This window comes from Bos javanicus, chromosome 9 (genome assembly GCF_032452875.1).
Source record: "Bos javanicus breed banteng chromosome 9, ARS-OSU_banteng_1.0, whole genome shotgun sequence".
NCBI classification, from domain to species: domain Eukaryota; kingdom Metazoa; phylum Chordata; class Mammalia; order Artiodactyla; family Bovidae; genus Bos; species Bos javanicus.
In genome coordinates this window covers 16,994,342-17,066,430 of record NC_083876.1, presented here as the reverse complement: position 1 = coordinate 17,066,430, position 72,089 = coordinate 16,994,342, and the positions used below count along the sequence as shown (strand labels likewise).

The window sequence follows — 72,089 nt, the reverse complement described above, 5'->3', positions numbered from 1 at the left end:
AAAAAGCTGAAATGAAAAAATAGTAAGTTCATACTTTTGAAGGCTAACAAATAATGAAAATTATTTGCTGCTAAGTGAGATTAATCAGCACTGACAAGTAAGGACACATTGCAATGAGCACTCTCATCTACTGCTACAAAACAGTCTCAAGATTGAGCTGAAAAACCATGAGGAGAATTTTTGTCTCATACAGAGGAAAACTACTCAAACATGTTCATTTTAGAATTCTTTAGAGAAGCTGAAACTCAGGAACAAATTCTATCCCCATAAAGTGGAAGTGCTATGCAAATCATGTTATAGCCATTTTATGGAAAGGTATATATCCATTAAAAAAAAATGTTTCTAAAGGCTTTTAAACACATGGGGCAAGTGCTTAAGTCAGCATGTTAGTCACTCAGTTATGTCTGATACTTCATGATCCCATGGACTGTATAGCTCACTAGGCTCCACTTTCCCTGAAATTCTCCAGGCAAGAATACTGAAGTGGGTAGTCATTCACTTCTCCAGGGGATCTTCCCGACCCAAGGATTGAACCAGCATCTCCTGCATCTTCTGAATTGGCAGGCAGATTCTTTACTATGTAAGCCATCATCAAATCAAACTTGGATTTGTTCATCTTTTCTCAGCAAAGTTAATCTACTAACACCAGGATGAAGTGGAGGGAAGCGCAGTGTTTATTGCAAGGCCAACCAAGGAGTATGGGAGGCTAAAGTTCAAAAACGACCTAAACTCCCTAATGGCTTTTCAGTTCAGTTCGATTCAGTTCAGTTCATTTGCTCAGTCATGTCCAACTCTTTGAGACCCCATCAACCGCAGCATGCCAGGCCTCCCTGTCAATCACCAACTCAACTCCAGGAGTTTATCCAAAATCATGTCCATTGAGTCAGTGATGACATCCAACCATCTCATCCTCTGTCATCCCCTTCTCCTCCTGGCCTCAATCTTTCCCAGCATCAGGGTCTTCTCAAATGAGTCAGCTCTTCGCATCAGGTAGCCAAAGTATTGGAGTTTCAGCTTCAACATCAGTCCTACCAATGAACACCCAGGACTAATCTCCTTTAGGATGGACTGGTTGGATCTCCTTGCAGCCCAAGGGACTCTCAAGAGTCTTCTCCAGCACCACAGTTCAAAAGCATCAATTCTTCAGTGCTAATCACTTCATGGGAAATAGATGGGGAAACAGTGAAAACAGTGGCTGACTTTATTTTTTTGGGGTTCCAAAATCACTGCAAATGGTGATTGCAGCCATGAAATTAAAAGACGCTTACACCTGGGAAGGAAAGTTATGACCAACCTAGATAGTATATTCAAAAGCAGAGACATTACTTTGCCAACAAATGTCCGTCTAGTCAAGGCTATGGTTTTTCCAGTGGTCATGTATGGATGTGAGATTTGGACTGTGAAGAAAGCTGAGCACTGATACTAGATATCAATTACATATGACTATGGCTCAGATCATGAACTCCTTATTGCAAAATTCAGACATAAATTGAAGAAAGGGAGGAAAAACACTGGACTATTCAGGTATGACCTAAATCAAATCACTTATGATTATACAGTGGAAGTGAGAAATAGATTGAAGGGACTAGATCTGAAAGACAGAGTGCCTGATGAACTATGGATGAAGGTTCATGACGTTGTACAGCAGACAGGGATCAAGACCATCCCCAAGAAAAAGAAATGCAAAAAAGGAAAATGGCTGTCTGAGCAGGCCTTACAAATAGTTTTGAAAAGAAGAGAAGTGAAAAGCAAATCAGAAAAGTAAGATATACCCATTTGAATGCAGAGTTCCAAAGAATAGCAGGGAGATTTAAGAAAGACTTGCTCAGCAATAATGCAAAGAAATAGAGGAAAACAATATAATGGTAAAGACTAGAGATCTTTTCAAGGAAATTAGAGATACAAAGGGAACATTTCATACAAATATAGACTCAATAAAGGACAGAAAAGATATGGACCTAACAGAAGCAGAAGATATTAAGATGAGGTGGCAAGGATACACAGAAGAACTGTACAAAAAGATCTTCACAACCCAGATAATCATGATGGTGTGATCACTCACCTAGAGCCAGACATCCTGTAATGTGAAGTCATGGGCCTTAGGAAGCAACACTATGAACAAAGTTAGTGGAGGTGATGGAATTCCAGTTGAGCTATTTCAAATCCAGTTGTTTTTAGGAAATGATTTTCAAAGATAAGTGAGGGAGAGGGTTGTAGGGTGCTTGATAAGCTGGATATTCTTCTGATTGATTGGTGGTAAGGTAATAGGGTGGTATTTGAGGAGTTAAAGTCATCAACCTTCTGGTTCCAACAAGCCTAGAGTCTAGTTTCTGGTGGTCAGCGTGTTGTTAACTTCTTCCACCCAGTGGGAGTTTCAGTATCTGCAAAACAACTCAGGGATATGGCTCAGGATGCTATCCATAGCCCTTGAAAAAGAACTAAAAGTTTGTAACTTTGTGTGACAGTCAAGCTATTATTATTTTGTCTTTCTTGACTGTTTTGCTTTGTTTCTTAATTTTCTCATTTCTCTGACTAAATTTGTTCTTTGGAATTTTGGGAAGGCCTAGGAGGCTAAAGCTTTTCTACAAAGAAGAGGTAGGTGGATTCCATGGTGGGTAGGGTCTGTCCTTGGATGGCACCATAAAGAGCTACACAGTTACCTATGTACTCTATGATACACTAATGACTTGATATAGAAGTCAATGTTATGGAAAAAGGTTTCCATTATGAAATAATTTGGAGAAACTCAGGATTAATGGCACACATACAGGAAAGTTTCCTGTTTGAAGTTTTCTCAAAGTCTTGTATACGCCACAAATATTTTTCCATTAACAAAATCACTGGCATAAACATCAATAAACATATTCTGAAAGAAAATGAGATCACACAAGCCAAATCCCAAAAGCTTGAACTTACAATAATCATTTAGGTACATTTTTATAGTTTACAAATTACTTTCTTACAAATAGTTTTATAATGAAAATAACAGTTTTTGAGTTAGACTGAAATTTATGCCCAAAGTTCTGTGACCCATTTGTTGACCTGAAAGAAATAGACTGCTAGATATTTCTTTAATAAAGATGGGTTTATTTAGGATCAGCAGAGAATTGCAATTTGGGTTCTACAGCAATGGTGAGATTCTTGAAAGTCCCTATAGGGCATAGGGAAAGAAACATTTTATAGAGATGAAAAGAAGTTGGAAGGGCTTTTTAAAAAAATTTATTTTTTATTGAAGGATAATTGCTTTACAGAATGTTGTTATTTTTGTCAAACCTCAATATGAATCAGCCGCAGGGATACATATATCCCCTCCCTTTTGAACTTCCCCCCTTCTCCCTCCCCATTCCACCTCTCTAGGTTGATACAGAGCCCCTGTTTGAGTTTCTTAGCCATACAGCAAATTCCCGTTGGCTATCTATCTTGCATATGGTAATGTAAGTTTCCATGTTACTCTCTCCGTGCATCTCACCCTCTCGTCCCCTCTCCCCATGGCCACAAGTCTATTCTCTATGTCTGCTTCTCCACTGCTGCCTGGTAAGTAAATTCTTCAGGACCATTTTTCTAGATTTCATATATATACATTATAACATGATATTTATCTTCCTCTTTCTGACTTAATTCATTCTGTATAATAGGTTCTAGGCTCATCCACCTCATTAGAACTGACTCAAAGGCAATTCCTTTTTATGGTTGAGTAATGTTCCATTGTGTATATTTACCACTACTTCTTTATCCATTCATCTGTTGATGGGCATCTAGGTTGCTTCAATATTCTAACTATTGTAAATAGTGCTACAATGAACAATGGAATACATATGTCTTTTTCAATTTTTGGTTTCCTCAGGGTATATGCCTAGGAGTGGGATGGCTGGGTCATATGGTGGTTTTATTTTTACTTTTTTAAGGAATCTCCATATCATCTTCCATAGTGGCTATATCAATTTACATTCCCACCAACAATGCAAGAGCATTCCCTTTTCTCCACACCCTCTCCAGCATTTATTGTTTGTAGACTTTTTCATGATGGTCATTCTGACCAATGTGAGGTGATATCTCATTGTAGTTTTGATTTGCATTTCTCTAATAATGAGCAATGTTAAGCATCTTTTCATGTGTTATCTATCTGTATGCCTTCTTTGGGGAAATATCTGTTTAGGTCTTTTCCCCACTCTTTGATTGAGTTGTTTGTTTTTCTGGCATTGAGTTGTAGAAGCTGCTTGCATATTTTGGAAATTAATCCTTCGTCAGGTGTTTCATTTGTTTTTATCTTCCCCCTTTCTGACTGTTGTCTTTTCACCTTGCTTATAGTTTCCTTTGCTGTGAAAAAGCTTTTAAGTTTACTCAGGTCCCACTTGCTACTTTTGTTTTTATTTTTGTTTCTCTAGGAAGTGAGTCACAGAGGATCTTGCTTTGATTTATGTCATCAAGTGTTCTGCCTATGTTTTTCTCTAAGAGTTTTATAGTTTCTGGTCTTACATTTAGGTCTTTAATCCATTTTGAGTTTATCTTTGTGTATGGTATTAGGAAGTGTTCTAAATTCATTCTTTTACATGTAGCTGTCCAGTTTTCCCAGCACCATTTATTGAAAAGGCTGTCCTTACCCCATTGTATATTCCATTGTATATTCTTGCCTCCTTTGTCAAAAATAAGGTACTCATAGGTACATGTTTTTTTTTTTTTTCTGGGCTTTATATCTTGTTCCATTGGTCTATATTTCTGATTTTGTGCCAGTATCATACTGTCTTGATGACTGTAGCTTTGTAGTATAATCTGAAGTCAGGAAGGATTCCTCCAGCTCCATTCTTCATTCTCAAGACAGCTTTGGCTATTTGGGTTCTTTTGTGTTTCTATATGGGTTGTGAAATTCTTTGTTCTAATTCTGTGAAAAATGTCATTGGTAAGTTGATAGTGATCACATTGAATCTGTAGATTGCATTTGGGAGAATAGTCATTTTCAAAATAGTGATTCTTCCTACCCAAGAACATGGAATATCTCCCCATCTGTTTATGCCATCTTTGATTTCTTTCATCAGTGTCTTATAATCTTCTGTGTACAGTTCTTTTGTCTCCTTAGGTAAGTTATTTCCTAGATACCTAATTCTTTTTGCTGCAGTGGTGAATGAGATTGATTCCTTAATTTCTCTTTCTGATTTTTCATTGTTAATATATAGAAATGCAAGTGCTTTCTGTGTATTGATTTTGTATCTTGCATCTTTGCTAAATTCACTGATTAGTTCTAGTAATTTTCTGATACTATCTTTAGGGTTTTCTATGTACAGTATCACATCATCTGCAAACTGTGAGAGCTTTAATTCTTCTTTTCCAATCTGGATTCCTTTTATTTCTTTTTTTTCTCTGATTGCTATAGATAGGACTTCCAGAACTATGTTGAATAATAGTGGTGAAAGTGGACACCCATGTCTTGTTCCTGATCTTAGGGGGAAAGCTGTCAGCATTTTACCATTGAGAGTAAGGCTTGCTGTAGGCTTATCATATATGGCCTTTACTATGTTGAGGTAGATTCCTTCTATGACCATTTTTTTGAAGAGTTTTAGTCATAAATGGTGCTGATTTTTGGCAAAGGCTTTTTCTGTATCTATTGAGATCATCTTATGGCTTTAATCTTGCAATTTGTTAATATGGTATATCACATTGATTGATTTGCCTATATTGAAGAATCCTTGCATCCCTGGAAAAATCCAACTTGATCATGGTGTATGAGCTTTTTGATGTATTGCTGAATTGTTTGCTAAAATTTTGTTGAGGACTTTTGCATCTGTTTTCATCAGTCATACTGGCCTGTAGTTTTTGTTTTGTGTTGTCTTTGTCTAGTTTTGGTACCAGGGTGAAGGTGGACACATAGAATGAGCTTGGAATTATTCCTTTCTTTGCAATTTTTTGAAAGAGTTTTAGAAGGATAGGCATTAGCTCTTCTCTAAATGTTTGATAGAATTCTCCTGTGAAGCTGTCTGGTTCTTGGCTTTTGATTTTAGGAGATTTTTGATCACAGTTTCAATTTCAGTGTTTGTATTTAACTGATACAGTGCTTGTTAATAATTGCTATTTCTTTCTGGTTCAATCCTCGACGATTGAACTTTTCTAAGAATTTCTCTGATTCTTCCAGGTTATCCATTTTATTGCCATATAGTGATTCATAATATTCTCTTATAATCCTTGGTATTTCTGCCTTGTCTGTTGTAACCTCTCCACTTTCATTTCTAATTTTGTTGATTTGATTCTTCTCTCTTTTCTTATTGATGAGTCTGACTAAAAGTTTGTCAATTTTGTTTATTTTCTCAATGAACCAGTTTTTAGTTTTACTAATCTTTACTATTGTTTGTTTCATTTCTTTTTCATTTATTTCTGCTCAGATCTTTATAATTTCTTTCCTTCTACTATTTTTTTGTGTATGTGTGTGTTCTTTTTTTTCCAGTTGTTTTAGGTATAAAGTTAGGTTGTCTATTTGATGTTTTTCTTGTTTCTTGGTGTAGGATTGTATTGCTATAAACTTCCCCCTTAGGACTGCTTTTGCTGCATCCCATGGGTTTTGAGTTGTTGTGTTTTCATGGCCATTTCTTTCTAGAAATTTTTTGATTTCCTTTTTGATTTCTTCAGTAACCTACTGGTTATTTAGAAACATGTTGTTTAATCTACATGTATTTTCTATTTCTTTCAGTTTTTTTCTTGTAATTGATATCTAGTCTCATAGCATTGTGGTCAGAGAAGATGCTTGATATGATTTCATTTTTTTAAAATTTACTGATGTTAGATTTGTGACCCAAGATGTGGTCTATCTTGGAGCATAGTCCATGTGCACTTGAGAAGAAGGTGGATTCTTCTGCATTTGGATGGAATGTCTTGAAGATATCAATGAGAACCATCTTATCTAATGTACCATTTAAGACTGTGTTTCCTTATTTATTTTGTATTTTGATGATCTGTCCATTGGTGTGAGTGGGGTGTTAAAGTCTCCTACTATTATTGTGTTACTGTCAATTTCTCCTTTTATGCATGTATTTGTCTTAGGTATTGAGGTGCTCCTACGTTGGGTGCGTAGATATGTACAATTGTTATGTCTTTCTCTTGAATTGGTCCTGTGATCATTATCACTATATAAATGATAATCCTTCCTTGTCTCTTGGAATCTTCATTATTTTATTGTCTATTTTGTCTGATATGAGGATTGCTACTCCAGCTTTCTTTTGCTTTCCATTTGTATGAAACATATTTTTCCATCCTCTCACTTTGAGTCTATATGTGTCTTTAGGTCTGAAGAGGGTTTCTTGTAGACAGCATATATAAGGGTCTTGTTTTTGCATGCGTTCAGCCAGTCTGTGTCTTTTGGTTGGAGCATTTAATCTATTTACATTTAAAGTAATCATTGATGTATATGTTCTATTGCCATTTTCTTAATTGTTTGGGGTTGATTTTGTAGATTTTTCCTTCTCTTGTATTTCTTGACTATACAAGTCCATTTAATGTTTGTTGTAAAGCTGATTTTGTGGTACTGAATTCTTTTAACTTTTGATTGTCTGAAAAGCTTTTTATTTTTCCATCAATTTTGAATGAGATCCTTTCTGTGTACAGTAATCTTGGTTGTAGATTTTTCTCATTCAGTATTTTAAATATATCCTGCCATTCCCTTCTGGCCTGCAGAGTTTCTGCTGAAAGATCAGCTGGTAAACGTATGGGGTTTCCCTTGTATGTTACTTGTTGCTTCTCTCTTGCTGCTTTTAATTTTCTGTCATTGTGTTTAGTCTTTGTTAGTTTGATTAGTATGTATCTTGGTGTGTTTCTCCTTGGATTAATCCTGTATGGGACTCTTTGTGCCTCTTGGACTTGATTGACTCTTTCTTTTTCCATGTTGGGGAAATTTAAAACTATAATCTCTTTAAAATTTTTCTCATATCTTCCCCCCCCCTTTTCTCTTCTTCTTCTGGGACCCCTATAATTAGAATGTTTGTGTGCTTGATATTGCCCTAGAGGTCTCTGAGACTATCCTCAGTTCTTGTCATTCTTTTTGCCTTATTTTGTACTTCAGAATTATTTCCACCATTTTATCTTCCAGCTCACTGATTCGTTCTTCTGCTTTAGGTATTCTGCTATTGATTCCTTCTAGAATATTTTTAATATCAGTAAAAATAAAATAGAAAAACAATGTTGTTTGTCTCTGTAGGTTTATTCTTTAATTCTCCTAGGTCTTTGTTAATTGATTCTTGCATTTTCTTCATTTTGTTTTCAAGATTTTTGATCATATTTACTATCATTATTCTGAATTATTTTTTAGGTATTTTGCCTATTTCCTCTTCATTATTGGGACTTCTGTGTTTCTAATTTGTTCCTTCATTGGGGTAGTATTTCTCTGCCTTTTCAGGCTTCAAAATTGAATTCTTTTTTCCTTTTGTTTCTGCCTTCCTAAGGTTGGTCCAGTGACTTGTGTAAGCTTCAGATAGGGTTAGATTTGTGCTGAGATTTTTTTACTGTTGTTTTTTTGTTTGTTTGTTTTTCCTCTGAGGGCAAAGCTGAGTGAGGTGACAATCCTGTCTCCTGGTAATTTGGTTTGTACTTTTGTTTGTTGTTTAGATGAAGCAAATTACCAGGAGACAGGATTGCCACCTCACTCAGCTTTGCCCTCATGCGAAGAGTTGACTCATTGGAAAAGACTGATGCTGGGAGGGATTGGGGGCAGGAGGAGAAGGGGACGACAAAGGATGAGATGGCTGGATGGCATCGCTGACTCAATGGACGTGAGTCTCAGTGAACTCCGGGAGTTGGTGATGGACAGGGAGGACTGGCATGCTGTGATTCATGGGGTTGCAAAGAGTCGGACACGACTGAGTGACTGATCTGATCTGATCTGATCTGATAGATACTTTTGGATGGGTGCTACTGGTGGTTGGGTGATGCTGGGACTTGTGTTCAGTGGTTTCCTTTGTGTGAGTTCTCACTGTCTGATACTCCATGGGGTTAGTTCTCTGGTAGTCTAAGGTCTTGGAGTCAGTGCTCCCACTCCAAAGGCTCAGGGCTTGATCTCTGATCAGGAATGAAGATTCCACAGTGGTTTGTTATGGCATTAAGTGACATTAAAACAAGAATCCAAAGATGAACCTCAGACAAATGGCAGTTACAAAATCAGGCAAATGATAACTGAAATAATGGAATATACACATACACATATGCTCCCATAGGCAAAATCAAAACAGTCCCACAAAAATAAAGTACAGTAGACTGACCCAGTGAACAAAGAAAATAAAAAATAATATTTACCAGTTAAGAACAAAAATAGCCAAAGCACAAACCAGAAAACAAAACTGAAATAAGATGGAAAGTGGGGAATGAAGCAGTGAAAACAAAACTAACAAATATGATGAGAGGAAAGGAAAGAAAGATAAGAAAGCAAAAATAGATATATATACATTAAAGATTACCTGCAAGGGGAGAAGAAGAGTAGGAAAGGAAACACAGGAATAAATGTAGGAAAAAATACAAGAAGTTTAAAAAATTAAAATTATAAAAAAGAGAAAAGAAAAAAAAAGGAAAATTCCACAGAAGTACAAAAGCCCAATGCAGAGACAGAGGTTTAACAACAATAAAAAGTGTGTATGAATACACATATACATATACACCCATAAGCAAAATCAAAACAGTCAAACAAAAATAAAGTACAACACTTTGACCCAGCAATCAAAGGAAACTAAAAATTACATTTACTATTTGAGAATAAAACTAACTAAAGCACAAACTGGAAACCAAAACTAAAGCAAAGTGCCAATTGGGGAATAAAGCAATGAAAATAAAGCTAACAAATATGTTGAAAGGAAAGGAAAGAAAGAAAGAAAAGAAAGGAAGAATAGATATCCAAAGTTAAATAGAGGTAGATAAAGAAAGTTTATATACATTAAGATCAGCTGCAAGGGGAAAAGAATAGTAGGAAAGGCAAGCAAAGAAATAAATGTAGAAAAAATAATAATAGGTTTAAATAATTTAAAATTAAAAAAGGAGAAAAAGAAAAAAGGAAAATTCCACAGAACTACAGAAGCCTGAGATAGAGGCAGAAGTTTATGACAACAGAAAAAAATGTAATTTATTTAAAAAATAGCTCAAAGCTTAGATGTTATAGTGACATTATAATCAACAACTACAACTGAGGGGGAAAAGAAAAGGAAAAAAAAAAATCCAAAAGTATCTATCAGATCAGATCAGATCAGATCAGTCACTCAGTCGTGTCCGACTCTTTGTGACCCCATGAATTGCAGCATGCCAGTCCTCCCTGTCCATCACCAACTCCTGGAGTTCACTGAGACTCACGTCCATTGAGTCAGCGATGCCATCCAGCCATCTCATCCTTTGTCGTCCCCTTCTCCTCCTGCCCCCAATCCCTCCCAGCATCAGTCTTTTCCAATGAGTCAACTCTTCGCATGAGGTGGCCAAAGTACTGGAGTTTCAGCTTTAGCATCATTCCTTCCAAAGAAATTCCAGGGCTGATCTTCTTCAGAATGGACTCGTTGGATCTCCTTGCAGTCCAAGGGACTCTCAAGAGTCTTCTCCAACACCACAGTTCAAAAGCATCAATTCTTTTGTGCTCAGCCTTCTTCACAGTCCAACACTCACATCCATACATGACCACAGGAAAAACCATAGCCTTGACTAGACGGACCTTTGTTGGCAAAGTAATGTCTCTGCTTTTGAATATGCTATCTAGGTTGGTCATAACTTTCCTTCCAAGGAGTAAGCGTCTTTTAATTTCATGGCTGCAGTCACCATCTAAGTGATTTTGGAGCCCAGAAAAATAAAGTCTGACACTGTTTCCGCTGTTTCCCCATCTATTGCCCATGAAGTGGTGGGACCGGATTCCATGATCTTCATTTTCTGAATGTTGAGCTTTAAGCCAACCTTTTCACTCTCCACTTTCACCTTCATCAAGAGGCTTTTTAGTTCCTCTTCACTTTCTGCCATAAGGGTGGTGTCATCTGCATATCTGAGGTTATTGATATTTCTCCCAGCAATCTTGATTCCAATTTGTGCTTCTTCCAGTCCAGCGTTTCTTATGATGTACTCTGCATATAAGTTAAATAAATAGGGTGACAATATACAGCCTTGACGTACTCCTTTTCCTATTTGGAACCAGTCTGTTGTTCCATGTCCAGTTCTAACTCTTGCTTCCTGACTTGCATACAAATTTCTCAAGAGGTAGATCAGGTGTTCTGGTATTACCATCTCTTTCAGAATTTTCCACAGTTTATTGTGATCCATACAGTCAAAGGCTTTGGCATAGTCAATAAAGCAGAAATAGATGTTTCTGGAACTCTCTTGCTTTTTCCATGATCCAGCGGATGTTGGAAATTTGATCTCTGGTTCCTCTGCCTTTTCTAAAACCAGCTTGAACATTAGGAAGTTCACAGTTCACATATTGCTGAAGCCTGGCTTGGAGAATTTTGAGCATTACTTTACTAGCATGTGAGATGAGTGCAATTGCGTGGTAGTTTGAGCATTCTTTGGCATTGCCTTTCTTTGGGATTGGAATGAAAACTGACCTTTTCCAGTCCTGTGGCCACTGCTGAGTTTTCCAAATTTGCTGGCATATTGAGGGCAGCACTTTCACAGCATCATCTTTCAGGATTTGGAATAGCTCAACTGGAATTCCATCACCTCCACTAGCTTTGCTTGTAGTGATGCTTTCTAAGGCCCACTTGACTTCACATTCCAGGATGTCTGGCTCGAGGTGAGTGATCACACCATTGTGATTATCTGGGTCCTGAAGATCATTTTTGTACAGTTCTTCTGTGTATTCTTGTCATCTCTTCTTAATATCTTCTGCTTCTGTTAGGTCCATATCATTTCTGTCCTTTATCGAGCCCATCTTTGCATGAAATGTTCCTTTGGTATCTCTGATTTTCTTGAAGAGATCCCTAGTCTTTCCCATTCTGTTGTTTTCCTCTATTTCTTTGCATTGATCGCTGAAGAAGGCTTTCTTATCTCTTCTTGCTATTCTTTGGAACTCTGCATTCAGATTTTTATATCTTTCCTTTTCTCCTTTGCTTTTCACTTCTCTTCTTTTCACAGCTTCTTCCTTTCACATAGTAAGGCCTCCCCAGACAGCCATTTTGCTTTTTTGCATTTCTTTTCCATGGGGACAGTCTTGATCCCTGTCTCCTGTACAATGTCACACACCTCATTCCATAGCTCATCAGGCACTCTATCTATCAAATCTAGGCCCTTAAATCTATTTCTCACTTCCACTGTATAATCATAAGGGATTTGATTTAGGTCATACCTGAATGGTCTAGTGGTTTTCCCTACTTTCTTCAATTTCAGTCTGAATTTGGCAATAAGGAGTTCATGGTCTGAGCCACAGTCAGCCTCTTGTCTTGTTTTTGCTGACTGTATAGAGCTTCTCCATCTTTGGCTGCAAAGAATATAATCAATCTGATTTCGGTGTTGACCATCTGGTGATGTCCATGTATAGAGTCTTCTCTTGTGTTGTTGGAAGAGGGTGTTTGTTATGACCAGTGCATTTTCTTGGCAAAACTCTGTTAGTCTTTGCCCTGCTTCATTCCGTATTCCAAGGCCAAATTTGCCTGTTACTCCAGGTGTTTCTTGACTTCCTACTTTTGCATTCCAGTCCCCTATAATGAAAAGGACATCTTTTTTTAGGTGTTAGTTCTAAAAGGTCTTGTAGGTCTTCATAGAACCATTCAACTTCAGCTTCTTCAGCATTACTGGTTGGGGCATAGACTTGGATTACTGTGATATTGAATGGTTTGCCTTGGAAACGAACAGAGATCATTGTGTCATTTTTGAGATTGCATCCAAGTACTGCATTTCGGACTCTTTTGTTGACCATGATGGCTACTGCATTTCTTCTGAGGGATTCCTGCCCGCAGTAGTAGATATAATGGTCATCTGAGTTAAATTCACCCATTCCAGTCCATTTCCGTTCGCTGATTCCTAGAATGTCGACATTCACTCTTGCCATCTCTTGTTTGACCACTTCCAATTTGCCTTGATTCATAGAACAAGTAAAAACATAAGAATAATAAATGTTTTTCTTGAGTCACTGCTGTCAGGGTCCTTTCCCTCACTGGGAGTCACAGTCCACCTCATCTCCCTGTGATGCCCTTTTACACTGTTCTGATCTCTGGACCTGTTGTGGGGGCAGCTGAGGTTCTAATCTTGTCCTATTCCTCTGTGTTCTTTCCTCCAATGTCCACAGCTATCAGAACTAGTGCTTTATCTTTTGTGGGAGCTCTCAGTGCCCTTCCATAGACACAGAGGCTGCCTAGTTGATCATGTGGTTTTAATCTGCATCTTGTACAGATGGTAGGAGGGTTTTGGGTCTTTTTCCTCAGCCACACTGCCCCTGGGTTTCAACTGTGGTTTTATTTCCACCTCTGCATGTGGGTTGTCCACTGGGGTTTGCTCCCGAGGCTGCCCTGGAGGACTTGGGTTTGTCCCTGTGAAGGCCAGGTGTGGAGGTGGTGCAGCTGCTTGGGTCACAGGGGTTCTGGCAGCACCAGGTACTCAGGGGAGTTGGTGGCTAGGGGAGAAGGAAATACAGTGCTCTAGAAAGTATGGCATCTAGTATTGGCCCATACACACCAGTATTCTTGCCTGGAGAACCCCTACTTGCAGAGAAGCCTGGCAGGCCAGTCTACAGGGTCACAAAGAGTCCAGAAATGACCAAAGCTACCCTGTGGGTATAAATGAAATATTTTTTTGCCTGTGGCAGCTCTGCCCCAGTGAGAGTAGATGGTGAAGGTGCAGCAGCTGCTTGGCTGGCAGGGACACTGGTGGCACCAAGTGTGCAGAGACACGGACTGCCTCCACCCCAGGAGTTACGGCCCTCTCAGAGTCGTTTGTCGAGCTTCTTGTAGCTGGTGATCAGAAGGCCTCTTTGGCCAGTCTTTCTCCATAGCTCTGCCCATTCTGGCACTTAGAGGGCTCCCTTGCCTCAGGTCCTTCTCTGTTGGTAGGCATGTCAGGCACATAGAGAGGCCCACCCTGGCTGGGGTTTTGCTCTGTAGATTGGCACATCAGGCACTTAAATGGGTTCCCTAGGTGGGTCCTACTCTGTAGTTTGGCACAATAGTCACTTAAAGAAGCACTCTGGGTAGGGGTCCTACTCAGTAGTTCAGTGCATCAGGTGTTTGATGGGCCAGCCTCTCTATTGTTCAGCTGCTGACGCTGGCGTATGGGGAGAGAGAAGCTATGGTGATGGCTCTACACCCCACGTGTGACTCAGCAGTATCTCCTTGCTTCCATGGCTGCCTGGCTTTCCTCCACTGGCATTTTGCACCACAGTCTCCTCCCTCACATCCCCTTGATCCATCTCTCTGCAGTCAATAGCAGCTCTTGTCCTGGGATTGCTCCACAATCCCTAAATTCCAGCTTCTATCCTCTGCATCTTCCAGGGGACCTGCCTCCCTGTCCAGATATATATGGCTGCGGCAAGGGCTGTCTGATTCCCATTCCATTTAGGCTGCCACAGATCAACTATTTCACTTTCAGCCTTAACTGTTTCTCTTCTGACTCAGACAATTGCCCTGATGTGGGGATCAGACCCCTGCTTAAGTTTCCCCACCCGCTGAGGACAGGTCCAATCCCAGTAACACTTCTGTTTCCCCCCCTAGTTCCTTTGTCTTATCTAGTTTTGTGTAGTTCTAAATATTTTTTTTCCACTGGTCAGGTACCCCTGTCCATTCTCAGCTGGTGCTCTGCATGCACTTCTGTGTCTGAAGGTGTATTCCTAATGTATCCGTGGAGAGAGATGTAGTCCACGTCCACCTACTCCTCTGCCATCTTGGTTGCTTTTTTCTGGGAGAGCTTTAATAAACAAAGGGCCCATGTCCTTTCATTGGCTGAGCCCTTGCCAGGAAAAGAGTCTTTCTCCTTCCTGCTGGGCCCTGCTACACTTGTAAGTTATGAGTTTTCCCACTTCTGGGCTCCCAACCCTAATTAAGTTTTTGTGTTTATTAATTTTTTAATATTTTGCACCTTACTTTTTTTTTTAAAACTAAATTTCCTTATTTGTAAATTTCAAATGAATAGTAATTTGTGTCTTATTTTGGGGAGTTTTAATGATCAAATGAATACTAATGCTTTTAGTAGATGGTAAACACTCTATGAATAGTAGCAGTTATTATTATTGCTTCAAATTACCAATAGAACTTACAGAGTTGAAGATTATTATGGGCTTGATCACTAAATAGAACCAAGGTTCAAACTTGCACCTTCTGACTTTAAACTCATTGCATTTATATTGTACACAACGTCTTAGAGAATTTGAGTTAAAATGACTTACAGACATAAAACTTGACTACAAACAGAGCATTTTGAAATGACACTGATTATTTTCCACAGTTTTGTTTCTTTGAAGTGTTCCTCTTCCTTTACCTGTGACTAAAGAACACCTTTCCTGAGTAAATTCTTTGAGCACTACTCTCTCTGCTCAACTTTGTCTTCAAGGCTTGTTTTATCAACAGTAATTACCAGAAGATGGGTTTTCAGGCCACTAAATTATCCAAGTTAGAGAACTGTGTTCTCTCTGAAGCTGTGCTTTTTTTTTTTTTCCTCACAAGATATAAAGGTTTCTTCAAACCTTTGGTTTAAGAGAAGACTGTTGGATTCTTATATCTGCTTCTGCAATCAGTGTATTGTTTTGTCATGCTATCACATGTCCTTAAGTCATAGGAAAACTCTACTGTATACTTGTAAGAGAATGAGAATAAAAAAGTAAATGCCTTGGTATCATTATGAGAATAGTTTTTGTTTTAAGAATCCCTAGTCCAAAGTTTTATAAACACTGATTTAAAATATTTGTAGATATAGTATAGGAAAAAGAAAATTTATTAACAAGTAAAGCAAGTTTGTTTTGTCCAGTTGCATTGACATTTACCAAAAAATTCAGTTTTTATCTCCAAGTACGTGTAGTTATTCAACCATTGAGTGAAGTGAAATGAAGGGAAACCTGCTCAGTCATATCCAATTCTTTGAGACTGCATGGACTATACGGTCCAGGGAATTCTCCAGGCCAGAATACTAGAGTGGGTAGCCTTTCCCTTCTCCAGGGGATCTTCCCAATCCAGGAATGGAACCCAGGTCTCCTGCATTGCAGGAGGATTCTTTACCAGCTGAGCCACAAGGGAAGCCCAAGAACACTGGAGTGGGTAACCTATCTCTTCACAGGTGGATCTTCCTGACCCAGGAATTGAACCAAGGTCTCTGGCATTACAGTCATTAAGTCATTTCCTATAACTTGTTTTTTTTTTTTTTTTTTTTCATTTCCTATAACTTGTGATCCCATGGACTGCAGTATGCTGGGCTTCCCTATCCTCCTCTATCTCCTGGAGTTTGCTCAAATCCATGTCCATTGAGTCAGTATGCCATCTAACCATCTCATCCTCTGTCACCCCTTTCTCCTTTTGCCTTCAATCTTTCCCAGCATTAGGATCTTTTCCAATGAGTTGGCTCATTGCATCAGGTGGCCAAAGTACTGGAACTTTAGCTTTAACAACAGTTCTTCCAATGAATTTTTAAGATTGATTTCCTTTAAGATTGACTGGTTTGACCTCCTCACAGGCCAAAGGATCCTTTAGAGCCTTCTCCATCATCACAATTCAAAAGCATAAATTCTTCAATGCTCAACCTTCTTTATGGTCCAACTTTCACAAATGTATTCAGCTGGTGGAAAAACCAAAGCTTTGACTATCTGGACCTTTGTAGGCAAAGTGATGACTTTACTTTTTAATATGTTTACTAGTTTGTTTTGTCCAGTTACAGTGAAGCTAACCAAAAAATTCAGTTCTAGGCTCCAAGTATGTGTCCAGCCACTATTTCAGAAATCAGTTGTAAAAAACGAGTTACATAGATTATCTACTTTTAAGGGGCCAGGAGAAATATCAATAACCTCAGATATGCAGATGACACCACCCTTATGGCAGAAAGTGAAGAGGAACTAAAAAGCCTCTTGATGAAAGTGAAAGTGGAGAGGGAAAAAGTTGGCTTAAAGCTCAACATTCAGAAAATGAAGATCATGGCATCTGGTCCCATCACTTCATGGGAAATAGATGGGGAAACAGTGGAAACAGTGTCAGACTTTATTTTGGGGGGCTCCAAAATCACTGCAGATGGTGACTGCAGCCATGAAATTAAAAGACACTTACTTCTTGGAGGAAAATTATGACCAACCTAGATAGCATATTCAAAAGCAGAGACATTACTTTGCCAACAAAGGTCTGTCTAGTCAAGGCTTTGGTTTTTCCTGAGGTCATGTATGGATTTGAGAGTTGGACTGTGAAGAAGGCTGAGCACCGAAGAATTGATGCTTTTGAACTGTGGTGTTGGAGAAGACTCTTGAGAGTCCCTTGGACTGCAAGGAGATCCAACCAGTCCATTCTGAAGGAGATCAGTCCTGGGATTTCTTTGGAAGGAATGATGTTAAAGCTGAAACTCCAGTACTTTGGCCACCTCATGCGAAGAGTTGACTCACTGGAAAAGACTCTGATGCTGGGAAGGATTGGGGACAGGAGGAGAAGGGGACGACAGAGGATGAGATGGTTGGATGGCATCACTGACTCGATGGACTTGATTCTGAGTGAACTCCAGGAGTTTGTGATGGACAGAGAGTCCTGGCGTGCTGTGATTCATGGGGTCGCAAAGAGTCGGACACGACTGAGTGACTGGACTGAACTGAACTGAACTGAAGGGGCAAATCATTTTAATAGATGAAACTCAGATATACTTACAAGTATCTTGAAAGTGTGAGACATGACATAAGGTAAGAGAAAAATGTCAGCAGAATGCCAGAAAAAGTGCAAAGGAAAGAAAGATCAAGTTAACTTTGGGAGTCTCAAAAGGTTTTCTATTTCTGAGAAAGTAGAATTTTGGTACTAAATATTGATTTTGGTGGACTTCCCCAGTGGTTCAGTAGTAAATAATCCACCTGCGATGCAGCAGATGCAGGGGACATGCATTTGATCCCTGGGTCAGGAAGATCCCCTTTAGGAGGGCATGGCAACCCACTCCAGTATTCTTACCTGGAGAATCCCATGGACATAGAAGCCTGGCAGGCTACAATCTGTAGGGTGGCAAAGGGTCAAACATAACTGAAGTGATTGGCCATGCAAGCACATTGATTTTTGAGAATATATATATATTTTTTGCTACTCACTGTTCTAGGACCTTTGCATATACAAATCCATTTAATCCTAATTACAATTCTATGAAGAAAGTATTATTTTTATCCCATGCAATAGGAGAGGAACCTTAAATTCAGAAAGATTTACTAACTTGACAAAGGCCACACAGGTAGTATTAAGCGGAGCTAAGTTATTAACTCAACAGTGCAGCACAGGTATCTGTCTTCTTAATGAGCACAGTTACTGTTTTTTCAATAGAGATTTAAAGCAATATGTATGTGTATAAGGATGTGTGCCATCAAAATTCAGCTCTTAGAGGTCTGGGGAAAGCAGTTCTACTTAGCTGGATAATCAAAATTCCCAAGTAAAATGGTGGTGTGTAAATTAAATTCATTTCAGATTATACTGTAGGGCTTGTTGTCCAACAGAGTAAGATGTACACACAATTTGTTGAGCAGTGGAAAGATACTAAAGGCATTTTGGAAAGCTACTGAAATAATTAACAGTAGGACTCAGAAACAAATCTGGCAACACAGATTGGGAAGGGAAAGAATTAGGCAGATGGACATCATTGCTATTGAGATAGTGAGAATGGGAGGCCATGTTCAGAATGAAGAAAGACAGTCATAGTGGAAGATGAATGTCCAGGATTCTGTATTTGAAAAGATGTGTAATTTCTGTGTATAGGAAAGAGGTGATTTCAGAGTGGAGTGGTGACAGGAAAAGTCAAAAAGAGTGATGGCTTTTCTGAGCCATCACCTTCTAAGCCCCATTTGAGAGTGGCCAGTTCCTTCTGTAAGATTAATGTTGTCCTTGGTTTTGTTTTGTTACAGTTGGTAATTTTAATTTAAAAGCAGTTCTTGATCACTCATTTTGTGAAAGAAAGGCATTATATCAGATGCTTTGATGAAAATAAAGGTGAAAGAAATGTACTCTTATTCTTGAAGTAAATTTTATGTGTAGGAATTTACTTGAGTGGAACCTTATGAAGACAGGGCTTTTGTCTGGTTTCCCAGCTGCTATAGTTATTGCTGGCAAGTGCTCACCAATTATATGAATAAATAAATGTATTAATGAAAAGATTACAAATGAACTGATGAGAGAAGGAGAAAAATGAGAATGTGACTGGGAAATGAATGGTGATGAAGTCAGCTCTTGACATTGGATCCTTGGATGTTATAAGACAGAGAGACAATTTTCAAAATCCTTTTCCTATACCATGGCTTATTATAAAGCATCCAGTCTGAGTCTCAGAGCAGCAGACAAGCATGTTAGAATAACCAATTAAAGCAATATTTTTCAAAAGCTTAACAAACTGGGTTAAAAGAACTCAGTGATTCAATCACTTATTCAAACAAAAACACATGAATATTCTTTTTACTAAAAGCTGTGCCTTCTGGTGAAAATATAAAGGATAATGTAGGACAGTATAGAGAATTTCTTGTCCTCATGGAATTTCTAATCGAGTGAGAAAATTAAATAAGAAGGGATACAACGTATCTGTATAGTGATATGTGCAAGGAAACAATTGTCGGGGTCTTATGATGGAGAGTAGAGTGTTCCCAAAGACTATTAGGAAAGTATCCCTTAGGAGGGGGTTTTTGGGTGAGATCTGATGGATCTAGAAACTGCAGCAGAGAAAGAATGTTCAACAGAAGAACATGGGCAAGAACCTCAGTTAGGGAACATCTTGATCTCTTTGGGGGCTGGTGGCCCACCTGTGAGACTAGAGCATCATGAACCAGGTGGGGTACAGCATCAGATACTGTTCATGAGACAGGTGAAACCTCTTGATACAGTGTCTTATGGACCAGATTAAGGATTTTTAAAGCTGAAAAAACCCCTGGAAGTCATCTAGTTCAACTCACATTCAAAGAGGATGAGATTCAATACCACCACTGATGAATGACGAGCGTACGTCTTGAAAATACAAAGATAAAAGTCATGGTTATATTATGAACTATTTGAAAAAGAAAAAAACAAAACAAAATAAAACGGGCTCTTTAAATTGGTAGAAAATGAATACTGATGACTTTTTTAAAAATACAGTTTTACCAAGTCAGTTAATTGGTGGAGTTACAAGAGCAAATGATAAAAAATATTAATAAAAGCCAGGGTCTCAGTTGTGCATTGCTTCATAAACTACATGTTACCTTCTCCCCAGGGTGTAATGAAATTTATTTGAGGGAGATTGTCATTGCCATTGTTTACAGTAGCTGAGACTGAGGGCAGATGTCCGCTTCAGTGGGAATAGTGCTCGTTTTCATTTTCATGGAATTTTATTTGTTTATTTTTTTCCTCAGATATATTACTTCAGTTTCAAAGAACAATTTACTGAGATATTTAAAAGCAATGATCTAAATATGCCTGTGTATAATGAATTAGAGAAATTTATAAATGTTAAAACAATTTCACTTTCAGATTTATAATAAAATAAGATTTAATCAATTTGCAGATATAAATAAATGCATAAATTAGTAATAACATTTCTAGTCCTACAATGGCTTTTTTTTTTTTTTTCACACTGTAAAAATTTCCTCCTGCATTTGGGCCAAAACCAGAGATAACAATTTTTGAGCTAAATTGAGCTGATGGAACAATTAAACAAAGAATTAGAAAAGCAAACTTAGAGGGTTCTTTTGGCTGTCAAAAATTGTATGGATTCTTAAAGATAAATCATTTACAATTACAAATGCAATCATTTACTAAAGGAAGAACTTTGAAAGATGTGGTAGGGAAGACAGGAAAGACATTTAAACAGTAGTTTACAATTTTTTGTGTGTGTTAGCCCACAGAAATTTGTTTTACATTGTGGTATATATATATATGTATGTGTGTGTGTGTGTGTGTGTGTATACACACACACAGACAGAAAGTTCATTATTACAGTATTATACTATATATATAGCATATAAAAATGTAACATATATACATGTACAGTGATATAGATAACTGTGTGTTATCTGTATAAGTGTGATGAACTATAACATTGTCTTTTCTTATCTGCATTATTTGTATCAATTAAATTTCATTCTATTTTTTAAAAAGCTTATTTTGATCAGTTAAATGGATGTTATGCCCTAACTAGTTGGATGTTAATAGAGAACTTAAAAAAATACTTCATGAAAGAAACATCTGGGACTTGACTACACCATAACATTCCATAGAAGATAAAAGATTGAAAAAGGAATAGAAAAGACAAGATGGTAACTGTTCATAATAAAAGAGATTTTGTGTAGATTTGCCAAAGAAATCAGGATGAGTTTCTGGAATTCTCCTTGTCCTGGAGTTTGAGAGCCTGTAGGTAAGGAACATCAAGTCCCAGTTCAATTGCTTTCCAGGGAAATCTTAGCTAACATGGAAATGGGTGGAGAAAAATGAATAGTATTGTTAAAGAGCAGAGAAGAAATGCATGCTTGATTAAGGAAGAACTGAAAGAATCATTAGTTTCTTCTAAGATCTTGTGTCTGAGGTGGAGTCCTAGGAAACAGAGAGTATAACCAATAGAAAATGAATTTATCAGCCAGTAGCTTGTATGATATAAAGTGGTCCCTTATCCTTGGTTCCTTAGGAATTCTTAATGTCTACATTTAGTGTACTTGCCTAAAGTTTGCTCCATTGTTATATAATAACATCTGGTAATTAAACCACTTGATACAATTTTGTCACAACACTGCTTGTTGAGTGAAATTCTGGAAATTTTTGTTATTTTGCATATAACAAATTGCTTCAAAGTAGTTAAAATGAGTTATCTGAGATGTTTAAGAAAGTTTACATGATTTTTTGTACTATCCTGGGACTCATTGGGGATATTTTTGTGATAATGTGCTTTTTATAGATCTAGTTCTTGCATCCCTCACCAGTACTGAGGTGATCTTGACGTAAGAACTATGTGGCATACTGCAAGGAGAAAGTTATCCACCGATGTGCTTGTTAGAAGCCTGATGTAGTGGAAAGAACATCAGTTCCCTTGAGGTATACTTGATCTTGAAGATACCCTTGAACTATGGAGAAATAAACATGCTTGAATTTCTGTGGCTTAGGAGGTCAGGTTTTGCAGACATCTTCTGAACTTTAAGACTCTTTGAAACAGGAATCAGCAAATCTATACTGAAAAGGGCCAGAAAGTAAGTGCTTTTGTTCCATGACCCATATTGTTTCTGTTTCAACTTCTCAACTTTGCTGTCAGAAGAAGCAATTGATGACTAAATAGGTGTTGCTATGCATGGATTTCTTTTATATACCAAAATAAGTAGTGGTTTGTTTTGGTCTGTGGGATGTAGTTTGCAGACTTCTGCCTTGGAGATATATTTGAGGTAGGCAGAACTAAAATATTTTTACATAAAAGTGTTTTCTTTTTATTGATGGGGAGGAGTCATTTGATATTAGGATACTCCTTTTAGCCCCTCAACGGACTAAAAACTGTAGAGGAAAAAAATCAATGGCATTTGTACAGGCATATCTTGCTTTTTCACACTTTGTTTTATATTGCATATGTGCATTGTATATTACATTTTTTACAAATTGAAGGTTTATGGTCACCCTGCATTGAGCAAGTCTATTGGTGCTATTTTCCTACAGAATTTGCTCACTTTGTGTCTTTGTGCTACATATTGTTAATTCTGACAATAATTAAAAATTCTTCATTATTATATTTGTTTTGGTGATCAATGATCTTTAATGTTACTATTGCAATTATTTGGGGGCACCACAAAAACATTCCCATGTAAGACCCCAGACTTAATTGATAAATGCTGTGTGTGATGTGATTGCTCCATCAACCAGCCATTCCCTCACCTCACTCCCTCTCCTCAGACCCCCCTATTAACTGAGACACAAGAATATTGAAATTAGGTCAGTTAATAACTCTAGAGTGATCTGGAAGTGTTCCAGTGAAGGAAAGAATTTCATGTCACCAATTTTAAATTTTTTTTTTTTTTTTTTTTTTTTTTTTTTTTTCTTCCAATTTTATTTTATTTTTAAACTTTACATAATTGTATTAGTTTTGCCAAATATCAAAATGAATCCGCCACATTAGCAAGGAAGACAGATCAAAAGCTGAAACAGGCCAAAAGCTAGGTATCTTGTGCCAAAGAGTCAAGTTATGAATGCAAAGGAAAAGTTTTGAAGGAAATTAAAAGGATAGATACTCCAGTGAACACATGAATGATAATAAAATGAAACAATCTTATTGCTGATATTTGGAAAAAATTAGTGGTCTGAATAGGAGATCAAGCCAGCCATAAATTTCCCTTAAACCAAAGCCTAATCCAGAGCAAGACTCTAACTCTTTGGAATTCTATGAAGGCTGAGAGGGATGAAGATGCTTCAGAAGAAAAGTTTGAAGCTAACAGAGGTAGGTTCTTGAGCCATCATCATAATACCAAAGTGCAAGCTGAGGTAGTAAGTGCTGATGTAGAAGTGAAGTCGCTCAGTCATGTCCGACTCTTTGCGACCCCATGGACTGTAGCCTATCAGGCTCCTCTGTCCATGGGATTTTCCAGGCAAGAGTGCTGGAGTGGATCTTCTCCAGGGACTGATGTAGAAGCTACAGCATATTATTCAGAAAATTTAGCTAAGATAATTAATGAAAGTGGGTACACTAAACAAGTTCTTATGTCTTCTCTTGAAAGAAGTTGCCATCTAGTACTTTCATAGGCAGAGAGGAGGAGTGAATGCCCTGCTTCAAAGCTTCAAAGAATAGGCTGACTCTCTTATTAGGGGTTAATGCAGCTGGTAACTTTTCAGTAGAAGCCAATGCTCACTTACCACTCCAAAAGTCCTGAACCCTTAAGAATTATGTTGAATCTACTTTGCCTGTGCTCTATATATGCAACAACAAAGCCTAGCTTGCAGCACATTTTTTTTTAACACGATTTACTTAAAAATTTTTGTCCAATACTGAGATCTATTGCTCAGAAAATATGATTCCTTTCAAAATATTACTGCTTACTGACAATGAACCTCATCACTCAAGAGTACTGATAGAAATGTATAATGAAATTAACATTGTTTTCATGCTGTTAATATAACATCCATTCTGCTGTCCACAGATCAAAGGGTAATTTCAAATTTCAAGTCTTATTATTTAAGAAATGCATTTCTTAAGGCCATAGCTACCATAGATAGTGATTTCTCTGATATATCTGGGCAAAATAAATTGAAAACCTCTGCAAAGTACTCACTGTTCTAGATGCCATGAAACACATTTGTGGTTCTTGAAAAGGAGTCAAGCCGTCAACATTGACAAGAGTTTGGAAGAAAGTAATTTAAAGTTTCATGGATAATTTTAAAGGTTTCCAGGCTTTAGTGGAAGAAGTAACTGCAGATGTGGTGGAAATAGTAAGAGAATTAGAGCTGGAGCCTGAAGATATATCTGAATTGCTGTAAAAATATGATAAAACTTGAATGGATGAGGACTTGATTCATAGGGATGAGCAAAGAATTCCAATTCTTGAAATGGAATCTACTCCTGATGAAGATTCAATGAAGACTGTTGAGATGATAAGAAAGGATTTAGAGTATTACATAAACTTAGCTGATAAAGCAACAGCAAGATTTGAGACAATTGACTCCAATTTTTAATGAAGTTCTACTTGGATAAAATGCTATCAAATAGCTCTCCATGCTACAGAGGAATGCTTTAATTTTTATGAAAGGAAGAGTCAATCAATATAGTAAAATTTACTGGGTTCTTATTTAAGGAAATTACCACAGCCATCTCAGTCTTCACTAACCACCACCCTGATCAGTCAGCAGCCATCAGCATTGAGGCAAGACCCTCCACCAGAAGGAAGATTATGACTCCCTAAAGGCTCAGGTGATGGTTATATGTTTTAGGAATAAAGTATTTTTAAATTAAGTTATATACAGTGTTTTTTAGACATAGTGCTATTGTACACTTTTAAACTACAATATTGTCACCTTGCTTATTTAACTTATATGCAGAGTAAATAATGAGAAATGCTGGACTGGATAAAGCAATAGCTGGAATCAAGATTGCTGGGAGAAATATCAATAACCTCATATACACAGATAACACCACACTTATGGCAGAAAGCCAAGAACAACTAAAGCATGTCTTGATGAAAGTGAAAGAAGAGAGTGAAAAAAGTTGGTTTAAAACTCAACATTCAGAAAACTAAGATCATGGCATCCAGTCCCATCATTTCATGGCAAATAAAAGGGGTAACAATGGAAACAGTGAGAGACTTTATTTTTGGGGGCTCCAAAATCCCTGCAGATGGTGATTGCAGCCATGAAATTAAAAGACGCTTGCTCCTTGGAAGAAAAGTTATGACAAACCTAGACAGCCTATGAAAAAGCAGAGATATTACTTTGCCAACAAAAGTCCATCTAGTCAAAGCTTTGGTTTTTCCAGTAGTCATGTATAGATAATGAGAGTTGGACTATAAAGAAAGCTGAGCACCGAATAATTCATGCTTTTGAACTGTGGTGTTGGAGAAGACTCTTGAGAGTCCCTTGGACTGCAAGGAGATCCAACCAGTTCATCCTAAAGGAAATCAGTCCTAAATATTCATTGGAAGGACTGATGTTAAAGCTGAAACTCCAATACTTTGGCTACCTGATGCGAAGAATTAACTCATTTGAAAAGACCCTGATGCTGGGAAAGATTGAAGATGGTAGGAAAAGAGGATGACAGAGGATGAGATGGTTGGATGACATCATCGACTCAATGGACATGAGTTTGAGTAAACTCTGGGAGTTGGTGATGGACAGGGAGGCCTGGCAAGCTGCAGTCCATGGGTTCGCAAAGAGTCAGGCACTACTGAGTGACTGAACTGAACTGATAGTATAAACATGACTTTTATATGCACTGGGAAACCAAAAGGTCCATGTAACTTGCTTTATTTTGATATTTATTGCTATGGTCTGGAACTGAACTCACAATATATCTGACATCTACCTATAGAAGAGTTGGCTTCATGAGATGTTCCACCCTTAACTGACTGGGCATTGCATGCAGCTGGGTCAAAGCAATAATCCTTGGAAAGTGTCTTTGATGTTGCTTGAGAGAATATTCCCTCCTTGTCTTGGTATTCATCATCTTGTTTTTCTGTCTGGCACAATTCCATTTCTCCTTTAGGCCAAAAAGATACTTCCAATAGCCATTAGGTTCCATAGTGGGTTCTTTGCCTTTCAGTCTTCCAGATGCTCTATGATTTATTGTGTCTTAATAATTTAAATACTCAGAGGAGAAAACAGCCGCTTACATAAGTGAGGTGAAGCTGAAAAAGTAAAGCTAAGTGGACACACCAAATCTGGCTCCTGATTCCCATCATACCACATGCCTTCCTCCTGTCTTCATTAAGTCTCCCATGAAAAGTCAAATACCCGCCAATCTGCCACAATCCAATCTATACAAATATACAGTTTGATCTTGAAATGTGCAATATAGTCCTTCCAGAGTTAAAGCAGAGAAAATTCATTAATGCAAAGTTAGCTTCCCCATTCCTCCAGGAAATCTGGTTCTACAAAAAAAAAATCCCTTGTTTTCCACTTTAGTTATAGCCCAGATTCTAATAATAGCTCATGAAGTGCCTTGTTTCCATCCTGCCCCTCAGAATGCAGAACATACCTTGGGGCTATGATAAGACATAAGGGGTAAATGTGGTAGAATTGTGCATACAGTCAAACATCCTTATCTGTGGATTTTGTATCTGCAGATCCAACCAATCTTGGATCAAAAAAAAAAAAAAAAAAAAATTCTAGAAAGTTCCAGAAAGCAAAACTTGAGTTTGCCTCAGGCTGAAAATTATTTGCATAGAAGTTACATTGTACTAACTGCCTAAGTAATCTAGAGATGATGTGAAGTATATGGGAGAATGTGTATATGTTATACACAAATACTATTCTATTTTGTATAAGGACTTGAGCATCTGGAGATTCTGATTTTTAAGGGGAGGTCCTGAAACCTATGCCCCACCCCTCCTCAGATACCAAGGGATGAATAATAGGCTGTCCTGAATATTTCAGATGGATCTATTTACTGGGGAAAATGCACAAGTACAGCAGATTTATGAGCATGCATCATATGAAAAAAGAAGTTTAGTACAGTGGCAGGGATGGTAGAATCTGGAGCCATATTGGCTGGATTAGTAGCTGAGTACCTCAATTTTCTCATCTGTAAAATGGGTTAATTAAAATATATCATTGAGTTGTTGTGAGAATTGTATGTAAAATACTTGGAACAGTGTCTGGCACATTATAGGCACTCAAAAAAGATGAAAAAAACCTAGAGTGTAGGAAATGTCTAAATAAAGGAATATAGGAAGGGGTAGAAAGTACATAGTCTCCTCACTAAAGATTATGCTAATTTCCCTTTGTGCTTTCATTAAAAACTCACAGCTATCTTTTATCTCCTCCCTGCCTTGATTTTTCCTTTTCCAGCAGTGAAGGAAGAGGAATCTTTGATTCTAATATCTCATCCTTTGTGAAAGGTGATGACTAGTGCATTGATTTGGAAGTTTCAACATTTGAATTATGACTGTGAATTGCCTCATATGTGATGAAGCAGAGCCAATTGTTCTGAACCAATTCCCTTTCTGAGTATCAGTTTTCTCAAGTGCAAATCGAGTTTTTTAATATATACCCTGAAGACCTACTGCATATGTATACTGCCAAACACAGTAATGTTTTGGTAGTTAGCTGCTCAATACATTAGGAATATTATGATTATTTTATTATATTGTTATTCTCTGGTAATCTCTGCTTTTTGTGTTAAGTTTGAAGAAAGACATTGTGGATTAGAAGACTGTGGTCAACAACCTGAATTTTGGACCCAAGTTTAATAAATTGGTGAAAATCCAGGTGATTTATCTCTCTTTTTCATACATTTCTTTTCTCTTTGGGAAGATAAGAAGATTGTTTTAGTCATATTAACTAGTGTGAGGTGTAGTGAGACTAGATGCTGCTCACGAGGGAGGAACTAGATTTTTAAGGTTCTGTTCCGCACAGCTCCCTGGGTATAACACAGGACGCCATTCAGGGCCACTCAGGGGAAGCTCAGGGTGGAGTTGGGGGGTCATTCACAAGCATGGGGAGAGGGGGAGCTTGGGCAAATGCCTTTATTGTATTTTCTGTGGGAAGGAAGGGTAAGAAAAGGTTAGCAAGTTCAGGATTGACTAATACAAATTTTAGCAGGCTCTGGGGCACTGTTTTAGTCATCTGGTACCTAGTTCTGGGGTCATTAAGATGACTGTACAGTGGCCTAGAGTGTGCAAGCCCCCACAAGGGATGTGGTTGGTATTGTGTGATGTGGACTTAAGCAGGTGCTCAAGAAAGGGGACTGTCTGGCCTCTAGCCCAGGGCCTCAAACTGGGTCAAGATAGTACAAAACATCTGTTACACAGAGGTTAAACCAGATGAGCTTTATATTCTTTCCAAGCTTAACTTCTGATTTGGGGTACAATGTGTTCCTAGTTTTTTAATTCTTTGGCCAGAATATACAGAGCACAGTCATATAAGCAGAGACTCATGGTCTTCCCATGGATGCGTTAGCCAGGTATAGCAGTGCTTCTCCTCCCAGACTTATCAACGGAAGGCACTGGGGATTCTTTCCTCTGAGAAGACATCCGGTCAGGAGAGTTTAGCCTGGAGACTACAGTTATTTTACAGTTTACAATGAAGTCAAGTTTCTCATTTTTTCTGTAAACTATGGTCCTGTTTTCCAGATAGACCGTCTATTGACTTGCTCAGTAAGGATAGCAACTGGATTCAAATACTCAAAGGACTTTATACTTTGAATATCAATTAATTGATATGTTAACTCATTCCTGATACTGCAGTTGCCTTTAGGGTAGAAGGTAGCAAGTAGTAAGCAGGACACAGTATCACAAAATAGCACCCTGGCTCACAAAATAAAGGCTACCTGATCCAATTCAAAGTTTGACAGAATGCAATTAATGGCAAATTGAATTCAGCCTGGGGTGAAAGAGCAAAGTTTTAAAAAGAGCAGTTGTTAAACTATTTGGCCAATTTATGTTGCTGCTGCTGCTGCTAAGTCACTTCAGTCGTGTCCAACTCTGTGCGACCCCACAGATGGCAGCCCACCAGGCTCCCCCATTCCTGGGATTCTCCAGGCAAGAGTACTGGAGTGGGTTGCCCTTTCCTTCTCCAATGCATTAGGTCTAGGTATTTTGCTAGCAATTTCTTAATGACTGAAATATATAATCTTGGTATTTCACTTTTTAAGCTGATGAAGCAATCATATCATGCAATAGAAACATAATATCAAAACAGGGAAAAAGGTAAAGCTTTTTCAAAGTTTCTAGTTGCAATAAATCTGGACTCCAAACTATAGATTAACTTAGTAATTCTGACTGAAAAAATGCAGAAGGCTTCAAATAAAAGAGTAGTTTATTTGAAATTTTAAGAATTGCAATTTGGGAGGTACTGATTTGAGTTGAAACTCAAGTGTTCTCCAAAGGAAGCAGAAAATTGTGAGGGTGTATAAAGAAAACAGACAAAGACATTCCAAAAGTTACATGGATTGTTTTACAGAACTGTGATTGGTGTCAGCGGGCATTCAGTTGGGGGCATTCAGTTACTTAACAGCATCAGATTGTTGCTAAGCTGCAGTTTCCATGGAGTAAAGAAAATTGAGTTCCAGGTGGTCTGTGGATGGCCAGGTCAAAAGTTTACACAGCATCCAGGTATGGATTGTGTGAGTTATACTTTGCTGATGGCCTCCTGGCCCCATTTTAGGTCTCTTTGGCATAAATGACTCTCTTTTGTTGTTCATACAGCACAATATTTAGGATCATGTTACACACTAACCCTCTTGCTTTATTTTTTTCCATAGTACCTTTTCATTCCTGGTTTACCAATAAAATTTTAATATAATTTTGGTTTTTAATAAAAAACAGCTTTATTGAGATATTTTGACACATAAAAATTGTGTCTAAAGAGTACAACTTCATGCTTTGAAACATATATATTATGAAAAGATCACCATAATCATAACATATTGATTAAATGTCATCTCTATTACCCCTACATAGTTATCAGTGTGCGTATATGTGTGTGTTGAGATTTAATATAAGATCAGCCATCTTTCTAAATTTCAAGTATGGAATGATATATTGTTAACTATTCTCACCATGTTGTACATTAGATTATTTGAATTGGAATATAATTGCTTTACAATGTTGTATTAGTTTCTGCCTCTCTCTCATGCCCATCATCCCACCCCTCTAGGTCATCACAGAGTGCTGAGTTAAGCTCCCAGTGCCTACAGCAGATTTGTATAATTTATTAATCTTGTATAACTGAAACTTTGTAACCTTTGACCAAATCATCAATTTCCTCTTAATTCCAGATCCTACGAACCACCATTTTATTCTCTGCCTCTATGAGATTAGCTAATTTAGATTCCACATATAAGTTAGATCATGCAATATTTCTCTTTCTGTGTACAGGTATTTTGTTTAGCATAGTGTCCTACAGGTTCATCATGTTATTTCAAACAGCAGGATTTTCTTCGTTCTTAAGGCTGAATAGTATTTCATTGTGCATAGATCAGATCAGATCAGATTAGTCACTCAGTCCTGTCCAACTCCTTGCGACCCCATGAATCGCAGCACGGCAGGCCTCCCTGTCCATCACCAACTCCTGGAGTTCACTCAGACTCACGTCCATCGAATCAGCGATGCCATCCAGCCATCTCATCCTCTGTTGTCCCCTTCTCCTCCTGCCCCCAATCCCTCCCAGCATCAGAGTCTTTTCCAATGAGTCAACTCTTCGCATGAGGTGGCCAGAGTACGGGAGTTTCAGCTTTAGCATCATTCCTTCCAAAGAAATCCCAGGGCTAATCTTCTTCAGAATGGACTGGTTGGATCTCCTTGCAGTCCAAGGGACTCTCAAGAGTCTTCTCCAACACCACAGTTCAAAAGCATGAATTATTCGGTGCTCAGCCTTCTTCACAGTCCAACTCTCACATCCATACATGACCACTGGAAAAACCATAGCCTTGACTAGATGGACCTTTGTTGGCAAAGTAATGTCTCTACTTTTGAATATGCTATCTAGGTTGGTCATAACTTTCCTTCCAAGGAGTAAGCGTCTTTTAATTTCATGGCTGCAGTCACCATCTGTAGTGATTTTGGAGCCCAGAAAAATAAAGTCTGAAACTGTTTCCACTGTTTCCCCATCTATTTCCCATGAAGTGGTGGGACCAGACGCCATGATCTTCGTTTTCTGAATGTTGAGCTTTAAGCCAACTTTTTCACTGTCCACTTTCACTTTCATCAAGAGGCTTTTGAGTTCCTCTTCACTTTCTGCCATAAGGGTGGTGTCATCTGCATATCTGAGGTTATTGATATTTCTCCCGGCAATCTTGATTCCAGCTTGTGTTTTTTCCAGTCCAGCATTTCTCATGATGTACTCTGCATATAAGTTAAATAAACAGGGTGACAATATACAGCCTTGATGAACTCCTTTTCCTATTTGGAACCAGTCTGTTGTTTCATGTCCAGTTCTAACTGTTGCTTCCTGACCTGCATACAAATTTCTCAAGAGGCAGGTCAGGTGTTCTGGTATTCCCATCTCTTGAAGAATTTTCCACAGTTTATTGTGATCCATACAGTCAAAGGCTTTGGCATGTCAATAAAGCAGAAATAGATGTTTTTCTGGAACTCTCTTGCTTTTTCTATGATCCAGCAGATGTTGGCAATTTGATCTCTGGTTCCTCTGCCTTTTCTAAAACCGCTTGAACATCAGGAGGTTCACAGTTCACATATTGCTGAAGCCTGGCTTGGAGAATTTTGAGCATTATTTACTAGCGTGTGAGATGAGTGCAATTGTGCGGTAGTTTGAGCATTCTTTGGCATTGCCTTTCTTTGGGATTGGAATGAAAACTGACCTTTTCCAGTCCTGTGGCCACTGCTGAGTTTTCCAAATTTGCTGGCATATTGAGGGCAGCACTTTCACAGCATCATCTTTCAGGATTTGGAATAGCTCAACTGGAATTCCATCACCTCCACTAGCTTTGTTCGTAGTGATGCTTCCTAAGGCCCACTTGACTTCACATTCCAGAATGTCTGGCTCTAGGTCAGTGATCACACCATTGTGATTATCTGGGTCATGAAGATCTTTTTTGTACAGTTCTTCTGTGTATTCTTGCCATCTCTTCTTAATATCTTCTGCTTCTGTTAGGTCCATAGAGAGATGGGTAAATAGATGTATTTTTTTTTTTTATCCAGTCCCCATACTTGAAATCTATAGGGGACTGGAATGGGTAGGAAGTAGTAGGAAGTACTAAGAGATACTTAGTAGGAAGTCAAGAGATACCTGGAATAACAGGCAAGTTTGGCCTTGGAGTACAAAATGAAGTAGCAAAGTACAAAATGTTAGCAAAGGCTAACAGAGTTTTGCCAAGAGAATGAACTGGTAATAGAAAACACTCTTCCAACAACATGAGATGACTCTATACATGGATACCACCAATATTGAAATAAGATTGATTATATTTTTTTGCAGCCAAAGTTGGAGAAGCTCTATACAGTCAGCAAAAAAAAAAAAAAAAAAAAAGGAAAAAAAGAAAGAAAAGACTGGGTATTAACTGTGGCTCAGATCCTAAACTCCTTATTGCAAAATTCAGATTTCAGTTTAAGAAAGTAGGGAAACAACTAGGCCATTCAGGTATGACCTAAATCAAACCCCTTACGATTATATGGCAGAAAACAAATAGATTTCAGGGATTAGATCTGATAGACAGAGTGCCTGAAGAACTATGGATGGAGGTTTGTAACACTGTATAGGAGTCAGTGATCAAAACCATCCCCAAGAAAAAGAAATGAAAAAAGGCAAAATGGTTGTCTGAGGAGCCCTTACAAATAGCTGAGAAGAGAAGGGACATCAAAGGCAAAGGAGAAAAGGAAAGATAGACCCATCTGAATGCAGAGTTCCAAGAAATAGCAAGGAGAGATAAGAAAGGCTTCCTAAGTGAACAATGCAAAGAAATAGAGGAAAACTGTAGAATGGGAAAGATTAGAGATCTCTTCAAGAACTTTAGAGATACCAAGGGAACATTTCATGCAAAGATGGGCACAACAAAGGACAGAAATGATATGGACCTAACAGAAGCAGAAAATATTAAGAAGGGGTGTCAAGAATACACAGAAGAACCATACAAAAAAGATTTTGATGACCCAGATAACCACGATAGTGTGATCACTCACACTAGAGCCAGGTATCCTGGAGTGTGAAGTCAATGGGCCTTAGAAAACATCACTATGAACAAAGCTAGTGTAGGTGATGGAATTCCAGCTGTTGTTGTTCAGTCGCTCAGTCATGTCTGACTCTTTGCAACCCCATGGACTGCAGCATGCTAGGCTTCCCTGGAGCTTGCTCAAACTCATGAATTCCAGCTGAGCTACTGCAAGTTCTAAAAGATGATGCTGTTAAAATGCTGCAATCCATATGCCAGTAAATTTGGAAAACTCAGCAGTGGCCACAGGACTGGAAAAGATCAGTTTTCATTCTAATTCCAAACAAGGGCAATGTCAAAGACTGTTCAAACTTCTGCACAACTGCATTCATTTCACATGCTAGCAAGGTCATGCTCAAAATCCTCCAAGATAGGTTTCAACAGCACATGTACTGAGAATTTCCAGATTTATAAGCTGGATTTAGAAAAGGCAGAAGTACCAGCGATCATATTGCCAACATCCGATGGATCATAGAAAAAGCAAGGGAATTCCAGAAAAATATCTACTTCGTCTTTACTGACTATGCCAAAGCCTTTGACTGTGTGGACCACAATAAACTGTGGAAAATTCTTCAAGAGATGGGAATACCAGACCACCTTACCTGCCTCCTGAGAAACCTGTATGCATGTCAAGAAGCAACAGTTAAAACTGAACATGGAAAAACAGACTGGCCCCAAACTGGGAAAGGAGTGCATCAAGGCTGTATATTGCCACCCTATTTATTTAACTTATGTATGTGTATGAATATGCAGAGTATACATCTTGTGAAATGCTGGCTGGATGAATAACATGATGGAATAAAGATTGCCAGGAGAAATATCAATAACCTCAGATATAAAGATGACACCACCCTTATAGCAGAAAATGAAGAGGAACTAAAGAGCATCTTGATGAAGGTGAAGGAGAGTGAAAAACCTGGCTTAAAACTCAACATTCACAAAACCAAGATCATGGCATCCAGTCCCATCACTTCATGGCAAATTGACAAGGAAACAATGGAAACAGGAAAGACTCTATTTTCCTGGGCTCCAAAATCACTGAGGATGGTGACAGCCGTCATGAAATTAAGACATTTGCTCCTTGGAAGAAAAGCTATGATTAACCTAGAGAGCATATTAAAAGCCTGAGACATTACTTTGCCAACCAAGTTCTGTATAGTCAAAATTATGGTTTTTCCTGTAGTCATGTATGGATGTGAGAGCTGAACCATAAAGAAGGCTGAGCACCAAAGAATTGATGCTTTTGAATTGTAGTGTTGAGAAGACTCTTGAGAATACCTTGCACTGCAAGGGGATCAAACCAGTCAATCCTAAAGGAAATTACCCTGAATAATCATTGGAAGGACTGATGCAGAAGCTGAAGCTCCAATACTTTGGCCACCTGATGCAAAAAGCCAACTCATTGGAAAAGACCCTGATTCTGGGAAAGATAGAGGCAGGAGAAGTAGGGGATGACAGAGGACAAGATGGTTTGATGGCCTCACTGACTTAATGGACATGACTTTGAGCAATCTCTGGGAGATGATGAAGGACAAGGAAGCCTGGCGTGCTGCAGTTGGTGGCGTTGCAAAGAGTTGGACATAACCTAGTGATTGAACAACATCTATAGACAGATGCCAAAATTGTTTGCACATATTGCTTCATGAATAATGCTGCAGTGAACATAGGCGTGCAGATATCTTTTGAAGATAGTGATTTTATTCCCTTTACATATATACCTTGAGATGTGATTGCCGCATAAATGTTTTGAGGAATTTCCATACTATTTTCCATGGTGGTTGCACTAATCTACTTTCCCCCATGAGCAATGTACAGGGTTTCCTTTTCTCCACATTGTCTCCAAAGTTGTTATTTTTGTCTTTTTTGATGTAGCCATTCTGACTGGTGCGAGGTGTTATCTCATTATGGTGTTGATTTGCATTTTTCTGGTTAAAGATGTTGAGAATCTTTTCATATACTGGTACCCATTTGAATTTCTTCTTTCAAGAGGTGTCTACTTAGTTCCTTTGCCCATTTTTAAATTGAGTTATTTGTATTTTGGGTATTGAGTTGTTTAAATTCCTAACATATTTTGGATATAAATCCTCCATCTTATGTATAGTTTGCAAATATTTTCTTTCATTCTACCAGTTGCTTTTAATTTCATTATTTCCTTTGCTGTACCTCTGCTTGCAATGCTGGAGACCCGAGTTCAATCCCTGGGTGGGGAAGATCTCCTGGAGAAGGCAATGGCAAACCACTTCAGTATTCTTGCCTGGAAAATCCCACGGACATAGGAGCCTGGTAGGCTACAGTCCATGGGGTGGCAAAGAGTCGGACATGACTGAGCGAATTCACTTTCACTTTCACAGAAGCTTCTTAGCTTGTTATAATCTCACTTGTCTATTTTTTTCTTTTTTTTTTGCTTATGTTTTTGGTGTCATATCCAAAATATTATTTCCAATACCAATGTCAAGAATATTTTTCCAGTTTTTTCTAGGAGCTTTGCAACTCCTTTGTAAAACTCTTACCTTTCATTTTGAGTGAGGCAATTTTTCTATATGGTGTGACACTGAGACCTAATTTTATTAGTTTGCTTGTGGCCACCCTGTTTTTCCAAGGACAATTTTGAAGTGCCTATCCTTTACCCGTGTGTGTTCTTGGTATCTTGTTGAAAATTAATTGATAATAAATATGTAGCTTTATTTCTGAGTTTTCTGTTTCATTAGTCTGTACTTAGGCTGGTTTTTATGTTGGTGCCATACTATTTTGATTATTATAGCTTTGCAGTATAGTTTGAAGAAAGGACTTGTGGTGATTCCAACTCTATTTTTCCTGCTCCTTGACTATTTGGGATCTTTTGTGGTTCTTATAAATTTTAGTTTTTTTTCTTTTTTCTATATATTCTCGCAAAAAAAGTCATTAGGATTTTGGTAGGGATTGCACTGAATTTGTTGATAGGTTTTGGTACTATTGATATTTTAACAATACTAATTCTTCAAAGTCATAAGCATGTTTTATTTTTTCCTTATTTATATGTCTCTTTTAAAATTTCCTTCAACATTCTTTTACAATCCTTAGTATATAATTTTTTCACCTTTTTGGTTAAGTTAATTCCTAAGCATTTTTTTATTGGTAATACAAATGAAGTTGTTTTCTTAATTTCTCTTTCTGATTGTTTATTGGCAGTACATAGTAACACCACTGATTTTTGCATGTTGATTTTGTATCCTGTAACTTTGTTTAATTTATTTATTTAGTTTTATCACTTTTTTGGGTGATAAAGGAGTCTTGGACTTGAAGGAGTCTTGGATTTTCTACATATATAATCATGAGATAAACAAACAGAAATGATTTTACTTCTCTTTTGATTAAGATACCCTTTTTCTTTTTCTTGTCTAATTACTCTATGACTTTCAGTAATGTGTTGAATAGAAGTTGTGATAGTGGGTATTCTTGCCTTGTTCTGGACCTTAGAGGATAAATTTTCAGTTTTTCCTCATTGATTATGATGTTAGCTCTGGATTTTTCACATGTTGCCTTTATTGTATTAAGGAATGTTCCTTATATATCTATTTTGTTGATTTTTTTGTATTATTAAAGGATATTGAATTTCTTTCAAATCCTTTCTATGCATCTATTGAAATGATTGTATGTTTTTGTTTTGAATTCTGTTAATGTGGTTTATCATGCTTATTGATTTGCATAGGTTGAACCATACTTGCATTCCAGGGATAAACCCCACTTGATCAGTGTATGATTCTTTTAAAGTACTGTTGAATTCAATATGCTAGTATTTTATTGAGGATTTTTATATCAATATTTATCAGGGATACTGGAATGTACTTTTCTTGTGTTTTTTGACTGGCTTTGGAATCAGGGTTATGTTTTCCTAATGAATTGAGTTTGGGGGGTGTTCTTTTATTTTGAAAGAGTTAAATGTTATTAGTTCTTTTTGAGATGTTTAGTAGAATATAAACATGTAGCCATCCAGTCCTTTGGTTTTCTTTGTTGGAAGACTTTTTATTATTATCCAGTATCCTTGTTACTATTAGATTGTTCAGGCAGTCTATTTCTTCTTGTTTCAGTCTTGGTAGATTGTCTATCTCTAGGAATATATCCATTCTTCCAAGATATCATTTTTTTGGTGAATAATTTTTCACAACAGTTCAGTTTTAATTTCTGTACTTTCATGGCAACCACAAAGGAAAAACTATGCAAAAAAATAAAGAGAAAAGAATCAAATAAAATTGCCACTAAAAATATCAAAAAACAAAAGAAGACATTAAGTGAGGAATGCAAGAACAAAAGATCTGTATAAAAGAAGACACTTAAGAAAAAGACAATTGTAAGTCCTTATCAATCAATAATTGCTTTAAATGTAAATGAATTAAAATCCCCAATTAAAAGACATAGAGTAGCTGAACCGATTAAAATAATCTATTGCTATCATGTCTTCTAGAGAGTCACTGCAGATATAAAGATGTACTGCAGATATATAGACTGAAAGTGGAAGGGTAAAAAAAAATTCTATGAATATGATAAATCACAAAAAGAAGGTGAATATAATTATATTACACAGAAGGGACTCTAAGAATTAAACTGTCACTAGAGACAAAGAAATTCACTATATATTTATAAAAAGAGTTAATTCAAAGAACATATAACAATTTTAAATATATACATACCCCATGTCAGAACTCCTAAATATATATATAACAAATACAAAAAATCAAAGGGAACAATTAATAGTGAAGTGAGTGAAGTTGCTCAGTTGTGTCCAACTCTTTGCGACCCCAAGGACTGTAGTCTATCAGGCTCCTCCATCCATGGGATTTTCCAGGCAATAGTACTGGAGTGGGATGCCATTTCCTTCTCCAGCGAATCTTCCCAACCCAGGGATTGAACCTGGGTCCCCCTCATTGTACACAGATGCTTTACCATGTGAGCCACCAGGGAAGTCCTCAATACTTACAATGCTGTATAGAATATCCAATCATGAAACTGACATTAAACAACACTATAGACCAAATGGACATAACTGATATGTCCATAACATATATACACACACATATATGTATGTGTGTGTATTCTGTTCCTAGAACTTTCTAGGAGCAGAATATACACTGTTTTCAAACATACACTTAAAAATCTTCAGGATAGATTACATAATAGGCCATAAAATAAATCACAGAGAAGTAAAGAAGTTTGAAATATATCAAGGAATTTGTGACGACAGTGGAATGAAGCTAGAAATCAATAACAGAAAGAAAACTAAAATCACAAGCACATGGAAACTACACAACACACTCTAAAAACCATTGCATCAAAGAGAAAATCAAAAGAGAATTTTAAAAATACCTGAGAACAGACAAAAGTGAAAATGCAACCTAGTAAAACTTGTAGGACGCAACAAAGGCAGTAATAGGAGGAAAGTTCATAACAACAAACATTTACTTAAAAATTAAAATTTTCTTTTTAAATTGCATTTCTCAAGTAAACCACCTAGATTCATGTTTGAAGACATTATAAAAATAACAAAGTAAGCCTAAAGTTAGCAAAAGGAAAAAATAATAATAAAAATTAGAGAATAAATAAATGAACTAGAGAACAGAAGAACAATAGAAAAATCAGTGAAACTAAGAGTTGCGTGTGTGTGTTTGTTTTACTTTTTTCATTTGTTTATGTGAAGAAAAATCTTAGGCTAAGAAAAAAAAAGAGAGCTGAGTCAAAAATATCAGAAGTAAAAGAGAACCTGTAGTATTATCTATTAGCTAAAAAATGTATATACTTATATATTTGAAGCTTGGTTGTCTCTCTAAATTAGAATGAAAGAAGCAAGGGTTTTATTTATTTTGTTTGTTGTAGAACCTTCTCTGTCACTTAGTAGTTAGTTTAAAAATTTTGCTTAATCTTTGTTTACAAAGTGACATATTTATACATTTCAGCTACCCTGAATAGTAATATAAAATTTGTTTTAAGTAGTAAAATTTTAGAGTGCTGTTGCATTTTTAATACATAACATTTTGCTATGAAAATGATCATAAAATTGGAGAGTCAAAAGATCTACATGGAAGCTTGTCAAACTTTTTAGTGAAGTTCACCTAAGGGTCCTGTAACTCTCAAGTTAAAGCCACGTGTGATATTAATGAGTGGGCATTCCCTTTACTGACTTTCATTTAATAGTTCATTTGTCTTATTTTTTAAGAAATGAAAATGAATATTTTGAGTAATAAAATATAGAATATGTGTGAATAGTGGAGTATATTCTAATTGGACCCACGCTAGGCATAGCACACTCTAAATGGTTTATTTTCTTGATCAATCAAGATCATAGTTATGTGCAAGCAGTTATGTGATATGCATCTGTCTGACAATGATGAGGGGCATCCTATTTGGATGCTTTGTTTTTCCAGCAGGGGCCTGGATCTTAACTTTTTCTGAGAAGTCCTCCATGAAAAGTTGTTCTTTACTCATTTCCTTTTGCTCATTAAGAAGTAGAGTCTTAATTTCCCTTGACTATGGCCAAATTTCTGAAGATTAATGGGCAAATTGAAGGTTAGAGTGTTTTTGGTTTCATTATGTCCTTGAAAATTACCTTACTTCATGTTTTCAGTGGCTTGTGAGTTTATTCACCACCCCTCTCCCATCTAGTATCCCTGAGAAGACAATTACTGATCACCTGCTCAATCTCAGGCTCTGTGTCCATAGTTGAGTATGTTGTAACAAGCTGTCTTTAGCCTGAGACAGGGAGGCCTGGCGTGCTGTGGTTCATGGCATGGCAAAGAGTCGGACAAGACTAAGTGACTCTTAGTCTTGGATTATTGGTGCCATATCAGTAAGCAAAGAATTTCAGAGTTATCAGCAATTGCAGCCATAACCATGATGAGCTGATGAGCCCCGAGAAAACAAAAGAAAGTAAAGAATGTTTGCCATCTAGCAGCCATCAGAACTGCAGCCAACCCCAACAGTGAGCTCTGAAAAAAGTCAGGATGTGAAAACACAGAACACCGGCCTGACAAGTCTGAGGTCCATATCAAAGGAATGATTTCAGTGAACCCTGACTCTTGAATCTTTCCACACGTAAAAACGTGCTAAATTCCTTAACTTGAGAGATCTTGTTTTCCTTAATTAACAATAATCTTTTGATGTTTAGACTACCTGACTTCTGTTACAAAAATGCTATATATCTTGGTTTCCCCCATTGCCTCCTTGGAACAGTTCACTCAGGGTGACTGAAGATGCTGCCTTTCAGGCTAGAAGTCCTAAAAATTCCTGCCAAATAAAATATAGATCTCAACTTTTAGATTGTGAATATATTTTTTTAGTCAACAATTCCCACTGTAAATTTTTTGAAAATATATATTTTGTTCTGCAGCAAGTTATTTTTTTTTTAAAATGCATTTCTCAGGTATGAATGATTCAAAAAATATTTATGTATGTATATGTCATGTATCTGGGTGAACAGTTTTACTTGTAGAAAGCATAAAGTGAGATAATTCACTGAGATTAAGAAGGTAAGGAAATATGTGTGTATTACATGAAAAAGAAATTTTATAAGAGATACAGTGGAAAATGCGATGAAAAATAGGTAGGGAGAGACCAAGAAGAAGGTAAACAAAAAATGGTTGGCGTGAGTAGTGCTCTGTCCCTTTCTTCAGCATCTCTGTACAAAAAGACAGCTTTTCATCTGAAAAGTTTACTGGGGCAAGAAATTGTATTTTCCTCATCTCTTAGAGAGTTGGAGCCATTGGAAAAGCTTGAGTCTTTCTTGAGTAAAGGTAAGAGATGTACTGGAATATAGTGAATTCTAGAAAATGGTCAATTTCTATTTCATTCAAGAATATTTTAGAGGATGTTGATCAAAGTTTAGGACAATTGGGAATTTATCTTGGAGCTGGCATTTAACTATAGAACAAACTATAGAGAAAAATAAGATGGGAAATGATGAAGATAGAAGTGACAAGAGAGTCCCAAGAGTGGAAACAGTCAGAACTTGTTGATATAACCTCTGTTTTGGGAGGGAGAATGGAAAACCCACCTGTGATATGGGCAGAGTGACTATAAGTGCATATAGGGCATGATGAGGGGTTTGGCAGAGAGATGGGCTTGAATGTATGTCTTCAGGCAGGTTGAACCCCCATCTCTAAAGTCAAGAGGCCGTAATGATGAAATGACAAGCTTCTTTTTTCTGGTTTCCAGGAAGGATTCCTTAAAACAACAACAATAAGAAATCACATGACTTTTAGTATCTGTTCCAACTGGACATGAGTCTTCTGTCATTCAAGGTCAGTAAAATCACAAATCTTCTCAAGGTGCAAGTACACCTTGAGAGATATTGATCTCTATACCCCACTGTAGACCAGAGAATGGTCTGCAGTCAAAGCATAACTACCTTGACTACTCAATTCAGTTCAGTTCAGTTGCTCAGTTGTGTCTGACTCTTTGTGACCCCATGAATTGCAGCACGCCAGGCCTCCCTGTCCATCACCAACTCCCGGAGTTCACTCAAACTCATGTGCATCGAGTCGGTGATACCATCCAGCCATCTCATCCTCTGTTGTCCCCTTCTCCTCCTGCCCCCAATCCCTCCCAGCATGAGTCTTTTCCAATGAGTCAACTCATGAGGTGGCCAAAATATTGGAGTTTCAGCTTCAGCATCAGTCCTTCCAAAGAACACCCAGGACTGATCTCCTTTAGAATGGACTGGTTGGATCTCCTTGCAGTCCAAGGACTCTCAAGCATCTTCTCCAACAAAACAGTTCAAAAGCATCAATTCTTCGGCGCTCAGCTTTCTTCGCAGTCCAACTCTCACATCCATACATGACCACAGGAAAAACCATAGCCTTGACTAGATGAACATGTGTTGGCAAAGTAATGTCTCTGCTTTTCAGTATGCTATCTAGATCGGTCATAACTCTCCTTCCAAGGAGTAAGCATCTTTTAATTTCATGGCTACAGTCACTATCTGCAGTGATTTTGGAGCCCCCCAAAATAAAGTCTGCCACTGTTTCCCCATCTATTTCCCATGAAGTGATGGGACCAGATACCATGATCTTAGTTTTCTCAATCTTGAGCTTTAAGCCAACTTTTTCACTCTCCTCTTTCACTTTCATCAAGAGGCTTTTTAGTTCCTCTTCACTTTCTGCCATAAGGGTGATGTCATCTGCATATCTGAGGTTATTGATATTTCTCCTGGCAATCTTGATTCCAGCTTGTGCTTCTTCCAGCCCAGCGTTTCTCATGATGTACTCTGCATATAAGTTTAATAAGCAGGGTGACAGTATACAGCCTTGACATACTCCTTTTCCTATTGGGAACCAGTCTGTTGTTCCATGTCCAGTTCTAACTGTTGCTTCCTCACCTGCATATAGGTTTCTCAAGAGGCAGGTCAGGTGGTCTGGTATTCCCATCTCTTTCAGAATTTTCCACACCTTGACTCTTAGATGATAGCTAAGACACTAAGTGTATCTGTTAATATTTTAACTTCTTGTCACCACTCCAGAACACATAGATTGCTATTTTCTCTCCAATCCCAAGTACTTGTCATTTTTCAAGAGGAGATTAGTCAACAAGATATCTTTGGTAAATGGGAATTCTGTGTCAGGTAATAGTAATTCCCCAACTTAGAAACCATCAAGATCATTCTCAGCTCCTCTTATTCTTTCTCTTTTACATGCATCTGTTGAGTAGAGGCCAGAGATGATGCTAAATTTCTACAATGGACAGAGTAGACCTCTCAAAACGAAGAATTGTTTGGTCCAAAATGTCAATACAATATCACTGGATCTAATGACAGAGTAGTCAGATACTTGTAAGGGTTACTATCAAAGGGAATGACAGTGATATCAACCTCAAACATCAACGTGTAGAATTTCAATCCAATGATTTTTGCTCCATTAACTGATGCATGCATGTGTATTAGGACCTAATACATGTATTATTATTTTGTTTACCTTAGCTGATGGGCTGAGATTCATTATATTCCATATAAAGATACATTCTAGTTGTCCAAAAGGATAAACATCTTCCCAACCTCAAGAAAGTAAGTTTTGGCAGAGCTTGAATTGAAACCCTAATCTGACAGGATCACCTATTACTCTGGGAGTTTTATAATCTAGTGCAGAAAGATTATCTAGTTTTTTTTTTCCCCCCACTTTCTAGTTACTCCTCTCCATCTCAACCAGTCACGTCCAGTTCTGGCTCCTTTCAGAAAATGGTATGGTGTTTTTTTGTTGTTGTTATGTGATGATCTGGAGAAGGAAATAGAATCATTTATTTAGTGAACCAGTAACCAATTTGAGAGCTGCTTTTGGATAAATTAACAAAACAACCAATAGAATCTTGGGAAGTACCAGACACTTGGCTAGGTAAACGTGTGTTAAATGGACTGAATCAAGTGTTTTATGAGAAAACAATTAAGCTTATTCAGTTTTTTAGCTTGTGAATATGAATAATCCTACTCTGCTTTTATTAATATATGCTTCAAAGGCATCTGGTGGTTTTCTAAATAGTATAGAAAGCTTAGATATAGTTAAAGCATATAAACAGCAGGCTATAGTCATAAAAGTGTAAAATCATTATGAAAGAATGAACAATTCCAAGTTTTTGCCATTAGAAGTTTGAAAGGAATAGACTTTGCAATCAAATCAACATTTTTCACCAACAGATGGCACAAATAATTTTCACCTTTTTTGACTTACCATGCCCACCCCCCCTGCATACTCTTCAGAGAGGAGAGAGAGAAAATGGAATAATTTTATTTCTCCTTTTTAGCAATATAGTTAATTAATATTATCTAAAATAAAATAATAGACTTTAATTAACATGGGTGTTCCCCAGCTTGTAATGTTGCCTTACATGTTTGCAGTGTTCTAAGCCAATGAGGCCAAGTTTTGTGTCTCTTTAAGTGATAACATTGAAGCTGTTTATTTTAATAGTATCAGATGTGCCACCATTTAAAAATGCATTTAACAGCATCCATATCACTCTATTGCTCTCTCCGTTACATTACCATAGAAACCATCTTAAGGAAATGGTGTTCAAAAGATGCTTGTGACCATGGAGGAGACTCATGCCTATGCATCAGAATCCCAGTGGGAAATTTACAATATCCTGGTGTTTGGAGATAGCTAAGAGTTTTCTGGGACATCCTACAATCCTATCATTTTACATTTCATTACCTTTGTAAAGATAACTTTTCAATGGGCCAAGGAAATTTAACATATATTTTAACATCCTCTGTACCTTTATCATATCTGTATATTTGGTTAAGCAACATATTGAAATTCAGAAAATATCTCTTGAAAAGATAGCAAAGATGTTTTCTAGGGAGAAAATACAATTTGAACATTAAAAGTAGTGAAATATGTATATATATATAATATATAAATAAATATATGTAATATATATAAAATATATATATATATATATATCTTAATTAGTTACTTGTTTTGCTGAAAAATAAGTTCCTAGGCTCTAAAGATGATGCATTAGGATGTTATGATGTTTGATGCAGAACTAAATAAAACCCACAGATGGTATTACTGTCAGAAGTTTGGTAAGTCAAGAAGAAAAAAATCCAAATCTATATGAAGCATCTGTTGCAGGGAGGACAAATTACTACCTCATTTATGAAAGTAAAATGTGTCTAGTATAATTAATCTTCCACAAGCTGGTCGAAGGATCCCCTTAGGGTTTGTTACTTATCAGAGGATCAGGGGCAAATCCAGCCACTGGCAAATTGAATATTCAATTCTAATAACAACCAGGTGAGTCTTGGAAAGAGAAAATTCATGTCATTGAGCCTACACATGACATCTGTTCCTACCAACATGCACTCCTTGCTAATAAGCTTAATGAAAAATCATTGAGTTGGCTGCACAATGAGCCAGTTTGACATCCACAGAGCTGATCATTATGAAAGCTTGATTATGAAAGCTTTATTTGCAGTGGAGACATTTTTAGCAAACACATTAGTAAAAATAATCTAACACTCAAGACCCATTCTATCTACATAAGCTGTCCTCAAACATCCTTGTCTTCCATCCTCTAACCTTGTTCGTTCTGAACAATTGATTGTTCATCAAACTACTAGCCATTATAAAGGAATCGATGAATCATAAGAATGACTGTTGGAATTTCTGCTTATCATGACTACTTCTTATCTCCAATGCCCTTCAGAGTCACACAAGTGGGACTTTCTCCCAAAACCTACTTCAATAAAGTGCCAGTGTGTACTGCTCAGCAATATGGAAAACAGGCTCAAACGCTTTCTTCTGAATCATCTGGTTGTAGAGAACTTCACGAGATTGACCTGAGGGTAGAGGCAGGATGGTAAAGGAAGTGCAGAGCCAAAATTTACAGGAGAAACTTGCTTATGGAACTCACTTGTGCACCTACCTACATTCAATCTCATATACACAAAATCTAGTTGGTATGCTGCTGTTGACCCCAGATTTTATGGCTTGATCAGATGCTGCTTGGTTCATGAAAGGCAGATCAGGCTCATGGTGTCTTTAATTTTAGAGTTAGGCCTTCTGATCTTACTAGAGCTCAAAGGAAGACAAAAGCTTCCTCTCAAGAGGAAATTATTTACTTTCAAACTTTAGAGACATCTGCTATTAATTTCCTACTGAGGTTTGTAAGAGTCATTACCCATCATCACAATCTGCCATAAATATTTCAAGAACAGTGCATCTGTGTAGTAATACCAGTCATACCAGAGAGCCTTCTTTTGTTCAGGGCATAGTTAAAACTGGCAGCCTTTGGGTCATTCAGCCAATGGTTGAAATAACATATCCAAATGGATTTTTTGTTACTGTGAAAGTCCTAAGAGTTTCAAGTATTATGCTTTGGAGTATGCAAGGCAAATGCTTTGTGGAGCATTTATCTAAAACTTCCATTACATCACTTCACATTCTCTCAGCCTGCATTTTGCTTCTGATATGGCTTTCGCAACCAGTGGCAGCAAACACTGTTGCCTCAGCCGCATTCGCACAGTCCTTGCTTCTTGTCTCTGGGTGCTCCTGATGTGTTGGTGTGGGAGACTCGCAGAACCTCACTTGGTGTTAACGGGGTGTTTATGCATGGGCAGTCTGGAAGTACAGAGGAATTATGCTCCATGGGCAGCATATAAAAATGCAGAATACATGCTGAAGCAGAAAAGTTTGAGCCATATTGTACTGCTACACAGAAAGTCCAATGTTAACTACATATTTCTTACTTCCTATCCTTGGGCAGCTATGAGGATGTGGTATGGGGCTCTGTGGAAACCCATTCAGGGTTCATGTAGTCACAGTTTAGAAAATTACAAATTTTGACTAGTGGAAGATGGAGCTGATGAATAAATCACCCTCTTGTCTTCCCTTAGGTGGACACTTCTGAGGTACGTTCTCTGCAATTCACAAGGTTGGGTGGAATTGACAAGACTCAATAAGTTGGCTTTTGTTTTTTTCCTGTTTTACTCTCCCTATTCCCCTTATTTCTGTTTCTTGGAATCACTTTCCAAATACACTACTTTTACGTTTTTTTGTATCCAGCTCTGCATTTTGGAGAGCACCTTCTAAGAAAAAAGGGGATCTTCCATCATGTCTTGGGCTCTGGGCCATTCCCATTACTTAAGTGGCAAATACCATTTATCTCCTGCTTTCAGACATGTGTCTTACAAAGATGTCTCAAGTTCCATTTTCACCATGTTATTTGAGCACAGTGTTCTCACTTAAGTAGATTCACAATGATGCCTTGGAGGTGATGAGGTAACTGAGGTTCCCGTGGACTAAATTGTGTCTCAGTGCTGATAAGCTGGCATAGCCCCACTGTGGGATGCTGAATGTGTGCAGCTGTCCATGTGAAAGTAAATCACTTCTGGGGTTTCCTGATAACTGTGATAGAAGTGATAAAAAAAAAAAAAAAAAAACAGACAATAAATATATTCCAGGTATTCAGAGCCATGGTGATTTGCTCCAAGAAAGAGTTTCCATCTGGAAGAGCAGCTGCAATTGCATTCACCACCTGATTAAACTATGCTAATCAAATATTATTTCCAACAGTCCTCTGTCTACACAGGACAGTCCAGGTAAATGGTGATATGATAGGAATCATCAATCTTGTTTTCTTTGGTGGTGATTCCCCCAAAAAGGTGGTATTGTTTTTGGTGTATTATTTTGATAAGGAGGGGACACTCAAGAGGCCTTTCTTTTTCTTTTTTTTTTAATTGGAGTATAGTTGATTTTTGCAGCTTCCTTTGTAGCTCAGTTGGTAAAGAATCTGCCTGCAATGCAGGAGTCCTGGGTTTGATTCCTGGGTTGGGAAGATCCCCTGGAGAAGGAAATGGCAACCCACTCAAGTATTCTTACCTGGAGAATCCCATGGACAGAGTAACCTGCAGGACTACAGTCCATGGAGTTGCAAGAGTCGGACACGACTTAGTGACTAAACCATAGTTGATTTACAATATTGTGTTAGTTTCAGGTGTACAGCAAAGAGATTCAGATATACCTGTATCTATGTCTCTATCTATCTTCTTTTTCAGATTCTTGTTTCATATAGATTATTACAAAATATTGAGATTTCTCTGTGCTGTATAGTAGGTCCTTGTTGGTTATCTATTTTATATGTAGCAGTGTGTATATGCTAATCTTAGTGTCTTAGTGTTAGTCTCTCAGCTGTGACCCCATGGACTGTAACCCACCAGGCTCCTCTGTCCATGGAATTCTCCAGTCAAGAATACAAGAGTGGGTTGCCATTCCCTTCTACAGGGTACAGCCCAATCCAGGGATCAAACCTGGGTCACCCACATTACAGGCAGATTCTTTACCATTTGAGCCACCAGGGAAGCCCATATATGCTAATCCCAACCTCCTAATTTGCCCCTAATTCCTTCCCCCTCAAGAGGCCTCATATGTGCTGTGTGCTTAGTCGCTCAGTGGTATCCGACTCTTTGTGACCCCATGGATTTCAGCCCACCAGGTTCCTCTGTCCATGGATTCTCCGGGCAAGAATACTGAAACAGGTTGCCATGACTTCCTCCAGGGGATCTTCTCAACTCAGGGATTGAACCCAGGTCTCCTGCCTTGAAGGCAAATTCTTTACCAATTGAACCACCAGGGAAGTCCTCTAAAATTGTAACCTTTTCTTCATTAGTCAATAGTGTTTCCTAAATTTAGCTTTTAAACCTGCATCCTTAGAAACTAGGGCTATCACAAGATGGGCATGGACTCCTATGAGGCCCCAAATGAGATGGAATTTGATCAATTTCCATATTACAATTGAGCTAAGAAGATTTGCCTGCCTGAATACCCATTCAAGCCTGCTTCAGTCATGCTGTTTTCTTCTAGAGACTGGCCATATTGTGCTCAAATTCCTAGCTTTTCTGCAGCTATGACTATGTGACATAGTTCTGGTTAATGGAAATCAGATGTTAGGACTTTACTTCCTGAGAAAAATCTGGCAAAGCCTTCTGGAAAAAAAAAAAAAAAAACAACTAACATTTTCTTTTGCCACCTTCTTTTTCTTGCCTAAAGTTAGTGCACAGAAATACAACACTCTGGTCTGCTACCTCCTAAACTTCTCATTACTTAAAAAAAAAATGAGTTTGGTGGGTATTTCTCATACTCATGACTCACAGAGCTAAGCAGATAGACCACACAATTCATATGAGCTGTACTCTGAGCAGTAACCATGAAGATGAAGCCCCTTGGAATAATATAAGTATTTCCCATTTCACAGTTAGGGGCAGAAGTTGCATGAAAAAGGATATAATAAAATTTTACCATATAGACCAGGATATTATTGCAATTCTTCTTTCCCATACTGTATGCAAATGACTCTCAGTCTTTACCTGACTCAGATCTGGGATTGGGGAGGGGCCGGGCTCTTTTGCTATGATGTTAATGTTATCTCTCTGTCATTAGACTTAGAATGTATTTGTTTATGCAAAGCACACAGACCTTAGTTCACTTTGCATCTATTTGAACTTACACATTTCATGTTCAATAATGCATTCAATAATTTTTCTTTATTATTACTTTTTTAAATATAAATTTATTTATTTTAATTGGAGGCTAATTACTTTACAATATTGTATTGGTTTTGCCATACATCAACATGAATCTGCCACGGGTATATACATGTTCCTCATCCTGAACCCCCCTCCAACCTCCCTCCTTGTACCATCCTTCTGGGTCATCCCAGTACACCAGCCCCAAGTATCCTGTATCCTGCATCGAACCTGGACTAGCGATTAATTTAATATATGATATTATACATGTTTCAATGCCATTATCCCAAATCATCCCACCTTCTCCCTCTCCCACAGAGTCCAAAAGACTGTTCTATACATCTGTGTCTCTTTTGCTGTCTCACATACAGGGTTATTGTTACCATCTTTCTAAATTCCATATATATGCATTAGTATACTGTATTGGTGTTTTTCTTTCTGGCTTACTTCACTCTGTATAATAGGCTCCAGTTTCATCCACCTCATTAGAACTAATTCAAATGTATTCTTTTTAATGGCTGAGTAATACTCCATTTGGTATGTGTACCATGGCTTTCTTGTCCATTCATCTGCTGATGGACATCTAGGTTTCTTCCATGTCCTGGCTATTATAAACAGTGCTGCAATGAACATTGAGGTACACGTGTCCCTTTCAATTCTGGTTTCCTCTGTGTGTATGCCCAGTAGTGGGATTGCTGGGTCATAAGGCAGTTCTCTGTCTAGTTTTTTAAGGAATCTTCACACTTTTCCCCATAGTTGCTGTACTATTTTGCATTCCCATCAACAGTGTAAGAGGGTTCCCTTTTCTCCACACCCTCTCCAGCATTTATTGATTGTAGACTTCTGGATAGCAGCCATTCTGACTGGCGTGAAGTGGTACCTCATTGTGGTCTTGATTTGCATTTCTCTGATAATGAGTGATGTTGAGCATCTTTTCATGTGTTTGTTAGCCATCTGTATGTCTTCTTTGGAGAAATGTCTGTTTAGTTCTTTGGCCCATTTTTGGATTGGGTCGTTTATTTTTCTGGAATTGAGCTACAGTGGTTGCTTGTATATTTTTGAGATTAGTTCTTTGTCCATTGCTTCATTTGCTATTATTTTCTCCGATTCTGAAGGCTTTCTTTTCACCTTGGTTATAGTTTCCTTTGTTGTGCAGGAGCTTTTAATTTTAATTAGATCCCATTTGTTTATGTTTACTTTTATTTCCAATATTATGGGAGGTGGGTCATAGAGGATCCTGCTGTGCGGTTTGTCAGAGAGTGTTTTGCCTATGTTCTCCTCTAGGAGTTTTATAGTTTCTGGTCTTATGTTTAGATCTTTAATCCATTTTGAGTTTATTTTTGTGTATGGTGTTAGAAAGTGTTCTAGCTTCATTCTTTTACAAGTGGTTGACCAGTTTTCCCAGAACCACTTGTTAAAAAGATTGTCTTTTCTCCATTGTATATCCTTGCCTCCTTTGTCAAAGATAAGGTGTCCACAGGTGTGTGGATTTATCTCTGGGCTTTCTATTCTGTTCCATTCGGCTATATTTCTGTCTTTGTGCCAGTACCATACTGTCTTGATGACTGTGGCTTTGTAGTAGAGCCTGAAGTCAGGCAGGTTGATTCCTCCAGTTCCATTCTTCTTTCTCAAGATAGCTTTGGCTATTCGAGGTTTTTTGTATTTCCATAAAAATTGTGAAATTATTTGTTCTAGCTCTGTGAAAAATACCGTTGGTAGCTTGATAGGGATTGCACTGAATCTATAGATTGCTTTGGGTAGTATACTCATTTTCACTATATTGATTCTTCCAATCCATGAACATGGTATATTTCTCCATCTATTAGTGTCCTCTTTGATTTCTTTCACCAGTGTTTTATAGTTTTCTATATATAGGTCTTTAGCTTCTTTAGGTAGATATATTCCTAAGTATTTTATTCTTTTCGTTGCAATGGTGAATGGAATTGTTTCCTTAATTTCTCTATTTTCTCATTATTAGTGTATAGGAATGCAAGGGATTCCTGTGTGTTGATTTTATATCCTGCAACTTTACTATATTCATTGATTAGCTCTAGTAATTTTCTGGTGGAGTCTTTAGGGTTTTCTATGTAGAGGATCATGTCATCTGCAAACAGTGAGAGTTTTACTTCTCCTTTTCCAATTTGGATTCCTTTTATTTCTTTTTCTGCTCTGATTGCTGTGGCCAAAACTTCCAAAACTATGTTGAATAGTAGTGGTGAAAGTGGGCACCCTTGTCTTGTTCCTGACTTTAGGGGAAATGCTTTTAATTTTTCACCATTGAGGATAATGTTTGCTGTGGGTTTGTCATATATAGGTTTTATTATGTTGAGGTATGTTCCTCTATTCCTGCTTTCTGGAGAGTTTTTATCATAAATGGATGTTGGATCTTGTCAAAGGCTTTCTCTGTACCTATTGAGATGATCATATGGCTTTTATTTTTCAATTTGTTAATGTGGTGTATTACAGTGATTGATTTGTGGATATTGAAGAATCCTTGCATCCCTGGGATAAAGCCCACTTGGTCATGATGTATGGTCTTTTTAATATGTTGTTGGACTCTGATTGCTAGAATTTTGTTAAGGATTTTTGCATTTGTGTTCATCAGTGATATTGGCCTGTAGTTTTCTTTTTTTTGTGGCATCTTTGTCAGGTTTTGGTATTAGGGTGATGGTGGCCTCATAGAATGAGTTTGGAAGTTTACCTTCCTCTGCAATTTTCTGGAAGAGTTTGAGTAGGATAGGTGTTAGCTCTTCTCTAAATTTTTGGTAGAATTCAGCTGTGAAGCCATCTGGACCTGGGCTTTTGTTTGCTGGAAGATTTCTGATTACAGTTTCAATTTCTGTGCTTGTGATGGGTCTGTTAAGATTTTCTATTTCTTCCTGGTTCAGTTTTGGAAAGTTGTACTTTTCTAAGAATTTGTCCATTTCTTCCAAGTTGTCCATTTTATTGGCATATAATTGCTTATAGTAGTCTCTTATGATCCTTTGTATTTCTGTGTTGTCTGTTGTGATCTTTCCATTTTCATTTCTAATTTTATTGATTTGATTTTTCTCCCTTTGTTTCTTGATGAGTCTGGCTAATGATTTGTCAATCTTATTTATCCTTTCAAAGAACCAGCTTTTGGCTTTTTTGGTTTTTGCTATGATCTTTTTTGTTTATTTTGCATTTATTTCTGCCCTATTTTTAAGATTTCTTTCCTTTTACTAACCCTGGGGTTCTTCATTTCTTCCTTTTCTAGTTGCTTTAGGTGTAGAGATAGGTTATTTATTTGACTTTTTTCTTGTTTCTATCATTCTGATGACCACTCTACCTTGCAGTGTATCACAGTAAGCACGCCCAATTCTGTTAAGTAGTACAATGTCACCTCTGCCAGTCCATGATACCTTCGTCATCTTTGAAATTAACAAGCCCATTTTAAATGTCCAGCAATTCTATCAATATTCTTGTCATAAAAGAGTTAGCCACTGTGATATTTTTCAAAGATTTAGAAGCCTTTCAGATCCAATGTATTTTTCTGTGTTATGGCCAAATATTCTGGATTATGACTGGTACCAATTCGGTCATAACTTGGTATTCTTACCTTCAAAATCACAGTCAATTTCACATAATATATTTACATAACATTTTTATCCATAAACTTGTGGATTCTTTTATCTTTGGTATGAAAAGAAATTTCTTGCATTTTAAACTTGTTTAGTCTAGTATACCATGAAGTACATACTTCACTAAGATGATAGAGGAGGTTAAAACTACTTCTATGTACCTCATTGAGAAAACTGAATATAAAATTTCTGGTCAATACATCTATCTCAGTAAATTCAGCCAGATGTAACAATGTTTCTCTATATTTAGCACCATTGGATCCCATTCTCATACATTTTTACAAATGCTAACATATCAATTAGGAAGTAACATTGAATTTTGCTTGGTGCATAATCCTTTACACTCTAGAGTCTATGAAAAAGGATAACTTGGGAAGGGACATGGAAGTATTGAATTCCTTTTGTGTGGCAGAAATTGTTAGTTGCAGCCCACTACATTGATACTCATTTTCTCTTTCTACATTAATCTCAGAACCCACTTTTTATAGGAACAACCATATGCCTTAAGGAAAACCATACCCCTCCATTTTCATCTGGCTTTGTTGCATAATCAAGTCCTTCCAATGAGAGGCATAAGTTGCATGGTCTTTCTGAGAAGTTCCTTATAGAATGGAGTTCACTCTTATTCTCTTCCTGACTGGAATTTTAGAACTAGGACAATGTGACAGCACACTAAAGATGGGAACTAGAAAGGTAGTTGGAGCTGGTGTGTTGGTGACTATGGAGGACCCATTCCAAGTTCGGACTACCTGTTTGGGACTATTAACACTAAATGTTTTAATACTCTTAAGTGAGATAGAGTATTAGGCTTTAAAGCACTGCTAATATCTTTTCCTGATAACGCAGCTAGACTTGATCCTGTTTCATATTTTCAGGTGAATATATTGGTAGGGTTGTTCATGGGTGGTCTTCAAGCAAGACTATATGGTAGACTTCAACCATAACTGCCAGGAGACCAGGGGATGCTTTTGTAGACAAAGGGGACTCAGTCGACTGAAGAGTACTTACCATTCAAATGTAGTGCTTTTCAATAGGAGTGCTAAGTATATTTTAGGCGAGACAATTTGTGTGTGTGTGTGTGTGTGTGCAGGGTTTTTCCATGTGTTTTAGGGAATTTAAAGTCATTCATACTCAAGTGATAAATGCTAGTAGCATCCACCAGTGAAAGCACCTCCAAACGCTTATGGAAACTCCCTGGGGTTGGCCACATCTCAGGTTGAGAACTACTGCTTTAAACCATGTATAGCTTTCCGTGAGTCCTTATGCCAGTTCTTGGTGCCTTATTCATTACAATTTGGTGCCTTATTCATTACAAGTTATAATTCAACTGATGTGATAAATTGTCAAGTCATAGGATTTCATGTTAACTTTTATTTATTGCACTTTCAGCCCTGTGGCTACCAGTAATAAGAAATTTGTTTAGCACAATCACAGAAAATTCCTGATTTTCTGACTGCCTGAAAAAAAAAATAGAATTTGAATTTGTCATTTTATTTCTGGAACATTCCAATGTACTTAGAGGCCATTGGTCCATCTCACAGCCCTCATGGTCATCATAGTGCTTTATAGAAGTGGATACTGGGTCCTTCAAAGTCTTTCCATCAATGGGCACTTAATGCCAGGTGACCACAGGTGAGAGTAATGAGCCATCTGTTGGGCCAGAGAGTGTTAACAGTTTATAGTATAAGTTATAATCTTACCACCTCAGAACCAATCAAACAGGAAAAATAATCCTAGATATACTCCTTCAAGTTCAGCTGTCTGCAACACATACTAGCTTTTTTTTTAAATTCATTTTTAAATTGTATGTAAATTAATATTTTGTAGTGGTTTTTGCCATACATTGACATCAGCCATGGGTGTACATGTGTCCCCCATCCTGAATCCCCCTTCCACCTCCCTCTGCTTCCCATCCCTCAGGGTCATTCCAGTGCACCAGCCCTGAGCACCCTATCTTATGCATTGAACCTGGACTGGTGATCTATTTCATATATGATAATATACATGTTTCAGTGCTATTCTCACAGATCATCCTACCCTCGCCTTGTCCCACAGAGTCCAAAAGTCTGTTCTTTACATCTGTGTCTCTTTTGCTGTCTCAAATATCGGGTCATCATTACCATCTTTCTAAATTTCATATATATGTGTTAATATACTGTATTGGTGTTTTTCTTTCTGGCTTACTTCACTCTGTATAATAGGCTACAGTTTCATCCACCTCATTAGAACTGATTAAAATGTATGGAGATTCCTTAAAAAGCTGGAAATAGAACTGCCATATAACCCAGCAATCCAACTGCTGGGCATACACACTGAGAAAACCAGAACTGAAAGAGACACATGTACCCCAATGTTCATCGTACTAGCTTCTGAATCAATCTGTGCTCCTAGTTGCAACAAACAGAATTCACTCAAGATTGTCTCTGATAAAAAAGTAATGTCTGACAGTTAATCTCAGAAAATGAAGACAGGAACAATCTAACTATACAACAGAGTTTGCTCAGCAAGGAAACCCCATGGAGGTCGCTTAGCCTAGTTCAGACACATTACCAGTTCCAATGATGCTGTGAATAGGACTCCAAAGCTCCACCATCGCCATTCCTGAAAACAGATTCTGCTAGGTGCCCAGGTAAGTTGACTCCTTCTGAGCTGGTTTCACGTAGGCATGCCTAATAAAAGAATTTTTACATGATGGATACATTTCTTTTTTTTTTCAGAATCTTTCTTTCAAGCTTGTGCTTAAGGTAGATTACTATATTACTACCAATCAGCATCTTCATAATCTTTGCTAGCTGGATGGTGATTTTCATATTTTAACAGCTTTATTATCTTTTAAAAATATGTAATACTTTGAATACTATATAAGTTGAGAAATTTTCATTTATCATTATTTCATTTGTATATTTCCTCTGGATTTTTGTGTTTTTTCCACACCAAAATTTCAATTGCAGTGTTTCCTGAATTCTTTATTAAAATTTTCATATTTATTGAGTCTATAAACCATTCTTGTCATCTTTACTATATTTATATTCCCAACTATGCTTCATGTTTTCCCTAATTTATTTTCCATCTTACGTAGCTAAATTCATAATATTTTCTTTTATGATGTTTTCTATTGCTTTTATCCTGCACAGGATATTATTTTATTAAATGATCAATTCTTTTTCAAGGCCCACATTTTTGTTGTGGCTAATTCCTTTAATGTGCTTTTGAATTTTATTTCTTAATAATTTAGAGTTCTTGTGTTACAGTCTAAAGTGAACTTGGTTGGGATAGCTTGCAATACTGTTTTTATCCTGTTTTGATATCAGAAACCTTCTTGTAACTAGACTTTATTTAACCTTCTTGTAAAAGACTTTGTTTTGCTCAGATAGTTTATGAAGATAATTCTTGGGGCATTTCCATGTCTTAACCATTATTATTTATTCAGTTTTTATAATGCAATTTTATAGACAAATAGAAACCTAACTTTTTTAGAGGAGAGCAGTAATTTTCATACTTTAATGTGAATAAGTATGACTTGATAGATATGCAGATTCCTGGCTCCTTCTCCAAATATTCTGACCCATTAGCTCTAATTCTGATAGACCTAAACTTTTGTACCTTTAATATTCCAGGAAATTCTTAAATAGAAGAGCTGAAAGCTGTGCCTTGAGAAATACAGGGATAAATTTCATATATTCTCTTACAAAATCTGCAATCTTATACAATGCAGGTCATTGTATCTTTTATCTCATTCCTAATTTGATTTTCTTGTGTTTGTCTTTTCTCTTATTTGGAATTGCCAGCAGTTATTGCTAACTTCTCATAAGTATAATTTATTGTATTCATTTATATTTGTACTCAATTTTATAATTTACTGATTTCCTCTGTGGTTCTTATTATGTTATCCTTTATATAAATTTGTTTTGTTTTTCTCAGAATTGAACATTCAGTATATTTGCTTTATTTCTGTTTAAAAATGAAAATATTGACAGTAATGATTTTAAGTTTGGTGTTTTCATCTTCCATGAGATCTAATATGATATTCTAATTTTAGCTATTCCGTAAAATTCTGGAATCATAATTCTGAACTTTATGTAATATAGTAGCATTTAACAGTTTTTTCTTAAGTTTTAATTGCTTATTATCCCTTTGTTTCTGGTTTATTGTATGGTGTAGAAATATTATAGTTCATATGATTTACTTTTTCAGGAAATTACTGGTGTTGCCCCTGTGGCCTAATATGCCATCCATTCTTTTTACATAGGGACTGCTTGAAAAGAAAAGCTTTAATTTTTTAAAACGAATTTCCAAGTTTACTATATTATTTGCATTCTTTGTATTTCATATATTGCATGCATATTATGCACACTTGTTTGAGCTGTAGTTTAAGTACTCTTACAAAACTTTCTATTAATATTTTACTTGCTTTCTATGAGTTTTTAAAGTACATAATTTGAATCATTTTTATTTAGTTGTAATCTTTCTTAAACATCATGATAAACTCTTCCTTTTCATGGCATGTGGGCCAATATAAATGAAAATGTAAACTCATTTTAGTTTTCTAACTTAAAAAGTTATTAAAATATAGTTGATTTACAATGTTGTGTTAGTTTCAGATATATAACAAAGTGATTCAGTTTTACATATACACTTGTGTTGTTGTTTTTGTTTAGTCACTAAATCATGTTTGACTCTTTTGCGACCCCATAGATTATAGCCCAGAGAAGGCAATGGCACCCCACTCCAGTACTCTTGCCTGGAGAATCCCATGGATGGAGGAGCCTGGAAGGCTGCAGTCCATGGGGTTGCTTAGGGTCAGACACGACTGAGCGACTTCACTTTCACTTTTCACTTTCATGCATTGGAGAAGGAAATGACAACCCACTCCAGTGTTCTTGCCTGGAGAATCCCAGGGACGGGGGAGCCTGGTGGGCTGCCATCTATGGGGTCGCACAGAGTCAGACACGACTGAAGTGACTTAGCAGCAGCAGTAGCAGATTGTAGCCCACCAGGCTCCTCTGTCCATGGGATTTCCCAGGCAAGAACACTGGAGTGGGTTGCCATTTTCTTCTCCAGATATATGTGTGTGTGTGTGTCTATTAGATTCTTTCCCATTATATTTTATTACAAGATACTGAGTACAGTTCCTTTTGCTACACAATAGGTCCTTTCTAGTTTTTGATAGTCTATAATATAACCTGCTTTTTAAAACATCCTGAATTACCACCATTACATCATCATTCTTACATTGCATATCTTACAGTGGGCACATATTGTACTATCTTTTAAAGTACTGCTCACTTTAAAAGGGTAGCTTTTTAAATTTTGGTAATTTCTTCTTTGTACCCTCCAAACGTGTCTTTCCAATGGGGATGTCATTTCCTGTGTTTTGTCTGGATAGTCAGAGTTGCTTTGCACAGCAGTTGGCCCTGACCAAAGCTAGGCTAACCTGAGTCCTTCCACAGAAAGTTTTGGAGTAGAACTGTGTCAAAAGATAATGTTAAATAATAATCTTTGACATTTGATGCATAAAATGTTTTAGAGTGACAGACATATGAGCTATGAACTATGGAAAGAGTGAAGGCCTATGTTTCCAGATCTTCAGAAAAGATGCTAGCCTCAGAGAAGAAATAGGGCAAGCAGAAAGCCCCGGAGACAGATGAAAATGTGGTCCTGTTGGTGTTTGGCCCCTGAGCTCCTGATGTCCCTGAGTTCCAGCTGTTTCTCTGACTTTATTGAAGCTGTATTGGCCATCCAGTCAATTCTCTAGACTGAACAGGAAAAGAGGGCATCTGACTGGGGGCAGCAGAGGTTGAAGAGGCCTCTAAATTCTTTAGAAAAAAAATCTCAAGAATAACATGTTGGTTAAAACTTAGTATGCTCAAAGGTTATTGTATGACCCAATAACAGTCAGGAAGCAAAATAAAAAGACATGCATTCTACTTTCTGTTAAAAAGCACACTTTCTAACAACATAGGGCACTTTGGACAAAAGTGGGTTTTTCAATTTTTTCCATTGACTCCATGGAGGAAATTATTCTAGGACTTTGAGAAATATTATGAGAGTATTTTTGTTGCTTTTATTTCTTTCTTTGCCTTTTCTATGTACTTAGCATATATTAAAGGTAATTTGAAAGAGAACACTTTAAACCAAATAATATCATGGGTATCACACCGTGTTTGCTTTATCATTTATATAGCTGCTTCAGCCTACAATTCCTTTATCCCATTCTCCATGTCTGTTTAGGCAAAGGGTATTCAGTTTAACTGCTTCTTCTTTCATTATAGAGTATCAAGTGAAATGTGAATCATTTTGCTTCTTAGAAAGCTGATAGGTTGAAGACGTTTAAGATGGTATAAAAAAATACTGAGCAAATTTATTAGATGAACAGAATTTATTCATCCTTTGCTGTTGTTGTTCAGTTGCTAACACATGCCTGACTGTTTGCAACTCCATAAACTGCAGCACACTAGGCTTCCCTGTTTTTCACCACCTCCTGGAGTTTCCTCAGATTCATGTCTATTGAGTTGGTGATGCCATCCAACCATCTCATCCTCTGTCATTCCCTTCTCCTCATCTTTTCAATCTTTCCCAGCATCAGGGTCTTTTCCAATGATCTGCTCTTTGTATCAGGTGACCAAAGTACTGGAGCTTCAGCTTCAGCATCAGTCTTTCCAATTAATATTCAGGGTTGATTTCTTTTAGGATTGACTTGTTTGATCTCCTTGTTGTCCCAGGGACACTCAAGAGTATTCTCCAGAAAGACTGTTTGAAAGCATCAATTTTTCCCTGCTCAGCTTTCTTTATGGTCCAACTCTCACATCCATACATGACTACTGGAAAAACTATAGGTCTGACTCTAAGGACCTTTGTTAGCAAAGTGATGTCTCTGCTTTTTAATATGCTGGCTAATTTTGTCATATTGGAGAAGGAAATGGCAACCCACTCCGGTGTTCTTGCCTGGAGAATCCCAGGGACAGAGGAGCCTGGTGGACTGCCGTCTATGGGGTCGCACAGAGTCGGACACGACTGAAGCGACTTAGCAGCAGCAGCAACAGCAGGTTTGTCGCAGCTTTTCTTCCAAGGAACAAGAATGATTTAATTTCATGCTTTAATTGCACCGAATACATTTCTGAAAATAAGGACGAGCAGCTCTGATCTTAAATAACTCCATCTAGAAGTACCACGGGTACTTTTATTTGAAATGCAACCAAAGTTGACCCGTTGTATTAATAGTTCATTACCATTTGACATAAACAATGCAGTTTCACTAAAAGCAAAGCACTGTGTCATTTAAGTTCAGAAAAATGTGCCATACTATAAAAAATTAGAAACCCTGATTGACACAGATCTGAGTCCTATTGTTAACCACTTATATAATAGTTGTAGCTCAATAAGGAAAAAAAAAAAAGATTAAAGAAAAGTAACATCCACTTTATTGCAGTGTGGTAAATGAGGGGTATAATCTATAAGTGGAATATGTCACATAATTAATTTTCAGGATCATGTTGCTCTTGAACACTGCTATAAATACAATATCTTAGTAAAATGTTATGTAAAACTCATGTCTACGTAACTTTTACTTTTTTTCCTGTGATTTAAAAAGTGAAGACACAACTTCTAGGAAAGTTAATTTGTAAGGCCATAATAATTATAAGGGCCCAACTGGTAAAATAGTTTATTTTACTATATTGGCTTTCTAAGCTAAGTGTCCTTAACTTGTGTTAGATTATTTAAGAGATTCTCGAATTTGGAAGGGAAGAAATGCACATTTATAGTCATTAATACCTAATTGAAATTTAGGTCTCTTCCTTTATTACCTAGGCAACATATTTCAGTAATATTAGTGGTATCTATGATCTTGTTACCAGAAGAAATTACAAGTATTTTTATAATATAAAACTCAAAATACTGTTATAACTATTTTAAAGTTATAGTAAACTACCTGCTCTATCTCATAATTGAATGCATTTATAAAACAGTGTATACGTCACTACACCACAAATTCATTTTCTAATAATATTTTAGTTCTTGCATTTCAAAATAAAAACAGTTTTATTTATAATTCTATACATTTATGCATTTCAAACATGTTAAAGAAGTGGTCCATGAATAACAATAACAGAACATTAAGAATTTTTGTTGCAAAGCCATGTAAGGGAAAAAATTAAGGAAAAGAAAGAATAGTAGAATGAATTTTTTCCCATTTTTTCCAATATTTCTTAAAAAGTGAACAAAATAAAGTTTTTGGAAGAAAAAATATTATGGGGTAACAGTATTTCCTGCTTTGCCTGGGATAGTCCTGGTTTTCCTAGAGTAATTATTAAAGCATTCCATTTCACACCCCAAAGTATCTTGGGTTGATGATAAAGGATACCAGCAAGGTACATAGTATGTCCTTAAACTCACAAGGGAGAAGGTTTGGCATTGATTTAATTTAGACGATTAATAAATGGAAATTTCTTCCTTATTTTTTTCCCTTTATTACAAGATCTTCCATTTCTTATATGTGAAAAGACAACCAAATATAATATATATTCACAATTCACAATATATTCACAACAATATAAGTTGTGAAAAGACAACCAAAGAATAAGATTTATTACCTTTGACACTTAAAATATTGGAAAGCAAAGGCAGAATCTTAGTAAATATTTGTTTAATTAAAAGCTGTTTTGGTAGAAAAGGAATATTCACTAATTTATTCCACATTGCTTCCATCTCTAATTTAAAATAATGCACACAACAGCCATCATCTAAAATAAAGAATAATCATAAAAGGCCATGCAGATAGAGTATGGTCTATTACTCATTTGGGGGTATTACTCAGAAATCTGAGACAGGCTAATGGTTTGTTAGGAAATGTCCATGGAAAGCAGAACAAACAATTTATGCAAAAACGGTAACATGTCATCACCGAGAAAAAAAGTACAATGGCAGAGATTGGCAAGATGACACAAATAAGTGGGCCAACCTATTGTGCCTTTCCCTTTAACCATTAGATTGCCTTGCCCTGATGCTTGTGGGAAGATAATTTACATGTGCGATCTACTGACTAGCTTGAATTCATATACACCTTTGACAATTAAATTGTAGACACCACATTCCACACTTTGTCGCCTTACAGTAATTTTTTGTTCTCTCATTTTGGCTTTAATAAAGAATGGATCATTCTTATTTTGCTCTTTCCTATTTAGATATCTTTCAGTAAAGCATCTGAGGTGGTTAGATGGCATCACTGACTCAATGGACATGAGTGAGCAAACTCCGGGAGACAGTGAAGGACAGGGAAGCCTGGTGTGCTGTGGTCTATGGCGTCACAGAGAGTTGGACACGACTTAGTGACTGAACAACAACAACCTAGACTTCCAAGGAAAAAACCTACATTTCATGATTGCTTTAAAACTGGGATAAAGCTATTCCAAAGTGGAATTGCCTTGGTGGGGAATTGTAAACAATCCTAAAAACGAAATTAGCATTATTTTATGAAATGAACTTGAAAAGCAGAATTATTTTAAAATAAATTGTCTTAAAAAGGAAGAAAAAGTGTATTTTTTAAAAAATCAAAAAGCAGCCACAGCAGAGTGTAAATAAAATATTCTATAAAATACAGTCAGGCATATTTTGATGAAATATTTAGGAAGACAGTAGAAATATGCCTTTGAGCAACACTAGCAGTAAAGTAGCTGAATTTTTGCTTTGTTTTGTATTCTGTATTCAAATAATTAAATCCTTGAGAAACAAGAGAAGACAAAGGAATTAGAGTATATCACAACTGAACAAATTTAAAATATATACCTACACAATGAAATTTGCCTCAAAATGTTTGTACAGTTTACTATTGCATCATTGAATTGAACATCAATCCCAAAATATTAGCACGTGAAATTTTCCTTAAGTTATATTTTCTAGGGCACCCAGATGAAGACATTATGTACGTACAGTTGTCACAAAGCCATCACTAGTATTTATGATTTCTGACCCTCTGAATCATTAAATATTTCATTTGCTCTCAGCCAGTATTTCAGGTGACTGAGATTGTTTTCATAAGGTGAAGCAAACAACCATTTCTGGGGAAGAGAATTAATTGGTGGTCTTATCTCTATGATGTTTCTGTGGTCTTTCTGAACTTTCTGGAGTCTCCCAATAAGTTTTGCTGTTATATTAGGAGGAACCCTAGGGAAGACTTTGGATTTTAAAAATATTACAGCCTTACCTCAAGCAGACTTCTTTTCCCTTGAAGAGATCAATAACCCTGTATTTTGCATCTTTGTCTTATGATAAGAAAAGCTTGAGCTGGACAAATGGAAGCAACAGCCCCCACTTCATTGAAACTATTGTAGAGACCCCTGATAGAAGAACTTAACGCGTGTTGTAAAATCTCCTGGGGGGATTCTAAGACAAGAGAGTTGGACCCAAAACCATAAATGAAACCACGAACTTTGAGGGGTTCACTAGGTATGAGAGTGAGAGGTGTACAACCTGCTTCTAGTCTTTGTTTTTTATATTCCAGATCTGGTTCAGGGAATATACACATAGGATAGCACCCTAATTTTATCAGATGTTATCTTCTATCTTATTTCCATTCAGACAGCTTCAACTTTCTGTAAGGTCAGCTGATTTGGGGTGATAAGATACACAGTTAGCAGTAAATTCCGTGAGTTTTAGCTTAATTAGTTGCTTAATTTGTCTGCATGAAATTAGCTCTTTGATCAGCCACAATGCTGTGAATAAGGCATTCAGCAAACTCAGAGATGGGGTTGGTGGGAGAAGGGTGTCACAAATGGAAGGAAAACCTAATCCAGAGTATATATTTGGTCCAGTTAGGGAAAATTATTCTTCCTTTCATGATGGAAAAGGTCTAATGTTCAGTCCACAATCAGATAGCTAGCTAGCTCCCTGCTGCTGCTGCTGCTGCTGCTAAGTCGCTTCAGTCGTGTCTGACTCTGTGCGAACCCAGAGATGGCAGCCCACCAGGCTCCTCCGTCCCTGGGATTCTCCAGGCAAGAACACTGGAGTGGGTTGCCATTTCCTTCTCCAATGCATGAAAGTGAAAAGTGAAAGTGAAGTCGCTCAGTCATGTCTGACTCTTAGCTACCCCATGGATTGCAGCCTACCAGGCTCCTCTGTCCATGGGATTTTCCAGGCAAGAGTACTGGAGTGGGGTGCCATTGCCTTCTCTGAGCTAACTCCCTAGGAAGTAATAACTTTACTTTCGTTTACTGGTGCTGGAAAATTGGATACTCAGCAGAAAGGGGACCCAGTGGGGCCATGGAGTGGGGAAATATTTGTTGTTACACTGTCTCTGACCTTGCCATCAAGGTCATGGAATCCTTTGGTCAAGCAGAAAGGAGGCTTGGAAAAGAGGTGACTGAAAACTACCAGAGTATTCAGAGTCCCCATTGCACTGGGAGCCTTTTGGTAAACATTCACACGGTACATCCTCACACTCGGAATCCATTCCAAAAGTTCCATCCATATGCTTCTTTCCAAAATATCCTAGAAACCCACTCCTGATACCAATTTTTCCAAGTTCTTCTCTGTCCAAACAATTATTCACCACTTTCTCATGTAGGTCCTCATCTTTGTCTTTTCTAGCCATCTTCTTTTTTGCTAAAAGAATTAGATGCCATATAATTCAACTTGTGAGTGGAGCTGAAGTTCCTCAACTCTTGAATTCCTGTTTCCAGAGTGCTATGTAAGGTCTTCAGGAAATCTTTGGCTCTTACTGACAGCGTGTCCCTTTATCAGCAGTTGTGGTTTGAGGAGCAGTGGACATGTGGCAAAGGGAAACACAGTGGGAGCGTGAATTGCTCGTGAAAGTGACACGCTTGTGCCTTCAGATACTGCCCACAATAACATTTCATGATTTAGTTCAAGGAACATGCCTGATTTTTCTGCTTTGTAACATTTGATAACTCCCAGTTCATGAGGGGCACCTCAGATTACTGTGGTACCTAGCTCTATAATCAGGCATTCAATCTCTACAGGGCTCAGCAGCAAGCCAATAATTATTTCTCTAAGGGAAAATAATTACTTGGGAATTACTTGTTACCTGGCTTTACGCAAAAACATAGAATTCTCCATGTCATGGCTCATCACAAATGCCACCTAACTTCCAGGTATGCCACAGGTACTATGAATAATGCTGAATTTCATAGTCATAGGGTCCCAGTTAAAAAAAAAAATGTATATATAGTCATACAGCCCAAATCAGTTAAAATACCTACTGTTTTCTATTTTTATCTTAATAGTAGAATTTTGAGCTACTCAATAAGTGAACCAGAGCAGCACGCTCCAGACAATTATATTTTCCTGCAAAATACAAAAGGATATATCATATGTGGTGTCTCATTCTTAGTGGTAAAGAGTATGAGGAGCTTCAGACTATATTCATTTTAGAAGGAATATCCTGAAATTTCCAGGCTTCTAAATTCCCCAGAACATTACTGAGGAGTCAGGCCCCTGGCTTTTAATCAGAATCATTTCCCACCTTCTGGCAATAGGAACTTACCATGTCATCTTGCAGACCTACTGTTTTCTATTCACCAGGTTCTATCAGACTTATGCAGTCAAGGTTGCAAAGCCTCATACAGATTTGAGAAAAAGATAAAAGGATTTGAGAGGTAAAGAGCCACTAAAGCAAATTAATAAAGATATGATATTACTCCTATTAAACTAACACAAAGACTGGTGTTTACTGACCTTTGAGATGGAGAAATAATACATATTTATAAATAAATATAAAATGTTTAAATATATAAAATGCAAAATGATAATGCATATAATATGAAATACTATCAGCAAGTGGAATTGCTAGGTATTTGAGTTTATGATAATCCACTCATTCTCTAAGATCTACCTATCTTCTGCTCAAGACAACAAGTACATTAACTCATGATGTGTTTGGAATGATCACTTCTATATATATTGTCTTCACTGGTGGCACTAATCTCCAGGACTCAGCCAGACATGTGATATTGCGATTTGTTTTACTTTTTTGAAATGAAATATGTGATGGTTAATTTTAGGTTATCAACTTGACTGGGAACGGGATACTCCAATACCTGGTAAGATACTTTTTCTGGGTATGTAAGGGTGTTTTTTCTGTGAGGGTGTTTCTGGAAGAGATTAGCTTCTGATTGAGTAGACTAAGTAAAGAAAATCCACCCTTACCAGTGTGGGTAGGCATCAGACAATCCACTGAAGACTGAAATAGATAAAATTTGAAGAAAGGGTAAATTTCTTCTCTTTTTTTGAACGGAGATATCAGTCTTTTCCTGTTCTTAGACATCACAACTGCTCTTCTTGGGATTTGTGTGTGTGTGTGTGTGCTCAGTCGTGTTCAGCGCTTTGTGACCCCATGGACTATAGTCCACCAGGCTCCTCTGTCCATGGAACTTTCAGGAAATAATGCTGGAGTGAGTTGCTTTTTCCTAGTCCAGGAGATCTTTCCAACCCAGGGATCCAACCTGTGTCTCTTGTGTTTTCTGCATTCGAAGGCAAATTCCTTACCACTGAGGCACCATGGAAACCCTTCTGAGACTTAGGACTCCAGAAATTATTCTATTGTTCCTCCCAGTTCTCAGGCCTTCAGGCTTATATTGAGTACACCATCAACTTTCCTTGTTCTCTGGCTTATGAACAGGATACTGTAAGACTTCTCAGTCTCCACATGTGAGTCAATTCCTATAATAAATCTCCTTATTTCTGTATGTATGCATGTATCTATCATCTTCTGTTCAGCTGGAGAATCCTGACTAATAGGAGAAGTGAGGACCATAATCGTCTACTTGGCTTTTTCCACCGTGTTAACCACAGGACAGAGAGTTATGAAACTCTCTCAGTTGCTGATTTTATTTATTCTCATCTTAATTCAGGAGCCAGAGTAACAACTACTTGTTTAGTCACACAGCCAATGGGCCACATAAACACACTTAATATAGTCCTCATTCAGCAGATGATTTCAATAAGTTACCCCTTTGACCAATGGACTAAAGTGTTCTAGATTCCTAGAGATATTAGTATAGAGACAGGGATAATCCAAACTGACCATGAAATATATGGATTTTTCTATTTGGGGTGAATGAGTGCTCCTGTAAATGTCTGTTGGACCTTTTGGGGAAAATCAGGATAAAATCTGTAGCTCAAGATTCTGTTATTAGAACAAGATCTTTCTTCAATCATGTCCATGATTTAATGTGTACAATTCTGTTCTCTATGATTTTCTAACATCTTACCCTGGGGGAAATTATTATAAGATCAACTAGCTTTTAATAAACTTGCCTACTACTAATATTATTTTTCATCTCATTACTAAGAAATCAATCATATTTTAATTCCAAAGGATAAACTGGAAATCATATTAATGTGATTCTGTCATTTAAGTGCTAACAGAATTAATTAAATGTAATTTTAAAATGAAATGAGAAAATCCAAAATTTCTTTTATACAGTCATAATACACAGAAAAGATTTAAAATTCTATTCAGTGGATTGACAGGTCAACAAAACAGCCAAACAAGCTACTCTTAATATTGATTTACCAATTATCTCTAAAAGTGTTATGCCTTTACCTCTGTCACTTGGTTAATATCTAAGCAGGATTTCCATCAGTAATTCTTAATTGGAAAAGAAAATCTCACTCATGAAGACATCAACTAATTAAATATATATATTTTTTATGTTAACAACTTAGACACTGCAAGTAGCTATTTATCACTTTGCTCAAATGCTTAAAAGAGGAAAAAAATCTGCCTTTCATTAATTTATGCTAGATAAGATTATTTTTTATGTTTAAAGATGATAAGATGTGATTCTAGAAAAATTTCATTAGAAGGCAACATGTTATATCTGAGAGTCCAAATTTGGCATAGGGATCTGCCACTGGCTTTGTTTATTTATTTATTTATTTTTGACTCAGGCAAGAGATTTAACTTTTCTGAACTTTCATTTATGAATCTTCAATTAGAAATGGAAATACCTATCTTGCAAGTTCATAAATCTTATGTAAAGTGTATGTGGCTAGAGTTTGGTACATAGTAAAGTAGGTACCCTAACCCTAATTATATGATTTAAAATAGGCAAATTATGAGATCATGGATTCATAAAGATATATTTTGCATAAACACCTTTAAAAACAGAAGGGGGAGGTACCATCAATATATATCTTTGTAAAGCCTTGAGGCAGCAATCTCTCCTTCCGTGTTCTACCCACATTTCAATCACCCTTTATGAATGACTGTGCAGAGTCACACTGAGGCTTAATTGATACTGGGTGCATGTGGGGAGAGGGATCCAAGACCATAGCCAGTGGCTTGTACATCATCTTTAACTGACAGATCAATAATTTTAGCCATTTTAAATTTGGGTCTTTGAAATAAGATTTAACCTGAAGGAAGAATTCTTTGCTGCCCATATTTTGAAAACCTCTAGCCAAGACCATTTCATCTTGGCCTTTTGAGGATAACAGATATTAGTTAAAAACCACAAGCAAGAGCCAGTTGGATGTCATTTCCCATTTCTCCATTAAATAGCTACTCTACTTTTATATAATAGTTGGACGTTAAATTGAGTCTGACCTGAGCACAAAGCCATGGTGAATGTGTCATGTGTATTTTGTCTCTATAAAGGAAATTTATTTTTTGTTCTAGTGTTTCCCCTTATACTAAAATGAAGTAAATTACTGTACTCTCATCATTCAAAATACATTGTTTATTTTTAAATGTATATTTTTTCTTTTTACAATCCTCAAAGCTTTTAAATCTCCATTTCCTTTCTCCATGTGTTTAAATAATAACTACCAATTACACAACATCCCCAATTTGTTTCTACATTCCCTGATCTTTTAAAAAAAAAATGCTTACTTTGTCAAGTATTTTACTGCTTCTCTTCCACACAGTTCAGGTTTATATTTTTCTTCCATTTAGCATTTTATAAAATGGACTTGGTCATTTTCTTCTTCTGGAAATGAACAGGTGTATGCTAAAATAAGAGGTCTGGGTCTCCAGGAAAAGGAACACAACACTCATGCAACCAGTCCCCACTCTATGGACGAGAGGCCACAAACACTCCCCTCTCCCGCCGACCCCCACCTGTAGGGCACCTCGGGCCACCACAGCTTTCAGAAACATCCTTACCTCCTCCTACCTCCTCCTCATGGCTCTGGGAAAACTGCACTGGCTAGACAATTGCAGCAGGACTTTTCCAGGGCTCTGATCTTTGGCACAGATTTTCTTTTTTCAGGGAAAATAATGTCTTTGAGTTCAATCCTGACTTCCTGGACGAAGCTCATGAATGGAACCAGAACAGAGCAAGAAAAGCAATGAGGAATAGCATATCCCACATTATTACTGATGATGCCAAATGAAGCTCTAACCAGTCAATCCATTTCAGATCCTGCAAAATAATTTTCAGGCTGGAAATGGGTGTTTTTAGGCCAGACACATTCATCGAGTCCCAAGAGAGAAAATCCTATAAATGAAAGAACAGTAGGAATGTGACTTTATAGTGTGCCACATGCCAAAAACCGAGCAGAGCCAACAAAAACCAGGACACACGAGTGGTTTGCCTGTCCTTCTGAAGATGGACTTTCCAAACCGGGGGGCGCATGGTGGCTTCACTAATGAGAGCTCCTGAAAAGAAGGGGTGCTTGTCACCATAGCTATTAGAGGTCTCTCTTACAAGCATCCATAATTTTCCAAAATCAGTTTTTACTTCAATTTCTGGTATTTATTCTTCATTTAGTTGTAGTCAGAGCTCTGATTCCAGTGTGAATACTCAAACTTGAAAGTTTTTGAGTAGACGTCATTACATTTCTCTTCAACAAGGCTCTGTTAAAGGGATCCCCTGTGCATGGTCTGATGCTGGGAATTCTGCTGATTTGATTAAATACAGTCCCTTTCTCTGGGTAAAGAATTAATTTGAAACTGAAACCTGAGAACATATTCAAGAATATGAAGTCACATAGGTTCATTAATGAACTGAAGTGTTCTATAGTATAAAGCTTCAGTACCACATTTTCTGAAGCAATCTATTTTTTTTTTTTTTTTTCAGGAAATTCATCTGCATCAGGAAGATTAGAAAGGTGAGGGAGAAGTAGGAGGCGGGAAAAAGTTTAGTGTGATTGCTACTTTGATCATCCATGTATCCAAAAATGTCAGATGTGCGGCTGTAATGATGATATTGATCTTCTTTTAAACTGAATATGCCAGAACATACACACTAAGGAATATCGTCCTTCAAAGGAGACATTTTGGGAAATTAGTCCTTTATTTTAGCAAAGTATCATTGTTAAATATGTCTGTTAAAAGCCTTCTTAATAGCTATACAAATTGCTGAGGAAAAACAGTGTCATTATTTAAAGGCATTTTCCAGGCAAGAATACTGGAGCTGGTTGTTATTTCGTTCTCCAGGTGATCTTCCTGACTCAGGGGTCAAACCTTAGTCTCCTGCATTATTAAGCAGATTGTTTACCACTTTGCTGAACAGGGTGAAACCTGAAAAACTTTTGACTGTAAATAAAACAAGTCTGCCTTTAGAAAATACCAATTTTTAAGTGGAATAATTAAGCAGTTTTAAAATTATGCCTATAAAAATGCATATGATCAGTTGGCAGTCCCAAAGTTTAGGGAATACAAAGGATGGAACATCCCAGGATATAGCTTATATGGAGATTTGGAAGAATAATGCTCATCTTAAGAGGAGGAGTCTTGTTGTTTTATGTGGATTGAAGACCAAATCCTACCACAACTCTTATACTAGTGCCCAATGTATGAATCTAAATTAAATCTTAACAGATTGGAATCAGATTAATTTGCTGTGAGACCATGATAGATGAAATCATGTAGGATGTGTGCTTTATTTTTTGTTGGCCAACAGTTTCTTCTGACTGTTTTGTGAAGTAGTAAGAGTTTTATATAATGGTGCTTTTATGGTTATTAAACATTATAATATGATACTGCTTTTAAAAATAAAATAAGAGGTCTGGAGTCCTTAGAGATATTCCTGGAAGCAATTAAGTTTTTGAGTCCTTACTACCGTTGGGGGTGGATTGGATTGGGGATGCTTCTAGTCAATTATGAGAATAGTAGCTGCAGTGGATATAGTTTGGGGCTGTGTTTATAACTTTTAATTACATAAACATTCTTGGAAATAATTCTTCCTTTGTTTTTTGGTGCTTTTCTGCTACTAAAAATCTTGCTTCAAAGTTTTCAATATAATGGCAAAATAACTCCTATTGGACCAAGTCTCCTACAGATAACAACTTTGAACTCCTCTGGACACAATATAAAAAGTAACCATTTGGGGACACTGGTAAGTGGCCAAAAGCAAGCAGATACTTGTTGGGTTCCACATGGGAAGAAGGAAACTGTACCATGTGAGCTTTTACGACTTTTAGACCAAGACAGGTCTAAAAGGCATACAGACAGTATGTGTTATCCTAGGTGGGCAACACAGACATTAAAAAAAAAAAAAAAATCTTTCATTGTTCAGAGGATAGACTTTCAGACAATTACTGCAACTGAAAAATGAGGGTAGAAATAATGGAAAGGAGGGAGACAAAAAGGGAAGACCAAAATTATTTGTGTAGTCTCTATGCAGATCTCTCTGTATGACCCATGAACCTCACAGATACTAGAAATATTTCAAGCAGCCCAGTTAAGCTAAGATCTGAGGTGGAATTTCAATAACCACTCACTACAGACATGACTATTTCCAATTTGAATCTGAGTTAAGACAAGATAGCTCCCTGCACAAAGTTTTTCTTTGGAGAAATGTAACAAAGTCTGGAGTGTCTATTAATACAATGTATACTTCACAAGACTGTGGATATAATCTACTATATACCCTGCCAAATAAAAAGAAATAGGAAATTATTATTTAAATTCTGGAGAAAAGACAATGAAAACTGGGATGATACAGCAGTATTAGCTGACAAGGATTATTAAAGCAGCTATTGCATCTAAGATCATGGGTATGAAGGAAAATTTGCCCCTAATAAATGAGAGAGATAGAAAATCTCAGATCATCAATAGAAACTTTAAATGGAGAACAAATGGAAATTCTAGAACAGAAAATGTCATATCTGAAATAAATATCTGGATGGACCTAATAGCAGATTGGTGATGAACAAAAAGGCAATAAATTTCAGGACAT

The 72,089-nt window shown here is 37.1% G+C and overlaps 1 long non-coding RNA gene across 1 annotated transcript; it reads left to right on the top strand.

Annotated features, from left to right (window-relative positions):
* The first annotated feature begins 29,722 nt into the window (after positions 1 to 29,722).
* On the top strand, positions 29,723 to 65,569 carry LOC133254414 (uncharacterized). The gene is made up of 3 exons (XR_009738665.1): positions 29,723 to 29,812; positions 41,548 to 41,633; positions 65,485 to 65,569. It is a non-coding gene; the product is annotated as an uncharacterized LOC133254414 (long non-coding RNA).
* The last annotated feature ends 6,520 nt before the right edge of the window (positions 65,570 to 72,089 follow it).